This window comes from Rosa rugosa, chromosome 1 (assembly GCF_958449725.1).
Source record: "Rosa rugosa chromosome 1, drRosRugo1.1, whole genome shotgun sequence".
NCBI lineage: Eukaryota > Viridiplantae > Streptophyta > Magnoliopsida > Rosales > Rosaceae > Rosa > Rosa rugosa.
In genome coordinates this window covers 70,004,454-70,075,919 of record NC_084820.1, presented here as the reverse complement: position 1 = coordinate 70,075,919, position 71,466 = coordinate 70,004,454, and the positions used below count along the sequence as shown (strand labels likewise).

Here is a 71,466-nt window from a genome sequence, read left to right as displayed (position 1 = left end):
ACCGCAAGGAATGTGCAGTGCTAGCTTTTCATATTGGTACAGAAAAATGGCATCAAGTCAAAATCACCAATCCCAGCGAGGCTTCTTCTTATTATCCTTTTCTGGGGAGGGCTGTTGTTGTAGACAATATTATCTATGCCCCGTCTTTTTTCCCAGATGAAGTTATAGCATTCTCTTTTTGGCGAGATTCAGATCATAATTGTTTTCTAGGCACTCCATTACCTCTGATGGTAATGGATACTCCGCATCCCCCATCCCCGTTAATGGGGAGGATAACTAAAAATTTGGTTCATTTAGGGATGCTGCATTTTTGCCTTGTACAGACTGGCCGGAACCAATGTTCTGTTGAGCATCAATATCTTTGTATCACTACATTTCGAATCCTACGTGAGGAAGGTGGAATGGATGTCAGGACCCTACGTTCATCTGTATTTCAAGTCGGCATGATGGGCAGTGGCGCTTTCCATGTAAACTTCAGCTTCACACCGTAAGTTATCATACACTCGCTTGTTTTCCTTATATTCATCAGCAACACTAATACATCCCCTGATTCTTTTTTTCTGGTTAATTATTTGTATGATTGCTGATTGTTATTTTATTTGCCAATTCAGGGACTGCGAGGATATTGAACCAGAAGAACAATACTGTCCAACTGCACCGGCCGGAAGTAAAAGTGAAAGTGCATTGACTTCAGAAGAAAAAGGAAATAAAGATCATTGTAGGTGGGATGTTGCAACTGGAAAACAAGAGGACTTCTTCTCCATTCCAACCAAACCGCTTATTCCAAGCTAGATTTGAATGCATTCTGCTGCATTACATCAAATTTGCCTGCTGATTTCTTTTTATATTTTATTGGGAGATAATCAATTTATCCAACTTTCGTTGGTTTGTAGCTTTGGTAAATCAAAACAATAGTAATTATATACTATCAACTTTTCACAGAATTTTATGAAGGTTCTTCCAAGTCACTCAGAGCACTAATCACGACACCTCAATGCATGTTGTCATAATTGTAACACCATGTCACCCAACATTTTCGCTTCTTGACATCTCTAAAAGAGTATTATGTGAAGAAATCAATTCTCTGTTTTCTTTTCCTGTCCAAAAACATAAAACTTACTAACTTTTGATCAAAATCAGACCTGGATACACTTTCACAGGCAGGTCATATATCCGCTACAGCATTTGTTTATCATCTCTAGTTAGAGAATTGTATGAGTTAGGAGGTCAGGTTTTTGTCCCCCTCATTACTTGTTCTAACTTTTTAATAAAATAGTGGGCTGTTTGCCCGCTCTTCCAAAAAAAAAAAAAAAAAAAAAAATATATATATATATATATATAGGCGGGTTCTGAAGCGGACGTCCGCACTTTGCTAAAGTGCGGACGGCGACGCAGCGGCGGTGTTCCAGGCGGCGACGGCGGCTCGGGGCTTGGCGGACGGAGGCTTGGCGGACTGTTCTGGGCAGCGTTCGAGGTCGAAGGAGGTCGGAGTTGCAGGTTTCTGGGCAGCGAGCTCACCTGCAACTGCAGGTTTCTGGGCAAGGCTGCAACCACGTCGCCGGCGACTCCACCGACTGCAGACCCGTCCGTCAGACCCCTGGCGTTAGTCCGGCAAGCTCCGCCGCTCCGTCGCGCCCCGAGCCGAGCTGCAGCGTCGACTTCCGCACTGTAACGTCCTCTTTGGAACCGCTCCGTATATATATATATACCCACTAAAATCATTGATACTTGTTGTGCTTCCTTCTCTACTTTTCACCCCTATATCAATCACCAGAAACTAAAAGGATCATCCTCATAAGACAAGATTGTGGTTTTTCTTTTTGAGGATAGTTCATAGTCTCCAGAATTCCATCATGCAAGTTTCCACCTTCCTCATTAGTTCGAGAGTCAGAAGCTGCTTGAGAATTTCCCATTTGAGGATGATATATAGTTAATGTTTAGAATACCGACAATGCCTGATTTCCTTTTACCTGAGTGGGTAGCCTCTTTCGTGATTCCTTGCTCTCATGTTCTTGGAATCACCTGGACATATAAGCAGACAAGAAGTTTCAGCCATAAATTAGGAATCAAGACATGCAACCTTACTATATAAGAACTAATCGACAAAGAAGATAAGCCATGCAAGGGTATGATCGGGGCCTTTCTCAAACTCAAAAACATCAAATTCTTATATATCCAGAGAGAGTAATGGAGCAGGGTACTGGGACTTTTCACCTATTTCTTTTTTTGTCGGTAACTGCAAGGTGATCAATTGAACTATTTAACACAACGGAGAATAATAGAGAAGTGTTCCATCATGACGATTCTTGAGAACAGTAACTATACTAGGTACGTCACAAATCTGTAGGACACATCTTACAAACTGAAGTCTTACCTGCAGTAACACTTGTTCCTTTTCCAATATTTTCTGGCCACACATTTTGTTTCTGTCATACCTCAAAAGCAATATGCCAGATGCATTCATGCCAGAGAAGTCTGGTAGGTTATACATTGCTTCAGCCACTTCAATTTCAAGCCATGGCTAGTTTCATGCTTTCATTTCCGTGGTTCCTTGTATCTTCCTGTAGCATTGATAAGTTTAACATTATCATACCCCACTAGTGACTTGAAGCAAAATATTTTCCATATCCTGATAGATTACATCTCGACTTATACAGAAAACAGAAAAAAAGTAGAAGTTAATAATGACCATAAAAGGAAATTCTACTTACATCAAGCATGAAGCCCAAAGTATTCAGCAAATGATATTAATTATTGCAATTGTCAATGTCAAAATCCACAAGCAAAAGCCTTGCTCTTTCTGCAGCACAGTTTTGTGTGTCTCCAGGACTTTTTGAAACTAAACTCTACAATAACATTTGATATGAGAAACAATACGCATTAGCATCACAATAAATGTCATTTATATATTGAGAGAAATTATGCCAAAAGTTGGGTCAGAGCAATATCGAATAAAAACAAGTGACATGGCAATAGACATGGTGCATACTTTGAATTCTAAAGTGTACACCTGTTCCAACTTCCAAGGCCTCTCATTCTCTCAAGTGCTCACAAAGTGAACAAATCTACAAGGGAGCTCCTTGTATTAGTACAGAATATCAGTTTCCTAGGGAGAGAATTATCATTGTAACACAAGATATTGAACAGCAAACCTCTCTACACAGTCACAACTTTGTATAACAAAGTGTTTAGCCTATGAAAGCATATGCACACTTTTCTCACATTACAAAGAAGATGAGTATAAACTGTGATGCTTTGAGAGCTTTCTGGAGGCATAGTTTGCTGGAGTTACAACCCGGTAAGCACCCCTCTATGGTTCTTGATATTTGGTTTTGGGATATGATTGATGCACATAATGGTGAGAAGTCAGAATATTTCTTGATGGCCCTGTGGGTGATTTGGATGGAGCGAAACAATATGGTTTGGAAAGGGTCAGCTTTCAACAACAATAACATGCATGCATGGGCTACGTCTTTTCTTGATGAATATAAGCAATTACATAAACGTCAAGGAGGCAAGGCCAAGAGACCGCTCACCAAGTGGACTTGTCCTCCAGAGGAAGGTTGAAAATTAATATCGACGGAAGTTTTTGCGTTGAAAATGGTCGAGGAGGTGTGGGGGTTGTGGTCAGAAACTTTGATTGAACGTGCATAGCTAGTTTTGCAAGACCTTTTCACTCTGCACAATCAGCCATTCATATGGAAGCTGAAGCTCTAAGGGCGGGATTGTTGATTGCAATCCAACAGGATTGGAAGGAAATTGAAGTTGAAAGTGACTGCGTGAACTTGGTGAGTGCATTACATGCAACTGATGAAGATTTTTCAATCATTGGACGGATCTTAGATGATTGTAGAAGGTATGTTAATGCTTTTACTTTGTTTCATTTTCAACATATAAGTCGCGAAGCAAATGGTGTGGCCAATAGATTAGCCCACCTTGCTAGATGTGGTAATTTAGATGAGTTTTCGTTAGAGGAGACACTTGTTATTATTCAGGACGTTCTCTATGAGGATCTTTGTAATATTTCTTATGTAGCTCGGGGTTCAGGTTATATGTCCCCCCCCGATGCAAAATTTTAATTCAATAAATGGAACCGGGGGTGGGGCTGAGCCTCCCAGCTAGGCTGGGTTCCAAACCCTTTTAAAAAAAAAAGAAAAAAAGATGAGTATAGGGTTGAGTTTTGTGTTTAAAGTTTAAACTCAGGAACGGATTCCAAATTACAATTCATACATGTTAGTGCCAGGTGTGTCTAAGCTAAGCATCAAACTTATGCACTTTTCAGACTTGTGGCAAATACCATATCTACATATATAGAGAGAGATGCATTCAATTCCATTACTGACCTTTCAACTGTTGTTTCTGTAGAGAGAGATTCAACAAAACAGAAGTTATTTACTCCGTCTTCCCATTTGCAGATATAACGAGGTCACACCTATCAAGACAGATGGGAAAACAAATAAAAATGAGGAAACTGGTATGATTGCTACTTTTACAGTTATATACTTTACCATAATAAAGTCCACAGTAACACAAGAAATTAACAAATTCTGCTTGCCATACAATTCAAGAAGAAATGATCAAACACTCGTACACCTCCTATATAACCCCAAAAGATCCAATATCAAAGTATAAACAACACTCTGATCACTTAAGGAACAATACCAAAGATCGATGGATATGTTGCAGATATAGAATCGAAAGTTAAATCCTGACCTGAAATTAGACTTTAGATATAAAGAGAAAATATATAACAACATGAAAGCCGTGACCAAAATCACTGATAATGTGTTAACTTATTCCTTCTCCTCATAAGCCTTGTAATGTCCAACTGAATAGCCCAAATTTCATGTGAAAGATATTATCATTGAACAAGATAGAGAGGAATTGAGAGAAAATCACATTAGAGAGGAATTGAGAGAAAATCACATGACAGTCAATGTAATCATATAAGGTGTCCAGTAGCACTTGAATCACAAAAATAGCCTGATTTTGTTCAAGTTTCAAACCATCTCCTACACTATTGGAGTATAGGAGGGTGCAGTTCTTGTAATGTTTCTTGTTCTCCAGATCACAAGGCAATAAGAACCTCAATCAGTGCGTCAAAAAAGATACTTCAATAATCACTCCCTCTCTGCACCATTGTTGTAGACCCTTAAGAGTTAAGACCTAAGAGAGTGCTCATCCCACATAATTTAGCAAGTATTACTTTAGAATAACAGAAACTTGCGATTATAGAAACTAAAAAAGAATTGCATCATAGACAGTATAATCATAAATAGCTGGATACCGGCCTTAAGATGGAAGCTCAAATTTAATGACCAATCCAGCAGAACTAAATCAAATTGCTGAGAAACTGTTCTTAAGGACAACTTAAGGCATTACTACAGGTGCTCAAAATTCCAATAAAAATTCATAACCTCACATCTACAGCATAATCAGACACTAAAGCTAGTAGTGGTACTGAATGAACAGCATGACAAAAGTTCCAAATGACATACACATTCTATATGTAATCACATCCACATTTGGCACACCCATAGATAGATTATATATGTTATGTAATTGAAAACAGCAAACAGCACCATAACAATGCATATGAACACTAGAGCAACCACTCCAACAATATCTCTTTGCCAATTAATAGCATATTAGAAGGAAAGATAAAGTAAAAACAAAACAAAAAATGACCTCATTCAATAGCAAACCACGACAACATCTCAACTGTCTGCTAAGTTGAAGATATACTCCATACCATCTGTCATAGATCCATCAACAGCATATGCATCCTCAAACTTAGTTTTGATCCAATCCACTTGTATCAGAAACCACAAATGGAATTGTCACTGGGTGCAGATGTAGATGTTGCAGGCATGTATAGAGCTCCTTATATTGAAAAAATGAAATTTAGCCTGTGCCTGTAGAATTGTAGAATTAATACAGGAGAAGAGAGATCCTTACATGTATGATTATATATCCTAGTATAATATCAGACATATATTATACAAACATATACAGAAACAGATAAGATAAATTATGATGAAATATATGATTGTAGCCTTACATGTCGGAAAGGAAGAGATACGCAGAAGGCAGTAAGTCATGCTGTTGCGGTGCAATTTTTTTTCCAACCATTGCTAGAACTGCGAGTTCCTCATTTGTTGCACTATATGATCCCGTGGCAATATTGCACCAGTTAATAACCTATAATGTAAGAAAATCTTTCCCTCTTTACATCGCAATGGTGGAACATGATATTTAGCAGAGTTATGTCCATACTCCATACAACAGTTCTTGAGCCATTTGAATAATCTTGGAGGATCTTCCAGTGATGTTTCAGATATCTGAATTCTGAAATACACTTAAGAAAGGCCAAGAAAGTCACGAATGTAATGGTCCACGTAGCTTTCCTTACCCAGAAACTTAGCGATGTATGGTTTAAGCAAAGCACAAGTAAATTTTTTTGTGTTTTTGAGGCTAGCACATAACATGTTATTGCAGTTTATTTAACATGAAACAGGTAATTATCAATAGCTGTTCGTATCTAATGCAACTCTCTAATGCCTTATCCTAGTGATCAAAATCTTGAGGAACGTTTTATTGCTTAGACATCTAGCATGGCTGGCATTCCACATATACTATATCAACTTTTCACAGAATTTTTATGAAGGTTCTTCCAAGTCACTGAGAGCACTAATCACGGCACCTCAATGCTATGCTATATCATAATTGTAACACACCATGTCACTCCACATTCACTTGTCAAGCAACAGAGATCCCTAAAAGAGTATTCTTTTTATGTGATAACTCAACACTAGAACATTAGATTGAGGACAGAAAGGAAATAGTTGAAATAAAAATATACTGAGACAAATACAAGAAGATTACAAAAGACAATGCACTGCTTGCAAACCAAATTCAAGCGGAGTATTGTTCAAAGGAACTAATCAATCTCTTGTCCAATGCCCTTTCTTTCCAAACTTGAAGGAGGAAGAAAAACCAGCCTCACTCGATCCGCTAGTCACCCCAACATTAAACACCAGCAGCTGCCAGAGTATACCATTGAACCACTTGAAGAACCCTCAAGAGTCAAGAGCTTCCCCAGACCGACCATCCAAGTGATTTATCTTTAACATTTCCAATTCCATTCCAAAAACAGACGTATATTACACAACATTTACCAAATATTTTTATCTGCTAGTACCAAAACTAATGAATTAAGAACAACAAGTTGCAAGGGAAACTTGGCATAAGAATCCAATTGATTATGATATGATGACAAATTGACAACCATGTTGTTAAAAGAAGAAAAGACCTTACCAAAACTCTTGGCATATAAGTTAGATTTAACTACAATTCCAATGCAGGCATATCCTACCACATTTATAAAAATAAATGCATGGCATGCTAAACATCATATGTGTCAGCTTGCTTTTAAGATTGTACAGAATATTCAGACTCAAAATCTGCAACAGACAACTATTCAAGGAACAAATACAGAATTTTAGATGGTATAAGTTGAAGACTTTTATCTACTTATCAAACTTAATCCATTCACCTAATCTTATTTGACATTAGTTGCTATGATAAGTTGCTTATTAAGTTTGATAAGTTGCTATGAGTCTATACATGTCTGGTTTTTTCATCAAAATCTATAAGAAAGTTTCATCCTAGCTTGTTTTACAATATGTTTCCATATGGATCTTGCCACAATCAAAATCATTGCTGCTTCAGTTAAGAAACACAAACCAGTTGTTACCCTAATCTCTGACATTTGAAGCAACAAAAGACAATAATAGAGTTTCGGCGAGATAACATTTACGTTCGTTTGTTACCAAATATCTAATTTTTTCATCCACTTCTATCTATGTACTACCAAAGCAAAACATAGAGAGAATTTCTCTATTACGAATCTGCTATTAATTATTAGCTCTATATATACTCCCACATATGAGATTGTCCGACCTAAATAGCATACAAATTTACAAAAATCAAGCACTTCTAAGGCGTTCTAAGGCATTGTGTAGTGTTTCAGATCGCTTGCTTAAATTTTTGGCCAAAATTTGAAATGGCCCGCCTAAAGTTTCATTTCAAATTTCACCCAAAACCTGAAAGACACTGCCTCAAATTAAACACCCTAGGATCTCCAAAACTTTACTTACTACTATCTGTGCAATCACTAATAGTTTTGGAAATAGAAATTCAGAGTGAGACTTAGGTTTGGTACTGTTTATATTTTTTTTTCGGGCTAACAATCACAGTATGAGGAACTCAACAATCTCAAAACATTTGCTCCTATAAGGAATCTTTCTCCGTTATGAATTGGCACACAATTGAGTACATAATACCGTTACAAGTTCATGGCCCTATTTTGGAACTAATTACGCAAGAAACGTGAACATCAAGGAACGGCACAAACACATCACCAATTAAGTTGAATGTTGTGCTGTTGAGCATATTCACAAAGTAACAAAACGAAGAAGAAAAGCAAGCGCACTAATATTCAAAGCCAATTGCCAACAATATGGCTACGACTTCAGTCAAGTACACGCTAATCAAATACGACAAGACAAAAAACAAATGATCATTGCAAGAACAGAAAATGAGGCTGTAAAACAAAATGTACCCATAAAATATATCATACCAACACTTAACCAAATCTCCAAAATGTCAACATAAAATATGTTCACATATCCCCAACATAAAATGTGTTATGGGACCCAATAAAGCTTATTTCACACTGAGTTCAATGTAAATATTAATTTACATGATTTCTCAATGTAAAATTGTAAATAAACAGTTGACACAGACCATCTGAGTTATTAGCCCTTCATACGGAGATTATAAAATCATAGTCATAATAATCCGTATCAAATACTTATTTTGCTAGTAGTGGCAGACATATCCTACTACATCTAAAAAAAGAAACTGCATGACATGCTAAGCATCATATGTATGTATAGATTACACAAATACATGTTTGAATAATGGATTGCCAACGAAGATAATATTACGGGTTGCTTTAGTTCATTTTTCTGCTTTCTCTTTTTTTTTTTTTTTTGGTTAGCTGTATGATTATGTGGTTCTTGTGACTGAACGTTGTGGTCCTCTCTATTCTTGAGATTACTCAGTGAGCTGAAAATTCTTTCCTTTTAAAATGTTTATTAGGTTATAGAAGCGACCTTAGCAATTCTTATAGGTCTTTGCATAATTGTTGTTTTTTACTATTTTAGAACGACTAAGATACATGAATGAGATCAAACCTGCTTGCCTTTTCTATTCACATTGATGGTATGCCATCCTTAGATCGCTGACTTAAACTGTAGGACTCCTCTAATTGAGGTAGAAACTCGATCAATTCATGCTATATGAACTTCCCATCACTTTGTTATTAACTATCTACTAGTCCACTAAAACTTATACCCATTCACCTAATCTTATTTGACATTAGTTGCATGGAAACTTTGGCTGAGGAGAAATAATAGGTGAAGGAGTTGGCCGAGGAGGTATAAACGGTAGACTTCATTAATTTATATACGAATAAGGCTGAGAGAGAGAGAGAGAGATCAAATCATATTGAAATTTTAAAGAAACAAGGAAACTCACCTGGGGAAAATTCTATAACGGCTGTAACCCTAAAATTTCTCTCAGTGTTGTTGAGAACAAGTTATATAGTTTTTGCAAAATGACGTCGTTTTGGTATTTAAAAGAAAAAAACACATTAGTGTTTGCTTAAACACTATACAGTGCCTTAGAACGCCTTAGAGGTGGGACCATATGTAGACATAATAATAGCGAACAACTTCATAGGTGGTAGTGTATATAGAGATAATAATAACGGATTGGTAATAGAGAAATTCTCTCTACGTTTTTCTTTGGTAGTTCATATATAGAAACGGATGAAAAGATTAGATGTTTGGTAACAAAAGAACGAAAATGTTATCGCACCGAAACTCCGTAATTGACTAGTGTTCATATGTTTGCATCCATTATTTATAAAGCTTCTACTTAACACAAATGTTTGCATCCATTAGGGCCCAGAAAAAAGGAGTTCATACAGTTATTACCACGTGCTCTTTCTTCATCTCCTACGCGTATACAAAAGCATTTAGTCTAAACAGAGCAATCAGTTACAAAACCATTTACTCAAATACATCAGTGCTAATTTGAAAAGATAGCTAATTAACTACCATCCACTGCCCTCCTTCAACAAATTCGCTTTCACACAACCGGGATGAAAAGTAGGAGGCCACCACATTGCCCTTCTTCACACAATGGGACCAGGAATTACCAGCAGTGAGCTCTCCTAAGCTAAGCTTTATATCATCCCGAAGCGTTCACTTTGAATCCAGAAGCGTTCTTCCAACAACTTGGTTAGTCAATAATTCACTTCCACCTTCGAACTCGATCTTCAAACTCTTATAATCCAAGGCAAGAGAACAAGCAAGCTTCGCAGCCTTCACTTCTGCATCGAATGGAAATCCTGCTACCACCCTGGTAGCCAAACCATCCATAAGCTCTCCATGATCATTCCGAACCAGAGAACAGAGTCCACCAATTCCTACACCACTCCTTTTAGAAAATGCAGAATGAAAATTGATCTTGATAGATCCTTTAGCAAGGGGTTGCCAAAGGCTACAAAAAATAAACAAGAAAACCACAATCAATATTTATAAACAAATAAAAATTAAACAAAGCGGAGAAAATACAAGAAGTATTTTACTCACCTCAATTCGGAAGAAACAGCAGCATAAAGTACAACAGTACTAGAATCAACATCAACATCCTGGTCTGATATACTACAAGTCTGATATACTAAGAAAGAACTTCACTCTCAATCATTCATAGACAACAGTAAGCCTATTTCTCCAATTTTCATCCAATTTCTCCTCACAGGCAAGCAGGGCAATCCTTGAAGCAGTTCGATTCTCAAACCTTTCGCACTTACTCCATTGAATATTCTCCTGGTGGTACCAGGTGATTAACCCAGCCACCGACGGTGCCAAGGATGCGCCAAAATCTTTGAACGTTGTGAAGGGCGTTCGGAAAAAATGAGACTCAAGCACAAATGGTCGGCCTGCAAGTCGTTCATCCATTGGATAAAATGCTCTTACATCCATTCTTGAAAGGATAAAACGCTCTTACCTAAAATACAATTATGAATATCTATAATTTTGAAAATCTGAAATAACTTTGTAGTAATGGTTTGATATATTTTGTCTATCCTTCAAACTGTTGAGATTCGGTTTTTGATAGAATAATGGAGATTAAGATAAAGTGACAAATGGATAGCAATGACTTACAAACTATCTCTTACCACAATCTTTATATTTAGTCATCGTAAATTTAACTCAGTTGTTGTTTTTTTTTTTTCCAACTAGAACTCAGTTGTTAGAATTAGACTAAAAGATGAAGATTAGTAATAAAAATAAGATACATGAAGGCTGTAATCTGGAGACTGACGTCCACGAGAAGATATCTGTTGCCGGTTGGGGAATCACACTTTTGCTTCAAAAATAATAAAAAGGAAACAATTTTTTTTCTTTGGCTTATGGTGGACTGGTGGTGGGTCTGTAGTCCCCGACTACTGTCCCTTCAACAAGGCGTGCGCCGTGCCTGCCATTTCTAGGGCACGGCAGCACATGCTTGCATAAAACTAGAAAATTTAACGTTTTTAAATTTCAATTCCAAAACTACACTACTGGTCCAAGTGTGAGAAGGTCACTCTTACTTAACTTACCTCTAGCTGGTTGGTTGGCAATGGCTACAATGAATAAGACAATGCATTCATCATGAGTTCATGAGCAGAAAACGTGAGTTCATGACAAAAGCTTGGCCAACCTCAAACGACATAAAAAAAAGTTGTTGAAGTGAAAAAATAGAGAGACGGAAGAGCTGGTGTAAAAAGATTAGGGGAGGCATAGCTCAAAAATTCTTATATACACAGCGATGTAAGTCCACATATAACGAATATGTAATCTCAGCTGTTTATATGTGGGCTCAGTTATTTTGGAGTAAATGTACTCATGAACTAAGGACAATTGCTGATTTGCTAACTAAATTGGTACTGCTAATCCACTATTGATCTAAATTGGCAATTGCCTCCGGTTTACACAATACACCAATAGAAGGCAATTGGCCTGCCAATCCAATATTAATTAATTAATTTATGAACGAATTTAAGCTTACAATTTGATTTATTAGTTATTTTTAAATGATAATAACGCTACACGTATGTATTAATTAATTTAATAATGAAAAAATGATAATTTGAATGGTAACATTTGACAAAATAATTAATAATATTTAATAAGAATCGAAAAGTTGGCGTAAATAAATAAAAAGTTGTTGACAAAAGGATCGGTTTGAGTATCTGTCTTAGTCGTTTGAAGGAATTATTCTCAAATTGATTAAGGCTCTCCTCTCAAGTAATTAACTAATTATTTTTCAAAATGAAAGCCTATTTATGGAGAAAAAAGACAGTGGACCCACCATATGTCTTTGAGCCCTATCAATTACCCGACTTAGAGAGTGACCGAGAATTGGTCACCCAATTGCCCGACTATGTGGGCCCCTTCAATTGGTCGACCAATACTTGACTGATGCATTGATCAATTTAGGCTTTGTGAGCAAATAGTCGCTTAATTGCTCTTCCGGTGTAGTTGCTCTTATCACTCAAAACCGTCCAATCTTAGCGGTGCGTGTATCTTCACGCTGTGTACTGAAGACTCTCATGGTATGGCTACACATCTTTTGGAAATGGAAAGTATGTCACACTACATTTTAGTTTTAGCAACATAGGAAGTATGTTACACTTGCGAGATGTACGATGACTTGTTCTCCTTCCTAATAAAAAAAAATTAAAATTAAATAAAAAACATGAAAAATGTGTTTGACTTATGAACTGCAATTCTATTTTTTATTTATTATTATTTTTTTTTGAAGAAGAAGTTGATGTCACTAGATCAATAACAAAAAGGCTGCAATCAACCAAAACTTACATAAGAAATCCGACAAAAAAATCCAGAATAACCTACCTAATCTAAAACACACCATTAAGGATCACTGAGACGCTCATATTTAAATGAGTGTATACAAGAATGAAATTTTTTTTGCCTCATACGGAAAGAAATCATTCAACTAGTCATCACTTGCCAATCACGCAATTGTGGTACAAGCAAAAACTAAAAACGTCATAGAAGACTCATAGAAGTTTATCTAACCTCACACATGCTCAATACCTTAATACATTAGGGCCCAGCTTGCCTCGACTTGAGCCTAAGCCAAGAGGCCCAAGCCTAAATCAAGTCGTGCCTAACAGAAAGGCTTTCCAGCCTCATCAGTCCAAGGTTGAGCCTAGGCCCACAGATTTGAGCCCAGCAGCCCAAGTTTGAGCCCAGGCCCGAAAACCCAAGCCCAAACCCAGCTCAACAAGGCAGAAACCTTAGGCTTCAGCTGCCAGTCTGCCTCCACCTCTGTGTCCGGCGGCCGACTTGTACACCACCTCATCACAGGGTTGATCAAGCTTGCCTGCGCCTCGGCCTCGGCGTCTCTTCCACCACGTCTCCGGTAATGAACCGCCAATCTATTCAAACCCAGACGATGCTCTCCGACCTCGCGACTATTCTCCTCGTCGGTGTGAACTGCCGATCGGGTATGCTGTCAATAATAAGACAAAAACTGCAACCCCAAACCTGCTCTGATTCAAAACTGATCTGGCCCTGTGTTGTCCACAACTACGAACTTCCAAAAGCCAAAAGCGTGGCCTACTCTGCTCAAGTGTGGCCTACTCTGCCGGGGTCCCAAATTTGCGGTCGCCGCTAGTCTTGAATTTTTTTTTTTTTTTTTGAAATAAAGGACAGGTGCGGCTGCCCCCAAGCCCAAGAAGGCCAGAACATATACAAACTCCAAAGAGGGCAAAACAAAGACTAAAACACTCTTGCCCAAAACTAAAAACCCGAAGACACCGCCAAGGTCCGACAGACATTGCCCAAAGTAACCAAGTAGTTGATATTTAGGTCCATGTGGGGCTGGGTTAATATGGAGATCACGGATAACAAAGGGAATAAAAACAGGTTCAGGTATTGGTATATAATTCATCTTCTCTGACTCTTCTCGGGTCGAAATTAATTTGTGTTTGGTGGTAATTAATCTGTCACTCGATTTTTTTTCCGTTAGGATGATTTATTTGAGTTGATGCTAATCGAGTGTTTGATGCTTAATTGTAATTGATTTACTGCTGGGGAATGTTTGAAGGAAGATTATAACACAGTGGTTCAACAAGTTCCAGAGGGAAGGAGGGAGAGTCGCTACATGGCTACTTGTTGTCCCCCTTGTTCCTGCCTGTGATCCCTACCCTTGATCATGCAACATTGGAAAAATTGAGACCTCCACGTCTAACCGTTTTTATTTGGAATGGTAATGGTAAAAAAAAAATGTAACCAAAGGAAAGTGACAGTAGAAAAATTGTAACCAAAAGAAAAAGTGAAAAGGAAAATCAGATGAAAGTTTTAGATTTTGCATGGTGTTTCCTCTTCTCTGAAATTTTGGTGTTATTTTCTGCAAAGTTATCATGGACGCTAGGTGGTTTTAGGTATGAAGTGAAAGGGGATGGAGATTTGAGTATTGGTCTCTCCACCTTTATGACTATGATCACTACGAAAGGGCGTAAACAGTCCTTTGGAGATTTAACTCCAGATAAAGTTCACATCTTGTAGCTCACAAGTTACAACATCAGCACAACTAATGTCAAATATGATTTGAGGCGCTATGTTTTAGTTGTATCTGGATTCCCTGAACCTAAGTAGCGGCAAGGAGTTGAATTGCTTGGCAAGCTTGAAGCCGGAATGGGATTGGATGTAGTTGCTAAGAAACACATGAGCTACTCCAGTATGTGGTAGAAACATTACTTGGGGCATGATGAAGGTTTACATTTACCTTTTGATATACAAAAGGCTGAAGAAACAGAGACAACAATAATGAGGATGGGGGCTAGTTCTTGTAATGTTTCTTGTATTCTTGTTTGTAATCTGGTGTGTCCCGAAGGCCAAGTTTGGCAGTAAGAAAACCAATCACTCCGACAAAGATACTTCAATAATCTCTTCCGCCTCTGCACCATTGCTTGAAGACACTTAAGAGAGTGCTTATCGTACAGAGTTTTTAAACAAGTTGTTACTTCAGAATAACACAAACTCGTTAGTAATTTAAAATGATTACAATAGAGGGGGTGGTTCCATATCACCTTTTTGTGTAAAACTGAAGGCAAATGCTTGATCTTAGTTGTGAGTTGTGCCACTGCAGGACAATCAGGAAAAGAAAAGGTTAATAGACCTCCGTAAACCAGCATCACCATTTATCTAGTAGATAGTAGTTGCAGAACAAATGAAGTACATATTTTTGGACATCCTCAGAGTCTAAGCTCAACAGAGACCATAACAAAATCAAGTCCCATGGAACTATAGTTTGCTTCTATTGAAATACCTTTCCTCTGGGATGAGTTAAATTTCGAATGGTTTTCCAATCTCCCACTTCATATTGCACGGTTGCACCTCCGGTAATTAAATTGTTAAAGACTTTGTAAGATGAAAATATAGTTTAGAAACCAAATGCGCATCAATACAAACTCCTTTCCTTTCAGCAAATCAGAAGGATTTTATTCCAAACAAGAAACCCAAAATGCAAATTAGGGACTGGTGTGAGTTCTGTTCTGAATAATGCAAGTCTTCTTTGATAAAAAGAAAAATATACAAGTATCAAATTATATTACTATAAAATACATTCGGAAGGATCAACTCTCCCTTCATACTTGAGATTCCGACACCCTCTGTTAGGGATTTGATGTCTGGACTGCGTCCCCGTCCCCGTCCGCGTCCCTGTCCTCTTCCATGCTTGCAGGTGGCATTCGGTATCGGCACAAGGGACAAGTGTGATCTCTCTTCAGCCACTGGACAATGCAATCTACATGATAATGGTGAGCGCAGGGTAAACTAGTAACCAGTTCATCAACACATTCTACAAAGTCCTTGATACAAATAGCACATGTTGGAGTCTCTCGGATAACATCTTCTTCCAAACTATCAAATCTCACTTTCTTCAAACCTTCAATCGAGGATCTAGATGCAGGAATAGTAAGAAGTGTAGAATCGCTGTAAATCTGTATGTAATTAGGTTTTTATTTAATTAGGATATCCTGTAATTATGGAAAGATTGTTTCCTATTAGAGTTAGACTACTCCTTTGTACTTGTATATATACCCTCATTGTGGGATGAATAGAATCATCGAATTAACCCTGAATTGTAGTATTCTTTTCTACTTGGTATCAGAGCAGGTTCAATCCTTTGAACTTGCGCTGCATCCTTTGAATCCTGAATCCCGAAGAACACCACAAACCGCTGCGTACCACCACCGTTGAAATCAAACCATCCTGAATTTCAAACCACCATCACCCTACCTTTTTTCAAAAAAAAAAAAAAAAAAAAAAAAACTTTTTTTTCAAAAACATTCGTATCCATCTTGAAACCCTTGAAAATCCAATCCTGCGAAAATCATGAATTCCTCAATGATGCAATCAGAGAAACAGGCTATGGGGAATTCGGTGACTACCGAATTTTCTGTTATGGCTCAACGCAAACAGGGTCCTCCAGGCTTCTCAAGACCTTCTCCACACCGTCCTTTAGGTAAACCAAATCCATATGCAAACAAAAGGTGCATTATCTGTGGGGAGTTAGGTCATAGCAAGGAGCGGTGCTATGAAGTGATTGGTTACCCTGATTGGTGGGACTTCACCAAGAAACCGCGAAAGAATCTGGGCAAGGCCGCTGTTGCTACTAAAGAGGAAGTTTACCTAGACAATGCCTCTGCTAATGAAGCGCAGTCAGGTATGAAGGGTAAGGTTACTTTTAATAGTACATGGATAATTGATACAGGTGCATCTGACCATATGACCAATGACCCAAGTCTTGTGAAAAACCTTAGACGTTCCCCTCAAGACGTTGTCTCTACTGCTGATGGTACTCCAACTCCGGTCACCGGAGAAGGTTCTATTGCTTTATCTGATACCTTAACCCTTGAATCTGTCTTAGTTGTTCCATCACTAGCTTATAATCTCCTGTCTGTTGGTCAAGTTATTTTAGCTCTTGCATGTATTGTGACCTTCTATCCGTCTTTCTGTGTGTTTCAGGACATTCTGACTCGACGGATTCTTGGTTATGGTGTTAGAAGGGGGAAATTATACTATCTGGATCTGACAGAGACTGGAAAGAAACAGAAGCATCTTTTGGGACAAGCTAATCAGATCAACGGGGTAGAGAATGCGAAGGAAGCTGTATGGTTATGGCATTGCCGTTTAGGTCATCTATCCTTTTGTTATCTTAAGAAGCTGCAACCTCAATTGTTTTCAGTTGTTAGTGATTTGGATTTCCACTGTAACATCTGTGAACTGGCCAAGAGTCACCGTATTTCATATTCACCAAGTCTTAATAAAAGTCCTGTTCCTTTTATGAAGATTCACTCCGATGTCTGGGGTCCTGCGAAAATTCCTTCTCTTTCTGGAGCTCAGTATTTTGTAACGTTTATTGATGATTGCACTCGCATGACATGGGTGTCATTACTGAAGAATAAGAGTGATGTATTTGGAATGTTTACCGAATTTCACAAAATGGTGGCAACTCAGTATCAACAATCCATCAGAGTGTTTCAGTCTGACAATGGTGGAGAGTTTGTGAATGGCCCTATGATTGAGTTTTGCCGGTCACATGGAATTCGTCATCAAACCTCTAATTCTTATACTTCTCAACAGAATGGTTTAGCAGAACGGAAGAACAGGCAGTTGATGGAAGTTGTTCGTGCTTCCTTATTTGGCATGAATGTACCTCGGTCCTATTGGGGAGAAGCAATAAAATCAGCAGCATATCTTATCAACCGTACTCCTTCACGGGTGATTGAGTTTCAGAATCCTCATCAGAAGCTTCATACACTTTTAACCATCCCTTCTATGCCTAATTTGGAGCCCCGAGTGTTTGGGTGCACAGCCTATGTTCATATTCCCAAGCCTCAACGCAGCAAGCTTGATCCCCGTGCTCGTAAGTGTATCTTTGTTGGTTATGCTGACTTCCATAAGGGTTATCGATGTTATTATCCCCTTACTGGCACTATACATGTCTCTCTTGATGTTGCTTTTCGTGAATCCGAGCCTTATTACTCAGGGGGAGCTTCTCAGTCTTCCCTTTAGGGAGAGAGAGGTTGTGAAGGGAATCCTCGTTCTATTATTGATTTTGATGTCTTTGAAGACTTGGAAAATTTGGAGGATAGATTTGAAGGTAGAAATTCGGAAACAGAAAATGCAGTTGCCGAACAGAGCATTGTAAATTCCGAAATAGATAGATTTGAAGGTAGAAATTTGGAAACAGAAAATGCAGTTGCCGAACAGAGCATTGTAAATTCCGAAATAGACAATGCGACTGCCGAACGAAGTGTTGCGAATTCCGAAACAGAAAATGCGACTGCCGAACAGAATGCGACTGCCGAACGAAATGTCGTGAATTCCGAAATAGGAAATGTAACTGCCGAACAGAGTGTTGTGAATTCCGAGACAGAAGAGACAACTTTTTTGGATAGTTTGAATCAAAATCAAGACATATCTGAAGCTCACACACAAGATATTTCCCCTTCTGCATCACCAACTGAAGATCCCGGTCAGAATGATCCACCTCAGGTACCCCTAAACTGTAATGAGTCTTCTGGGTTAGAAAGTGTCGAACCTAGGAAATCACAAAGGGTTACCAAGGGAATTCCTAAGAAACAATATGAACCAGATATCAAAGCCAAAGCTAAATACCCTATAGCTAATTTTATGTCTAACCATAGGATTTCTGGGTCACATGCACTTGTTGTTGATCAATTATCTACTGTATCTATTCCTAGTAACGTGCAGGATGCATTGACGGATCCAAAATGGACAAAGGCGATGAATGAAGAATTGGAAGTTCTTCAAAAGAATGCAACATGGGAGCTAGTACCTATGCCGGTTGGAAAGAAGACTGTAGGATGTCGTTGGGTATTTACTGTGAAGCTTAATGCAGATGGAACTATTAATAGATACAAGGCGAGGTTGGTTGCCAAAGGATATACACAACGCTATGGGATTGATTATGAGGAGACTTTTGCACCTGTGGCAAAGATTAATACTGTCCGGATTCTAATCTCACTTGCAGCAAACAAAGATTGGCCCTTGCACCAGTTTGATGTGAAGAATGCGTTTCTTAATGGGAATTTGGAAGAAGAAGTGTACATGGATGTGCCCCCAGGTGTTAAGAATTACCCAAGTGACGTTGGCAAGGTGTGTAAATTGAAGAAGTCTTTGTATGGCCTGAAGCAGTCTCCAAGAGCTTGGTTTGGAAGATTTTCAAAGTTCATGAAAGCCTTTGGATACAGACAGAGCAATTCTGACCATACCTTGTTCATCAAGCGCAAGAGTGGTAAGATTACAGCTCTTATTGTGCATGTTGATGACATGATTGTTACAGGGGATGATCCGAAAGAGATAAATGAATTGCAAAAGTATTTGTCAAAGGAGTTTGAAATGAAGGATCTGGGACAACTGAAGTATTTTTTGGGTATTGAAGTTGCAAGGTCTAAGAAGGGGATTTCACTTTCACAGAGGAAATATGTTCTTGATTTACTTGCTGAAACGGGGATGCTGGACTGCAGACCCATCGAGACACCCATTGAGATGAATCACGGACTTGCTATTTATCCTGATCAAGTTCCAACTGATAAAGGGAGGTATCAACGTCTTGTAGGAAGGTTGATTTATCTTTCACATACTAGACCTGATATTGCTTATGTTGTAAGTGTTGTTAGTCAATTTATGCATTGTCCTAGTGAAGAGCATATGGATGCAGTCTTTCGTATTTTGAAGTACTTGAAGATGGCGCCAGGTAAAGGGTTACTGTTTCAGAAAAAAGATGAATTGGAAGTTGTTGGGTACACAGATGCAGATTGGGCTGGTGATAAAACTGACAGACGTTCTACATCTGGGTACTTCACTTTTGTTGGAAGGAACCTTGTCACTTGGCGTAGCAAAAAGCAGAAAGTTGTTGCCAAATCAAGTGCAGAAGCTGAGTTCCGAGGTATGGCACACGGAGTCTGTGAAATGTTGTGGATTCGTAATGTCTTGAAAGACCTGGGATACAAGCTTAAAAAGCCTATAGATTTGCATTGTGATAATACAGCTGCCATTGAGATTGCACATAATCCAGTTCAGCATGATAGAACAAAGCATGTGGAGGTTGACCGCCATTTTATTAAAGAAAATCTTGACAGAAAGGTTATTCGCTTTCCATTTGTAAACTCAGAGGAGCAATTAGCTGATGTTCTTACTAAAGGAGTGTCCAGGAAGGTATTTGACAGCTCAGTTGACAAGTTGGGCATGATAGATATCTATGCACCAACTTGAGGGGGAGTGTAGAATCGCTGTAAATCTGTATGTAATTAGGTTTTTATTTAATTAGGATATCCTGTAATTATGGAAAGATTGTTTCCTATTAGAGTTAGACTACTCCTTTGTACTTGTATATATACCCTCATTGTGGGATGAATAGAATCATCGAATTAACCCTGAATTGAAGTATTCTTTTCTACTGAAGTGACATATCTGTTCCTAGCAGGGACACCGTAGAAGCATGCGCAGTAGGAGTGACACAAGTAGGGGAAGCATGTAAATTAACATGATCGGTTCTCTTGCAACAAAATCAATGATATCCTGATAATCAACACTACCTAATGAGCGAACGCGGATGCGCAGTATTAACACAGTAATAGGCAGCTCGGGGACAGCCACTTGAGCAAACTGAGTTATTTCCTCAAGAATCGCTGGCTGTTCTTCTAATGGAACACCTGCACTAAGAAGTAACCAGCCCATGTCCCTACTTGTTAAGTAATCAGGAGTGACCAAAACTCCTCTGCGACTTATCAAGGTACATTCATCATATGTAATTATGTATAGTTTGCAGGATCATCATGCCAAAAGCGGCTTTGCCTGTAGGAAAATATGTTAAGCTGCATATCCCGTACATCTTGGTGGCAATGTTGTTTGATATTGCCTTACTTGGCTCCTATATATATCCCTCCCTTCGGACATGCTTGAAGAACTGATATTAGAAGAAGAAAAACGGAGGTTAAATAACCTGTAGGAGTAGGTAAAGGAGTATCTTGGGTGTGTGTGTTTGGTGGGGTGGTAAGGCTTTGGTCTCATATATAAGAGGTCATGAGTTCGAGCCCCATCAAGGGTGGGAATGGGGTGGGGTTTAAAAAAAAAAAAAAAGGTAAAGGAGTATCTTGAAAAACTGATGTTAAAGAGTATCAATCAATCAGTAGTATGTTGTACTAGCTGAAGATGAAGAGGACTATAGCAAGCCCTAAATCGAAGCGGAGTACGTAAAGCCTATTTTCTATCAGGATTAGGAAAAGCTGCCTCCCTAAATCACTAAGGAGTACAGGGGAAAAAAAAAAAAACAATCAATCAAAAATGTCATAACGACCCGAATTCATATTGAATCCAAAGTCTTTAGTTACTTTAGGCAGATGTGGTGTAGCCACAGTCCCGGCCTTTCGGGCCCAATTGGTCCACTTGCACAATATTTTTTACTTTTTTATTTCTATCTCATATTTTTAATTTAGTTTTAAAAAAAAAAGGACGAATACTTTTTAATTTCATTCTTAGCTATAATATTAGACCAAAAAACAAAAAATCCTTAGCTATAATAATAAAAGTTTGATGATTTTTTATTTTATCCTTAGCTATAATAAAATAAAAGGAAAAATGATTTTGAATTTCAGATCAAACTAAATGTGTATTTCCACTTGCATATTTGTTTAGTTTAGAAATAGAAACCAAATGTGTATTACAGAAACACAAATGTACTATTTTAACAAAATTTACAGGTTGTTTGCACCTCTAGAAATTTTATTTGTTTTCACAACTTTTCCCCAGCCAAATTTTATTTGATTCCAACCTATCTATACCGTCTCTTACATTCTTTATGATGTGATGGTTTTCAAATCTTCCTACCTCCATAGATTTGCTAAGAGCCTCATTTGTTGATATATATTTGGTTTAGTTTAGAAACCAAATGTGTATCACAAAAGTACTCTCTCTTTCAGCAGTCGGACTACTGAATCAATGATCTCTTGCAATCGAATCGATGATATCCTGATAGTCAACATTACTCACTTAGCTCACACTCACTGATGAGTGATGACTGATCAAGCTCGATCTAATAACCAGCTCGTCATTTTTTTCATCATACAACTATACTTCTGGATGATCATACATTCATATAAGGAGCGAGTTTGCCTGGAAGCTCCTGTATTGGTAGTTGATACAGCCCTACAGGTCGTCTTGTGAATCCTTGTTGCTCAGAAATATGTCCCTATTTATTTATTTATTTAATTTTTTAAGATAGTTGCAAAACTTGAGGAGTGCGAGAAACATGTCAATGACAGGGTGATCATAAAATAACATTTAATTGGAAAAAGAATGAAATGAACATCGCCAAAAAAGCATGAAATTCTCAATATCAATACGTGCAGCTCAATTACTTGAGCTGCATAAAGCAAATTCATATTTACACATACTTTCAAAACCAGAAAAATTGATCCCAAAAAGATAAAAAGCAAAATAGTACTTGTTTAATATGAAAACTAAACAAAAGCCAAAACTTTCAAAGCAATTAGATGGATCCGCGATAATTAGACATTAGTAGAAAGTTGCACTTCATTAGTAGGCTTGCTAGAAGGGTCTTCTTTTGGTGTAGTTTTGTAGTATTTTGCATACACTATCAATTGAATTGCTCCAGCAATTGCACCGAGACCGTTGCTAATCTACATTATTAATTAAATAAACATATGTTAAATAATAAAGTTAATCAGAACGTTAAAATTGATCACTAAGAGTGAAACAATTACCAAAATGAAGTAGTCCACTTTTCCAATAAGAGCATATGCAGTCCAACAACAACCATTCAGAAAATTGGCCAATGAGAGAAGGAATGGCATGTATTTCACACTCTTCGTTTTGATGACTTTTCTCTGTTAAAAGTTAAAATCAAGACGGTAAGTTAATAAATTGTGAGTTACTATACAATAGCAAAATAAATTTACAAAAAGAAGTATTACATACCACAATGAACAGAGGAGAGCTATACATGATAACATTGAAAACATCACAGATAATACCAACTACGACAGCCCGCAGAGGTCGATTCATCACCATCTTATGCTCAGATATTGTCAACATAGTTGCAACCACAATAGCCGCAAAGAAAACAAATTCACATACTAAGTATGTGGTAACCTTTTTCTATAAGAAGGAAAGTGAAATATTAAATATTGGATTGAATACAACTAGACTCAAATTGTGTAAATCAGTCATGTATGCATACCCGTCCTTTTGCTGGAACATAAAGGAAGAATATAGCAAGATATATAAGCTCTATTACTAGCCCAGCTCCATTAATGGTGACAACTAAAATACTGTTTGGATTGACGAATGGCATTCCGTAATAACACCAAAACAAACAGTTTAACACTGTAGCAAGGTAAGGTTTTGGATCGAAAGCTTCCACATCTTTCTTTCTCCATATTTGTAAGAACGTAGGACTGCATGCCAAGAATAAAAAGCACAATTTATCCAAAGCATTAAAGTTGGTAGATGTGATGCAAACCATAATCAATTTAACTGATAATCAACAATTGAGCAACCAAATTATAGGTTCATATTTAGCATATATATCAATTGTACATATTACACAGCATTATACTGGCTACATTTTACACAAAATCATCCACAACAACAAATTGCTGAATTTCAGTTATTATGGAAAAATGATACTTATGCGCAAAACAACGAAATTGAATTATGCGCAAAACCCTAGAATCACAATATTTGATTAAGAAGTCTATGGAGGAACTAATTAATCACAAAGATTACAAGACCGTATACCACTATGAATGTCAATCAATTTCATCCCCATATCTCATGCCCTAAACGGGAAGGTTTAATACAATCTTATTCCATTTATCACCAAGTAACAAAACATACGAACTATAGATAAGTGGAACATAATCACCAATCACTAAGAAAATTCACAAAAACACGTTAGATAATCACATAGTTCATATGCTTTATATTCTGGAACATCAATAACAAGTTAAGCGTGATAGAGAGAGCCAGAGAGGTTTACACTGGGGAAAGAAAAAGCCCGGCAGAGATGACATTTCCTGCGCACAGAGAAATTAAACAAACGAAATCAACAAACTGCTCCTAGCCATTATTTGAACCTGCTCTACTATTAATTATAAGAGCCATGGGAGAGATTAAGAGAGAAAAATGGTATATGAACGAGGGTTTAGAAGCAGAGAAGAGCACTGAGAACGTACCAATCACACCGACCACGAACCTAGCAGTAGCTGCGTACCCCATCTTTGCAAGCAGAATGAAAAAGAAAATATGAATGAAATAACAGAGATATCGAGTATTGATTAATGTCGATATTTATAATAGACTTATCCGTCTCCAAATGAAACTCTATATCTGGGAGTTTATCTCTAATATGATTATCTGGTCTAGTAATGGTGGGATTCGGATGTATTTGGTGTGTATGAGTTATATGATTATCTGGAGGCACCATCCACGTTTGCCAATTAATCCGGTCATACTAATTAATATATAATTACAAAAGTTAGACTTGGTGAATAATCTAGCCTTATTTTGGTATGAGTTAACAGCTATTATATTCATGGTACGTTATCAGAGTTTAAGTTGGTTTCCTATTGAGCTAATTGTTTTCTATATGAAGTGAAATACTCATTCATCCATTTATGATAAAGAATTAAGATTAACGAGGTAATTAATACGTATGAACACGTAATTCATGTTTATTTCTGTTATCCATATATATTCGGATATTAAGGACTAATTGTAAGCGTGACCACCACGGTCACAATTACGGTTGATGATGTACGGAGGATTTCAAGGATAGTTTGAGAAGTTAGAGGTCGGCACTGACAGAAGCTCCCATTGCCAGCAAGCGTAAGCAGAACAAACCCTAGCTACGCAGTCCTCATCAACTTCTCGAAATTGCAGAGAGGTCCCACCAGATTATGGTGTTTGCCATCGACCTGCATTTCTGTATGTTCTTCTAAATGTATGGTTATAATATAATGGAGTTCTCTCTCTCTTTTGCTCCAGCACTATTACCGGCCTTACCGGCATTGAGAGGCTGGAAAATTGTACTTCATTGTTCCAGTAGAGGTTGAATTGTAGTAAGAAATGAATCCCCCTTTACTGAAGTGAATTCCTTTAAATAAATATCTGGAATGGATGGATTTAGATTCTCTCCCAACCTTGTAATCTTATCCTATATCAAATTTAAGAAGAAATATCCAGATCGGTTTACATTCTCTCCTAAAATTAAATGACAAAAATTCTAGATATCCCACATCGATCATAATTTCTTTTTTGAGAAGTATCAGATCTCATCATTTTAGGAAAGGGCTCATGACCAAATGCTCAAATTTGGCCAACAAATGTCCATTTACTCCACTAAAAGATTTGTGTGCATATTACTTCATTTAAAGGTAAAAAGACAAGTTTGGTCTCCGAATAATTAAAAAATCATTGGAAATTTCGCCATAGTCTATCTCTCGTTCTATTTCGGAAGGTAGCCCAACAGCCCCATTTCGAGATCGATCTCTTTGATATTTTTTTTAAGTCAAAATATGAAATAAAAGGCCTATAAGAAAATTAGCATTCCGACAACCCGGCGCTCCTACAATAAAGATTAGTGCAACAACTTGCAAAAACTGATTCAAAATCAAACATATTCAGTTTCACTACAGCTTGATTGTTTGATGATCTAAACGGCCATTGTCATGTTCCAAATCAATATGGGCACGTTTACTTACTTGGAAGGAAAGGGAATGATTACGGGGGAAAAACATTCCTGCGTTTACTAACACATAAAGGAATCGGAATGATTCCGGGTAAAAGAATTCCTGCGTTTACTAACACATGAAGGAATCGGAATGGATGTAGGTCCCACCTCCTTATCAGGAATCGATTCCTGAATACTCAGGAATTCGATTACGAAGGGGGAAGATGGGTTTAGGAATCATTCCTCCAGAATCAATACCGATTCCTTTCTTCTCCCATTCCACTTGTTTCCGATTCATGATTATTTTCCATTCCAAGTAAGTAAACGTGCCATATATTTGCCTATATAGCAATCTTTAGCAGTAAATACCATTCAAATTCTTGCTGAGGGCTCCAATTGGTAGAACATAATCTCACCCCCGTAATTTGGGATATCTGTTTTGGAAGAAGAATTTATGCCATGTTTACTTATTTGGAATGGAAAAAGTCATGAATCAGAGATAATGGGAATGGAAGAATGAAGAAATCGGTATGGGAATGATTCCTAAACCCATAGCCCCCCTTGGTTATCAAACTAAAGACAGTGTTTACTTATCTGAAATGAGAATGGAAATGAATTCGGGAGTATGAGAGTTCATGCGTTTACTAACATATAAAGGTATTGGAATGGGTGTCAGTCTCACCTCATTATCAAGAATCAATTCTTGAATAACCGGTAATTTGATAAACAATGGGGGGTATGGGTTTAGGAATCATTCCCCATACATATTTCTTCCTTCTTCCATTTCCAATAAGTAAACCTGCCATAAGGGTTATTCAGGAATCAATTCATGATAATGAGGTGGGACCCACATCCATTCCAATATTTTTATATCTCTACTCTAATAGGCCAAAATTTGGCGTCAAAGGATTCACTAAATTTTGATTTGCCATAAATGCCCTTTACAATAAAAATAAAAACTCACAATAAAATAATCTCAAATGGTTATTATGGTAATCTACAAAAAGATAAAAGATTTAAAATTGAGGAAGTGGGTGAGATAGAAAACTTTTACGTTGTCCTCCTTTCAACAATAACACGTGCATTGCACGGGTAATAAATGCAGGAACTCTCATACTCTGGAATCATTAATTTCATTTCCATTTCAGATAAGTAAACGTGCCCTTTCGAAGAATTAAATGGATAATTCTTAGTTTCACTCCTAAGATAAACATGCTCATTCACCCATCTCCTAGATAGCCAATGATGTATTAAAATAAAACACCCAATTTCAATCTATTCTAAATTTCTAATTAAACCCTTTAATTAACACTCCACCTGCAACCTTGAAATTTAGTTTTGGCTATGGGACCAAACTGATGACCATACGACTTTGAATTTCGCGCATTGGACTCATGTCATTGAAAAGAACAAGGGTTAGTATTTGAAGAGAAAGGAAAGGGCGTTAGATCTTGATTTGAATGCCAAAGGGTAAGAGCATGTGAGGGAGAAGAAACATGTAAATAGGTTGGTGCAAAATGAGAGCAACTTAACTAAATCAGGAACCCGGTACTAGAGCAACTTGAAGAGGTTCCCTATAATTTATGTATTATAGGGAACCAAAAGTCAAAGTTTTAGCATTTTTTTCTTCTCCAACTCCAACAGGGGCAACAGATTCCTTATTTAACAGAAATCTCTAAAATCTCTATAATTTTTCCTTAAAGTTTTAGAGATTGCTGTAAATTTAGAGAATTTAGTTTTCTCTTTCCTCACTATCCCTAAAATAGGGATAGTTATAGGGAATCTGTTAGAGCAAAATAGACTTATTTTTCCCTAAAATAGAGAAAAATCAAAATATGGGGAAGTTATTGGAGTTGCTCTTAATTACTCGACTATTTGGGTTTTATGAATGATAGAATATATGGTAATCGTGAGTGTTGAAGTTAATTTTTTTTTTTCTATAATAAAAGTACAAGTGTGTCCAAACATAATTAGCTAATTAAGAGAGGGGTAAATGAACGGGTTTACCTAAGGAGTGAACCTAAGAATTATCCTTTATCATCTGAAATCTAGATTAAATAATAAATATAGTTGAAATTGCATGGTCGACAATCAACGTTCACAAAGACGATGACACAAAACATATCTCAAAAGCATTGTTCCTTCTCAGGTGCCTGGTGCCCTTCTCCTTTTACGTAGCTTTCCGACTTCTCTATCAATCCCCATTAAGCTCCATCCCCTTCCCCAAGCTAACTTATTCACCAAATTCATTCTCCCTCGATATCGATCCCCACTTTCTGTTAAAGCCAAGTAGCAGGAGGAGGACGACGATTGGACCAACTTAAAGTTCAAATCTCCAATATATCCATGATTCTAGTCAAAAGATACCACCCCATTTAGTGTATTGCCTTACCAACGAAGCAATTATACCACAAAAGCAACCACCCAAAAACCCCCATCCCTGAAAAGAAAGAGAGATAAAGAATTGATACCTTTTTTTAACGTCTGGAAGTGAATCATTAACATATAAATATTTTTCTTTGATGGTATATAACAACGTAGACATAAAGATGAATAAAACTAAATATGTCATTTTTATCATGAAGAAATTTGTAAACCTACAGGTGATAGTGTACTCAAACGAATTTTTGGTTAACCATGTAAGAATTTTACTTTTTGTGATTTGTTAGATAATGAGCGCTGTCTGTTTATAAAATGTTCTGAATAGACTATTAAATTTGTGTTACAATCATACAAAAACCGCATTTCAATCTTAGTCTTGTTCAATAGAAAAAATTTGGAACTCCATCACTACTCTAAAATCCAACTAAAGGGGGTGGATCTATCTTGCCCTATTATTTATTTGGGGGACTTTTTTTTTTTTTTTTTCCAATAAAAATATTTGGGGGACTTAATATATGCACTTGTTTCAAAGGTTTGACTTTCAAATTCTTATTTGATAGGGTTTGTGCCTAAAAATCTATACTAATCTTATCCACTGTGATGATGACTTGAACTTGGTCGAAGAGTGAGCTTCTGAAGCTTGAATTGAGGGGCTTCTTCTTTCCCCTTATTGCCCACTCCAACATACATAATCTAACTATAGTATTACGGTACCTGGTGTACATAATCTGGAAAAGACACATTAATTATCTGCCACATTATTTCACACATTAGAGATAAATACACACAGTTAATCTACAATGTATAGATAGTCAACTCAGCCAAGTCCATTAAAAAAGAATAAAGTAGTGATAATGGGCTGTTTCCTTGATTCCATTACGTGATGAAGAGAATAAAAGCTGATCAAATCGTACTTCAACATTTTTCGTATATATATAATTTGATGATAAAATTGTACGTTAATTGTTTCCCATGCATCTTGCATATATAAGAAAACAGATTCTTAATTAGGACTTGTTATCTTCTGGGAAGAAGTGAATCACATTCCTTCTCAAGGTGGGAAGTGTTTTTTATAATTTTCTTTTCTGATTCCCTTTTTTCTTCTTCTTCTTCTTCTTCTTCTTAATTAAATGGAAGATTACAGATATTCCCACATTGCAAGCCAATGGTAGACAACTGGCCAACACATGGAAAGTGGGCATTTCTCTAACTAATCTGTTTTGTTTCTTTAAATCAATAGTACTTTAAATTGTTCAATATTGTAAATATATTAATTAGATCTCTAGCTACTTTAGAACAGGATTAATGATAATGAATAAATGATCTAATAATGATCTAATAATCAATGGAAGATGCAGCTGACACATGCAACCTCCATCATTTTCTCATTACACATCACATGCATGCCTTGATCGCGCGATCTAGATAATCCCAATAAGTCAATGTTGTTTAAAATTGCCAATCAATTATAAGTGGCTGGCATAAAGGAAATTTCCTGCAATTTGATCAAATTAAACAAAATGCCCATGACTATCTCTTTTATTTTTGTTTATGTGCTTTTGTTTAATCAAAGATCACGATTAACGTAGAATTAGAGGTTTGAAGCATTAAATTGTGAGGGTCTGCAAGGGAGGCTAGCGATTAACAGTGGATATGTTCACGCACACACAGGCAATATCAACGGTGCATGTGCATGATAAGACAGGCTCACCGTGTGCATGTCTATGTTCATTTAAAAGAGGTTAACGGTGCTTGTGTGTAGTGATGTTAATGGTATCCATACAAACAGTGCCAAATATGCTCTTGTAAGCGAGGCTAACAATGCCTATGCAAGCGAGGGTAATGGTGCCTTCACAAGCGAGATTAAGTACACAGCAAAATATGTATGTATTTTTTATCAGTGGAAACTAACTCCAGAACTTTTAACTAGAACCAAAAAAAAATATTTGTCTAAAACTCACCAAAAATTGTGGACTATAGAACACAGTTTTTTTAGCTAAAACTAAAACTCTTTCACTTTTAGATTTTAATTTTCAAGTAATTAGAGAACTGACGAAACTAAAAAATCTTCACTCAATTCTTTTTATGATTTTTTAAGTTAAGTCATAAACCAAAAATATTATTAAAACAAATTAAACTGAAATTTTTTGATCCGTCCACTTAGAACAACTCCTAAAAATCATACTTTATCAATAAGCAGGAACATGTTTGGTAAGATAAATTAATGAGGAAAAAAAAAACCCCAAAGTATATATGTTTTCTTAAAAGTATTGTTTTGTGCTTAGCTTTTTCTAGTTAGCTTGCTATTTCCTTTATCTCCACTAGAAAATTAAAGAAAAGCTTTTGATTCTTCGGGTCCCATAACTACATGGTTCTCCTCTAAGTGCAGTTGCTAAAGGCCATGACAACGATATATAGGAAAGAGAGACTGATTAGAGAAAAGAGTCGATCTAGGGTTTACTATTCCCTGTACGTAGTACATATCCTATTTTTCTTTGTCCTGCGATCTCCTAATCTCCTATATATCTAATTTTTAATATTCATCTTATTCTCAAGGGTTTACTTTCATGTACATATATTTAAACACAGTAATCTTATATCATTATATGTTACAATCAATGAAAACAAAGAGAATGGTACTGTGGCACCATGGAACTATTGAAAACTTCTTAATCAAGTGCTTCATGAGTGCGTGGCACAAACACTAAAATATATGGTGTGGCCACCTTGTATTGTATATGGCTATATGTTATATTTATGTGAGTGTGACTGCGTCACTTAGAGAAGAGAATAGTAGCTAAGCTATATATATAACTCTTTTAGTAGTGTTTGAGATCACAAGTCATGTCTACATGAACCCCACCATTTCGAATATAATCCATGCCTCCATTCCACTCCCACTCACTCATCACCGAGATACCTTTGGTTTTCCTGGCCTCCCCTTTTGTTTCTTCGTTTTGGACATTATTGGTTTATAGGTTACAGGCTTACAGCTACTTAGCATAACACTAAACACTTGTTTTGTGGATTTGCAACCACATCAAATAACACTATAAGAACAAAAGGTTTTGATCAAACTTTTTGTATACTTGTACTTCTAATGATTAAGAGTGTTTATCCCTAAGATTTGTGCCTTAAAATTTTTCTTGTTCAAGACTCAAGAGTCATTTTTTCTCTGTTCATCATAACTTAAACGGAAGCTTGTTCAATTACCAATTGAGATAAAAATAAAAATAAAAGTTCTCATATGAGCTCATGTACACGTGTCAATTCTTTTAAAGAGTGTGTTTGGATGAGAGAAAAAATGGTGGAATTTAATTGAAAGTGAGGATTTCATAATTCCTACAAGCTAATTCCTTCGTTTGGCATTATCAGATTGGAAATTTTAAATTTCTCCGTGGAAAAAAATGAAGGAATTCATCATTTAAATTCCCCACTTCAATTTCCACCAAAATAGGTGTCATTTACGAATTCCTTTGCAATATTCAATTTTCATTTCCAAAACAAGGTTTTTTTCTATTTTATTTTTTTATTTGTCTTAAAATTTCTTAATTTATTACCCATTTCAAATCCTAAATGGATACAACCAAACAACAGAAATTGTAATTAATGGAATTTTAGATTGATGGAGTTAAAGATTCTATCATTTATAAATTCCTATGGATTTCATAATTTTTTCATCCAAACGCACCTAGTCGTTTATTTTAAAAAAAATTTGAGGTTGAAATGAAATCTTAGATTAATGAGTTATAATATTGATCATCTTTTGTAAATTCTTTTTTTTTTCTTTTTTGAAATACAATATCAATAGTTAGTTTCATTGAGAAATGACACCAACATAGACCAAGGCAAAAGCTAAACTAACAATAACATGTCCATTAATGAAGTAACTTTAAGACAAAAAAAACCTCCACTAACAATCGATGGCTCAGAACGAAGAAATCCGGCCAACTAAGAAGGCCATACGGTACGTGAGACTTTATCGTATCAACGGACCACCGTTGATCTTATATTAGTTTTTACCCACAACAGTCCTTACGAAGAAGACAACCAAACCTAGCTAAGAGCGACTTCCCTAGCTATATATGTCCACGTCCCCATAATCAACCAAATGAATGAGGTAAGAAACCAACTATAGAGAGACTTTTCTATCTTGTTGACGATTTAATTACTTCGATCACATTCATGGTCACAGATCAACTCTCAGCTTTTCTGAATCGCAAAACAAATCCCCAAAGATAAAAAGAAACAGTCCAAGAAACGAAAGGTAATATTGAGATGCTCCATTAGCAACTAGATATCCAAATTGGAGTTGCAGAGACAAATCTGGCAGGATCAAAATCAATATATTTCAAGAAGAAAGAAACACAGAGAATCCGAACCGTTTATCACAACACAATTCCGTGATCTGGATCCGACAATTCCTCGACCACCAAGCATGGGCACATATTATACACTCTGGCTGGCTGCTGGCAGCCAATCCTCATCTGGGATCACCCCATATGAACAAATTAAAAAGTGGGCCCTTTGACAATTTCAGACCCATATTACTAAAATTAACCATACATAAAATAAGAGGACGGGTGATGAGTTTCCGTGACTAATTATTTACTTTTGAAATTGAGGGTGAGATGTGCTCTCTATATCTTACGCTTTTAAACAATTAATATCATCTAATCTCTTATTTAATTAAAAAAAAATCTAAAAATCTCAAGTACTAATTATTCTCTCCTCCATTTTCAATAAAACTTTGCTTTGTCGTTTCTTGTAAAGTGACAAAAGCTGAAACAGACGTTTTGTCATATAACGATATAGAAATAGAAATATTTTTAGACCATCAAAAAATACTTGGCAATCGTTATCTACACCGCAGTACGTCCAACCCTAATAAAAATTCTACTTGAATTACCAAACTGTCTCATGAAAAGCTGTAGCTGTTAGTCAATTTCAAAGGATTGTTTGGTCATTTGGGACGCATGGCACCAATATAAATGGCGTTGGAGTCACCTCTCTCAACTTTAGCTGCAAAAAACACCTAGAAACAACACTCGTTTTTTCCAGCTCTCTCTCTCTCTCTCGCTCGCCGGATTTATAAGCTCCGGTTACCTTCACATCCAAACTTTTCTGTCTTTCATGGAGGTTTGGTGCTTGAGATTCAAACAAGTACAAGCCTAATACTGGTCAAAACCATCTTCTAAGTTTGCAGTATACCTCCGGCGGACTTGACGTTGTTTTCACCGGAGTTTGGATCCCGGAGCTGGAAAAAATCAGTGGTGGTCTGATGGGATTTTGTATCTGTCCGTTGGAGACTCCGGCGAGGTTACTTTGGAGCACCAGTTTCTTCCGCCACAAGATTATGATCTTCTAATAGTTTTCATCCCACACCCCCAAAATATTACGTATTCTGAAAGAAATCCCCCGCCCCCAGCACTTTTCAACCAGTACCGACGGCGAGTGACTTCACGCGCCCGCCGGTCCACCAGAATTTTTCAAGAGGAGATCAAGGTAAGTAGAAGAGTTTTGTAAAGACGATGGAGCCAGGCCGTCTTTTCTTTGAGCCTCAGCAAGGTGGTGGCGGCAACATGTTGTTCCTCGGGAGTGGTGATCACGTTTTCCGAGGTAAGTAAGAATATTAAGGTGTTCAATTTTGATTCACTTATGAAATTCAACGATGAAAAACAATCTATATATGAATTAATTTTTGTTTTGGAAATAATTAGGGCCGAGATCGATAATTGGCATGGAGGAAACTTCGAGGAGGCGATCGTTTTTCAGCACGCAAGATGAATTGTACGAGGAGGAATATTACGACGAGCAGATGCCAGAGAAGAAGCGCCGCCTCACGGCCGAGCAGGTCTCCGGCCGCCACCTTATTTTCCTTTCTTTTATATACTTCAGCCTTAAACTTCACTATCGAACTATCTGTCTAAGATTATATTCCTTCACGCTAAGTGAGTGTTTGTGTCTTGGTCTAATCGAATATGCATGGACTTTGGTTCTAAGTTTGAAAAATATTCCCATGTGAATTGTGCTACATATGGCATATTCATCTTTATCATGAGCATAAATTCATTTCATTTTCCTTATCTCTATAAAAGTTTCCATTTTGGTTTTACCCTAGTGGGAATCTGATTGTAGTAGTTTTCACATCGTTTCGGACCCATTAAACTAGCTTGTAATCTTGTATCTACCCAACTTTGTTCGATTTGTCTTCCTTTTATGTTTGACTTGCAGTCAAATCAGATCAGATCGGATCGGAATATTGATTCTGATTTTTGATATTTCATTTATTAGGTGCATCTGCTGGAGAAGAGCTTTGAGACAGATAACAAACTGGAGCCGGATCGGAAGACGCAGCTGGCCAAGAAGCTAGGGCTGCAGCCAAGACAGGTGGCTGTGTGGTTCCAGAATCGTAGGGCTCGCTGGAAGACAAAGCAGCTTGAGCGCGATTATGATGTTCTAAAAGCCTCTTATGACTCCCTTTTGGCTAACAATGATTCTATCCTCAAGGAGAATCAGAAGCTCAAATCCGAGGTATATATTACTCAGTCACCAATTTTCATACTCATACCTACCAATTGATTCATGATTTTCTTAACTAGTTAAGATGATCGGTTTTAATAAAGCTATTTATTTTAGCAACTCCACTGTGCAATCCTCTTGGTACCATATATAGTATGTGCTTTGCCATAGTAAGTAACTTAATACAATATAAAAATAATGAGAGAGATCCTTCTTTTGAAGAACAAGTCATCCACAAAGGTTAATTCATCATCATAAAAACAATGAGAAAGCACTTCTTGGGATGAATATGTAGTCGGCAAAGATTATTTCATCATAATAATACTAATGAGAAAACACTTCAGACGAAAAATCGTTGAAAATGGTTAATTCATCATAAAAAATAATTACATATTTTTTATATGTAAACTGCGTTGCTGTGATATTTTTGTCTTGCATGCTAATGTTGGTCACAGATTCACAATCACCTGGTAATTTGATTCAATCAAAACTCTTTGTAAATATTATACTACTGTAGTGGACACCTAGGACAGCTGGTGTTTGTGGTCCTATTTAATTCCATCTAAATAGCATCTGTTCTGAAGAACCCCACCTTGAATTTTAATAAGCACTTTCAGAGTTACAGACCGAATATACTCGGCTATACTTCATATTATTTATCCCTTGACTCTTTGTTTTGTTTTAACGATATGATATGGAAATCATTAGTGTTTAAGGAAGTGACTTCGGTTGCTAGGAGTTGATGCCTCATTGGATACACTAATTTAGTTTAATAATTAATACAGGTGGTCGCCATAACTGAGAAACTTGAAGCTAAAGATCAGGAGGAAAAAGGAGCAGCATTTGCAGGTGATCATCATCATCATCATCATCATGAGAAGCGACTCCCTGGTCATCTTCTTCCAGGTGAGAAAGAGATGATCACGGATGTCAATGTTCCAATGAGCCTCCAGTTCGACGTGAAGGTTGAGGATCGCCTGAGCTCCGGGAGCGGCGCTTCGGCCGTGGTGGACGAGGAAGGCCCTCAGCACGTGGACAGCGGTGACTCGTATTTCCCAAGTAGCTCTGACGTCCACAATTATCCTCCTCATCCTCCACATGATCATCACCACTGCATGGGGCTAGTAGGTGGGGTCCACTCGGAGGACGATGGCGGCGATGACGGTCAGAGTTACTTCTCTGATGTGTTTGCCGCCGCCGCCGCAGAGCAGCAGCAGCAGCAGCCGGAGGAGGGCGTGTCGATGGGTTGGTGGGTGTGGTCCTAAAATGTTTTCCATCTCTAATTCAAAGAATTGAGTTGCTATTTTCCTTCCCTGATGTATCTATATGTAGATGCTTAATCGGAGCAATTAAGCTGATTGTTCAACTATTACGAACACAAATGTAAAGTGCATGCAGCTTAGTGAGGGCCTCAGATACTATATAATCTGAGCGATAAATAAAAATCAATGTATTCTGTTCGGTATATGATGTCCAGTTTCAACATGTTTTTGCAATATGCACGCATCTCTTCGAGGATTTGTAGCTATAATCCAATACCCTGAGTTTCCTTTACAAAAATTGCAGACCTGAATTATCCTGTCCATCTTCTTGAGACTTGAGACTTGTAAGGATAAACCTATCCTATCGTCTTGAGATTTGGCCAAGCCTCATTTCTATATTCTTTTCTCTACTTGCATAGATTTTGAACCATCCCTCCTATTACTCAGATCAATGATTATACAATCACTAAATGATACATTAGGCATTTCATCATCCTCTTCCAAAGCATATCACACGGAATCTGACCTCAATTCATGTTGCATAAACCCCAAGTGACAACACTGCACCATTCATCCTCATACTCCCCAATGGCAAAAGACAAAGCAAACTGAAAGACTCAAAATATACAGTACATATACAAATTTACAGTAACCTAAGAAAATAAGAACAATTTATTACCATCATTGAGCCACTTGAGTGCAGGTGTAAACAGAGCAACATTAATTTCGGAGAAGTTAGCTGTAACATTGATTAAAGTTCCACCAATGCATTAGCCAGACCAAAATAACATAAACCACGCGACCAAAGAGCAAAAATTGAAAAGGCTCGCCTGGATACACTAAAAAGTTCTGCTATTTCATGAGTAAAAATCACAAAGTACACAAGGTTACATATCCACAGACACTCATTGCCAATGATGAGGCAGAAGCTGAAAGAATCTAAACTATCATACAATTCTTCACATGAAGATTGCACATCAAGGTAATTGACTTGTACCTGCTACTTTGCTACAAAATGGAAGGCAGGCCCTGGGATACTTTACTAACACGAAAAAAAAAAAAAAAAACATTGGTCCCACAAAGCCCCCAGAAAGATGATCTAATGTAACCTACATATACGAATGTCAAAAGAGTGCCTCGCCAATGGCAACAACCCTAACAAGTAAGAGGTGAGACTTGGGCGGGGTGGTTAACCAGCAGAAATCCCTCAAAACAGTTATACATATCCGACACATGGAAGGGGCATCAACTCTTGACAGCTTTGGAGAATGCCTAGATAGAGCTAGAGAGACAAAAAGAGAGATGTACCAAAAGAATGAAATATTGACTAAACCTGCTCAGCTTCAACAATTTGCCAATTTCTGATCTGTTTTCCCTTGTTAACATTAGTTCTCTCTATATCTATATATGGATCTCTCTCTCTTTTTTTAAGAATTTCATTTGCTACCTTCTCCAGTTCTCCCTTTCCAAGCAACACTTCAAAGCTGCAGCAGAAATCATTCCAAAATTGGGTTCATCTGCATATATCAAGTTTGTCCCGGTGCCCGAATCCACTGAAGCAGATATCATATAAACACTGCTTTTCATCATCTGCATCCAAGTTAGCATGTCAGCTTTACCTCTATGTACAGATAAATGGTTCGGCAGCAGCAGCAGTAGCAGTGACACTTTCATTCCTCGAAAATAGTTGTCATGGTGTAGTCTGATTCAACACAACCCCACTATGGTTCAGTGATCAGTATCCACTGTTACCGAATCTGCATGCCGCTGCTTCATGGCTACTGGGAACAACCCATCCGGGTTGGTATCCACACAAAATCACAAATCTAGAATCACATATCCCAACATCAACCCTCTGGTTCTTTCCTTTTTTTGTTCAATTTCCTACTTATCTTTAACTTTTCTGTTGAATCCACAACGGGTAGCATATTCTGGTCAAGTAAGCTGCTGGGCTCCAAGTCGTCAGTTATGTCTGAATTTGGAAGCATTTTCTCATACAGGATAGCAGCATCGAGGGAGTAAATTCGCAGGGAAAGGGATGACATAGTAGAAGTTTGGGCTGCAGCTGAGTACGATGACCAATACCACCACTCATTCCTTAGGTACTCGGTCTTTATCATGTCCTCCAGCACAATTGTCGCTTGAACCATCTGAAGAAAACAAGTATTCTTGTTGGTTAACTTTCAAACTTATGGACTTAGAAGTACAGAATTACATAGCAGCAAAGATAATAAGAGATTTTTTTTTTAAAAAAAAGGATAATCTTACTGTTCAGATCTGAAGAAAACAAGTATTCTTGTTGGTTATCTTTCAAACTTAAGGACTTAGAAGTACAGAATTACATAGCAGCAACGATAACAAGAGATTTGAAAAAAACAAAATAGATAATCTTACTGTCTGTCAAAAGGCAGCATTAAAATTAAGAAACACATTATACAATTATAACTCAAGGTGTGCAAAAATATTCCAACAAATCCAATAGTAAATTTTATTAAACATATGCAAAATAACTCTAGATGATAACAAGCTATTATCAAACATTTAACTAAGCTCTGCTGAAACGCTGCAATGTACAATTGGGTGGAAAAACAAATTGACCTCTATGATATTATTATTTCATTGAAAATTACCATTAAGGAGTACACAGAATTAAAAATCAGACAGCAAGTGTAACAAGCAACTTTTGTTACACCTTTCCATCAAAGAGTCTATGCATGCTCCACCGTGGAATATATGAATTAATAACAGAACTTCTTAAAATCCCAGACAACGTAGCCATCTTTTAGTGATTAGGAAAGTACTATCCAGAAAGAGCACTGAAATAAGAGTATAAGACTAACCTCATATATTGTGGATGAGGACTTAACAAATCCACGCCACGCCCATCTCCTTTCCAAGTGTGCCTTTGATGGTCTTAAAGCTTCTTCAGGTAATGCAGCTTCCATGTCAAGAAGATTTATCTTGAGTCGTCTAGAAATCTCAGAAACTTTTCCAACTAAAGGACGCAAAGAGGACTGGGGGACCACACAGTATTGGCCACCCCCCACAATTGAATGACTACCCGAGGGTCTCATATTTCTTCGTTCCGGATATCTGAAAGTTTGTCTATTGGCGTTTGGCACTTGTAGCCCATCAGCTGACCCACAATGACTGTTGCAGCCTGCAGTATCCACACCAGTGTTTCCTTCTGAAACTGGTGGCTCAGCAGCCTCCTGTCCATTTCCAAGTTCACCTACATCTTCCTGAGGATTAATTAATGCAACTGCAGAATCACTGAGGTAAGGGGATGAGGATGGAACAAAAGATGGAATCCCATTTGAGCCTATAAGACCTATATCCTGTATCAAATCCTTATTTGAATCATTTGTCACAAACTTGGAGCAGATCTCTTCCAAATCATATGGGCAAACAAATCCTTCGTTCTGATACTTAATCAACTTCGCGTTAAGCTCAGAAGCGACACTTCTGGAAGTTTCAACATTTTTCAGCTCACCTCTGAACTCTTCCCTATTCATCACACAATTCAGACTTCCCTTAACTATAGAAGAATCACTTTTTTCCTTGCCCTTCTCACAGGCTGCAGCACCTGAGGTGCACCTACCATCATTATGCCCCTCAAGTTCAAAATCAGTCAAAAAGGTTCTGTGGCAAGAGAAGCAATGGTGTCTACAAGGCCAAATCGGTTCCAAACAATCACACCTGTACATTTTCTCATCATTAGTTAGTCTAGCTCGCTTTCCCTGCTTTTTTAAGATATCAACAGTTTCCAACTCAAAGCATGGACCATATAACTTCTCCAGAAACATGGCTGCCCTAGTAACAAGATGGTTAGAAATTGCAGCTCTTTCACCATTACTAGCCACTGACAAAGCACTTGGGAGGTCATCCTGAACTCGGCTTCCAGTTTGCTGATATTTTTGGAACCTAGACTTCTGCCAGTTCAATATTGACTCTCTCAACTCTCTTTCCTTCGGGTCATGAGGCTTTAACCAACCTATCAGTTCATTAATTTCTGCATCAGTTTGATACGAAATCCAAGGTGAACTTAATGCTACAGCCTTGTTTGGTTCAAATAAAAAGGGACAGCGAGCTTTAGATCCCTCTAAAGGCAAACCACTTTTCATGCTAGTTGCAGCAAGGTTCTGCAAGACGGAATTCCTCCATACAGGGTCTCTGCGTTCTGCCATCTTTATCCCCTGCTGCACTGATATGCTTCTATCAACAATAATTTGAGAGTGTTCACCTGGCATAGCTGAAGCCCAGTACAAGCCACCCAAAGAATCAATTCCCAGAAACTCCCTCCGCACAGAAACCTTTGAAAGGTCAGATTCTACAGCAGTAATTGATTCTAGCAAAAGTGACATGTCGTTTCTTACAGAGTTCAACTCAAGGTGGTAGGAGTGTGAGTCATTTGCAATAGCAGGTGACATACGCTGAGCCACAAAATTGCTCCTAACTTCGGAAGGGATACAAAGCCCTTCCTGATCTGAAGGCTTAAAAGGAGAGACAACTCTTTCCGTATCCTCCTGTTGTAGATCAAGGCCACTGATTTCTCTATTAGAGCCATTGGCTTCATGTGGTAGAGAATTTGATGACGGCAAATCAGTACACCCGAAGGATCTATCATTTTTCTCAGAATGCATATGCGGAAGGCAATTTCCTTCGGCATTAGTGTCGTCAACAGCAGGATGGCCTTCTCTTTCCCTAACTCCAGCATCTACAGAATTTTGACTATTGTGTTCTGCATTACTGACCGACAGGAGTTTATCAAACCCTCGGGCGCTCTCTGATGCTGGAATATCATCAGCGACTCCATTAAAGTAGTTGGACCTGCCACTCAAAGCATGTGCATGACCGGGACATTTTTCTTGGTTTTCAACCGAAGCAGAGACCCCTTCCTTTATGCCATCTTCCCCAAGGCTGACATCAACCTTTGCAGCTCTCGCAACCAAGAACTCTTCTCTAGACTTGAGGTTCTTCCACTCTACAGATAACGAACGCAATTTCTGCTGCAACTCAATTGATGTGTCAGAACAATGTTCAAAGTGTTGATGAATAACAGCTGAATTAAGCAACTCATCACATAAGAACTTCAGCAGGAAGGTTCTCTGCAAACAAAATGAAACCGTTACCTAAAAAGTTTATGAAGACAAATAAATTCATCAAATGGTCCTGAAATTGTAGTATGACTAGGGAAAAAAAAATGGAGGAAGAATAAGCCAACCTCATCCACATGGAATTCCCAATACTCGCTCTCTTCCATTTTAGATGCTAAATGCGTGAGTGACTCCAAGTAAACGCGTGTAACTTCTCCCTGACAATTTTTACCACGGCGTCGGCTAATGACCTGAGGATGTCCTGACGCATCTTGAACCATGTTTTTGCCAACAACACAAGATGGACAATACCAATTTCCCTTTGGGATCCTTGCAAGAGGAGGAATCAAACAGTAAGTATGATACTCAGCATCACAAGTATCACACAACAGTACGCTGTCGTCATCTTTATCAATGCCACATACTTTGCAGACTCCCTCATCCCAAGGGGCTTTGGGGATATCACTCATAGAAGCAACTAAATCATCAATCTCCTTTTTTCTTTCAGCACTTATAGATTCCAACTTTACATACTCCGCAAATTTATGGTCAAGAGAAACAACCTGCATTGCAATAACAACATAAAATGGTTAGGTACTTGAAGCATATGCAAGTAGGGTAACATTTATAAAAAGCCTGTATTTTTATATATGTGTGGTTGTGAGGATAGAGAAAAACACTTCCTACTACTTTGTGTTGTTTGTACTTTTTCTAGTCTATCTCTAAAATCCTGCTTTAAGCATCAATTCTCCGCAACTGATTTAGACTTATTATGAAACAACTTTTTAGGCACTGAGCGAATAATTGACAACAAAAAACTTCATAAAGTTTCAAGGAAAGAAACAAGGGGAAAATGATAAAAGGTACTCACCTCCTCATATAATGTTTCAAAATTTTGGGATAACGTCTCAACCAACTCGACCAAATCAGGCTGATCACCATAAGCAATACGTAGATTACTCCATAACTGCAATATGAAGTAATGATTACTGGAATTCACTAAAATTAAGAAAGACAGACTACACCAATGAAGTTTTCCATTTTGGCTATCTATCAGAATATCAGAATTTGAAAACTACAAACAAAATATATCATGCAAGATTAATAATTCAATCAATAAATGCTAGGCAGGAAATACATAAATATATGAAGACTAGAACAAAATTGGCGATTCGGAAGCAAAACAGAGCGGCCAGCTGTTCACAATGATGAAAGAAATCAGACGAATCACTGTCAATCTTTGTTTCCGGCAACAATGATGAAAAAATAAGATGTTCACTCTTCTTTAACATATGTACTTATCTGCCTACTATCATAAATATGAATGAAAAAAGCAGTTTCTGATAAAAGACAAAAGCGAGGGAAACAAAAACTATTTAGAAACTTAAAAGTTTCAATGATATCTTCACCAAGGACATTGGATAACTTAAAAGTGTAAATTAAAGTTTGTTACAAAAAACTCATTATCCTAGAAAACAGACCTGCCTAACATCCTCACGGAAAGCTTCATGTGATCCGCCATAGGATCCAGCTGCCAATCTCAAGTCAATAGTCCTGAAGTCCAAAGGCCGAGATACCATGGCTGGGGACCCAAGGAGTCCCTCATCATCATTATCACTTGAATTCATCAGCTTTCTTCCCAGCAAATTGCAGAAAACCTTTGTGTCATCTGCCGCAGCCGCACGACGGAACACAATGCGACATTGTTTCATTATAACATCAGAAATGGAGATATTAATCTTCCGTTTTCTTCCCTTCTCAGATTTTTGTTTTAAAGATTCAGCCTTCACATCTGCTAGCACTGAAATAACCGCTTTCTGTGCCCAATCAACAAGGAAGATTCAAATTCAGAATCATACTTTAAGTAATCATATAAAAATGTATGTTAAGTTTCAGATAGACAACCATAGAAAACCATAATTCTTAGTTCCATAACAAGCAGAAAGATTCAACCTTATAGTACCAAAAAAAGAAAGATTCAACCTTAGGATCTTAAGATGAGAAAATTAAAAGGCACAACTCACATAATTTATTTGCCAGAGATATTCATAACCTGGTCAGGCAGCATGCCTAATCTAAGCTAACTTGCCTTCTAATCAAATAGGCTCATGACTTAAACCTATGAAGAATATGACTAGTTCCATAAGGAGCACAGGACAACAGACAGAAGTTGGTCAGGTGCACAACTACCTTGGTGGGAGGCATTTGATACTTGAAAATAACAGTTGTTAATGTGCTGGCATTGCAAGTAAAACAAGCCAACTTCTATTTCTTATCAAGTTTTCTACCAGACAATAACTAGCGGTTAATAACATGTTAAAGTTACTGAGAAAAGCACCTTTGTAGGTCCTGAGGCATTGCCCTTGTAAACTTCCTTACTGATAGAATGTTCCAGTATTTTCTTTGCCCATTCTGGTGGATCCTTATCCAAAGCTTCATAAACACATTTTCTGATTCTTGTTCCCACATTTGTCGGTAGCTTTCTAACAGGTTCCAGCATCTGCGCCCACGCTGGTATATTACCATCATTTCCCAAATTTGTTTCAACAGACACCGTTCCATCAGATCCTTCTGCTTCTATGGTGAATACATGACTTTCCCCATCAAGTGAAGCAAAGATTTTCTTTGTGGCCTCTGCAAGCAACTGAAATGTAAAGAAACAAGAACATTAATATGCACTCTCATTTTCACTAGTCATTGCACCAAGTAAAAACTACGTTTTTTTTTTTTTTTTGCAGACATATGCTGTTGAGTGATGCAAACAAAGAAAGCATGATACATAAAATCACAGAGACAATGGAACTCAGAAGAGACAAGTAAAATCAAGATCCTAACAATTAGGGCTGTATTTTTAACCATTATCTTTCAAATAGCAAAGCACTGCATAAAACATATCAAGAGTGTGGTACTTCAAACAACTTGAAATGTCAAAAGTTCGCAGTTGAACTAATTGACCAAATTCATCCCTTTCTGGAACCTAAAACTCATAGAGCAACTGTCAGGTAAAAACATGCACCCTCAAATATACTTGTTCTTGGAAGGAGACCATGGTCAATCCCTTGTCAGTATCTATCAAGTGGTGAAGATAACGTTATGGTCCATTGCTTAAAGAAAATATCAAGTGCTGGCAATTGTTGGGTGATTCCAACAGCACTGAAAGCCAGAAGTTTAGCAAGGAAGCTAGGGTTGGAGGTGACTTCTTCAAGGAACAGAGTGATGTTGTGGGTTTCTTGATAGACTCTGACAGTTACTAATTGGTGACATTCCTATTCTTTTCATTCATTCTGATTCGGAAGCTGCAGTCTGCTGAGGTGTCAAGACATTCTTCTGGGTAGATGGGGAGTTGCACACAGTAATTAAGACTACAGCTTTGTCTAGATAGCAGACCTCTTGTCCACAGCTGAACACTAAAAAGTTACCCGATGACTTTCCCATAACAATCTATGTTTCTTATATTTAAAAACAAAAACAAATAAACAAAAAAAAAATCAAAAAAATTGGCATGATCATGTCATGAACTGATGAACGTGTATGTATGATACTATGACATATGATGATAAGATTATGCTAAAATCTAAGCCAGATGGTAAGCACAATGAATGAGTTCCCCCTGTCATTCCGGCGAAACCTAATTACTTCCACAGAATTATAAAATATCATATCACCACAAAAAAATAAGATCTGATCTTACAAGTGCATCTGCTTCCATCCCCGCTACTCCAGATAAAGAGCCACAAAGCACGCCACCATCACCTTGTAAGCAGCGAAATACTTTACTGCTTTCACGACTAGTAATTTCAGCAGACTCAAGGTTACCATCCATGGCTAATACAGCCAAGATGTATCTCCGTGCCAGCTCTGGCCAAGTCAATTCATTAATTGGGAGTAGCTTCGATCTTTTCACAGGAATAGAACAGTCAATATCTTTCTTCCTTCCCCGCTTTGATTTGGCCTCTCCAGAATCAAAATTCGGATCAACCAGTGCAGCAACCTTGGACTGCAACTCGCCTATGAGCACTTTTAGCAGTGAGGCGTGAGCCTTTGTCAAAGCAATGCCGGAACATCTATTGTAGGTAACAGATGCGAGTTTAGCTTCAGCTGCCTCCTTCATTGCTCCGGTTTCCATATGGATGAATGCATGAGGGTTATCCCTAGAAACTGCCGAACTGAACTCGGAGCTAGATGATAGAACTAGGCCACTTCTACAATCAACTTTACGTGCTTTTAAAGCTTTGGTGCCCTGGATTTCACTCTCATACTTCTCTGGTAGATCTGAGCTGGCAAACCAAGGGTTTATGAGTTCGTCCTCAAGTTCTTTCAATGAAAAAGCCTCCTTTAGACCCAAAATACCATGGAAGCGCCAAAGTAGTTCCCAAACCTGAGTATATAAGCAGAAGACCAATAAGCTTTGTACCTGTCAATCTCTCAAATGCTAATCTAACAATCAGAATATGTTAACAAACATTTGCAAAGAGCATGCCCATACCTGATACAAGTCACCAACAAGTGCAGGAGGGATCCTCGAGCACAATGGCTTCCCAAGAGGAGGTGGATGATCATTCTTAACATGAACCTCAGCCAACTTGGCTTTTTTAGACCTCCTAAATAAACGATCTAAAACTTCCTCTTCTCTTCCATGCAACCCAGCCCCCATTTTAACCACTAGATGCCCGTTTCCAACAGTCAGCAATGTAGAATTATTACTTCTATCTCTAAGAAATTGATATTGAGAACAGGACTGGGCACCAGGAAGCTGCTCCAAAAGTTCTTGCACAAAATCGACATCTAATCCAAATCTATCCTGCTCGAGCCATTTTGCTATGTCATCACAAGTACCTGACTCATCATCTGCCCGACTTACAGAAGGTATACTGAGAGAAGCAGGTAAACTACAAAACTTGTCCAACGAAGTATGGTTCACTTGGCTATTGTCATCTGTTATAACCCCATTATGCAAACCACTAGCATTTTCAACATGCTTACAACAAAACTTAATACTGCCTCTCCGTTTATATATTTCAGAACAAGCATTAACGATCTTTTGCGACATGATTCTCCAAGCTGAATATGATGAATGATCTTCTACTAACATCTCACCAATGTCATCCCCGGCAGCCGAATCAGTAGATGAGCGAGATCCAGATTTTTCACAAACGGAATGACTTTCAAAATGTAATTGGGTCGTTGTCTGAACATCATTGGCTTTATCCGAACAACCCATCAGGCACGAAAAAACATCATTTTCCATAGGGGGGGAAGGATCTGACAGTATCATCTGTATACTTCCATCATTTCCATAAGTGTCATGACTGTCTTGATCACTTTGAGTGCAAAAATCACCAAGTGCTGGCCTATACAGAATAGTCGAACCACTGGGAATTGGTAAGGCAGAGCACGAACATCTTCTGACCTTAAAAACTGGTCCAGAATCACCACCGTCTAAAACTTCATATATAAATAGGGAACCAGTAATCCTATCATGCCAACACGATCTATAACCTAGTGGCCAGATCAAATTAGAATCATGATAAGAGGACCTTATATCAACTTCTCCTAAAGAAAGAACAAAGAAATCTTCAAACTGCACTGGAAATCCCTCCTGAAAAGTAAAACAGACAGAAGTCAGTAGAGTAAAACTAGATAAAACTTATGCTATGCCTCGGCATTTTTTTTTTTCCGTAAAAAGATAACAATTACAAAACAGATAAACTTACACTATTGTGCTGCGACATGATGCATCCAATTCCTTTTGATCCAGCTTCTGACAATTCTCCATTATTCACAAAACCAAGGGCAGAAACTTCCGCACTTGGACCATGGGAAGAGAGCTTTTTGCAATAACCACTGATCGAACTTTCCTTTTTTTCAGTCAATCCATTGGCACATAAAGTTCTTGACTTTCTTTTTCTAGGTTGATAAGTCTTCTCTGTCATAGACAAAGACCCCTCTCTTCTTATTTCAGACCCCACAGAATTGCCGGATGTCAACCCAAGATAGTACGCAACTTCTGATAATGAATCAAATTTCTTACCATTTGGAGCACAGTAAACTATATATGGTTCACTACTGTCTATTGACTGTTTAAATTCTACACGCCAACCTTCCTCCAGCACCCCATGCCTCTCAGAAACAAAATCTCTAAGAGCCTTCAGAACTATTTCATTTGAATTTGGGGATGATAGTCTAATAGCTGTATTATTACTACTCCTATGCCTTCCAGCTGAAAAACTCAAATCTACTTCCTCAAATCTTCCATTAGCAGTCTCTGTATGATGCAATATATCTTCATATTTAACCGCATGTGTCAAATTCCCAGAAGCTTTGGGCAAGCCAAATCCATTTCCGGAGTACAAGAAGTTTGAATAAGTCACTGGAGCACCAAATGGATTTCCACCAAAAGAATTACCACCGGGAGTGTGCTTTCTAAAATCAAAATAAGTATAAGCAGTAACTACTAATGGACAACATGCATTTAAATAAGTTAATCAAAATGCTAAACAATCAATAATAGACATGAGATACATAATATAGGATCAGTGCAAACGTAAAAGAAGTTATAACACATATCAACAATGAGTGAAAACAAGGCCACCATGTTCAAATTAATCACTAAATTAGGGCACTAGCCTTGGACAGATGCTGCATCCAGTGATAACAATTAGGTATTGGAACGAGCTCAAATCTGCCTAATCCATTGGCATAAATGTAATAGGCAAAATACCATTCTGGAAAGAGTGAGTCTTTACTATCATTCTTCTAAGTCTAATGATGTTATCATCATGACAAGCTCAAAGAATCAAAACAATGCATGGCTTAAAGACCAAGGCTTTACTGTCATTATTGTAAAACTAATCTTCCAATTGGCCGAATCAAAGAATCAAGCTTTGCAACAATTAGGTTCTACAACAAGCATCAAACACGGAGAACACAGAAATGTAGTAGGCAAATAGCATGCATGGAACTCTGGAACAGTAATTCTTCGCTATCATTCTTCGAAACTATCCTCCCTAATCCATTGCCTAAGTCTAGAGTTCAATGCATCAGCATAAAATGAGCTCAGAGAATCGAAAACTAAGCCTTTACTATCAATCTCTTAACCCTAATCCAAAAACAGTTCAAAAGAATCAAACTTGAGCACTATTAATAACAGATTAGCAAAATGCACTAAACGACATTACCTCAACTCAATCAGTTCCTCGGCCACGTCAGCGTCGCCGTCGCCGTCGCTCGGCGGCGACGCGTTGATATCCAAAATCTGCTTAGACTTAACACCGAGCGGCCACCGCTTGCTCTTAACCCCGCCGCACTGGCACTCGCCGCAGACCCACTCGTCCAAATTGACAGCCTGGCGGCCGCGCATTCCGGCGCAGGTGAGGTGGAACCCTCGCTCGCAGCCGTCGCAGACCACCACGTGTCCGCGGACCTCGGGCTTCCCGCAGGAGGCGCAGGCCGAGCCGCGACCTCCGCCAGGAACTCCGGCCGGGCCTCCCGGCGGCGGAGATGGATTGTCTTGATAATACCGGACCACGTCTAGTGAATCCGGTAGGGTTTCTGGAGGGGAAGGGATCCTCTCATTGAGATCGATCCCGAGTCCGGCCCCCCTCGTCGGCTCAGCTCCGGCGTCCCGGACTTCGTCGCTACTCGAATCGTTCAGTTCCATCATCCGCGTCGGGGTTCGGAGCTCGAGGTCGGCGCCGGTACCATTGTTGACGGTTCAGATTTTCCAATCTCTGGTCTCTCGGATCGGACGGCTGAGATTCTCCGGCGAGGTTCTGGTTTTCTAGAGACACAAGAAAAACGAGACCAACTCTCTCTTTCTTTCTCTTTCTTTCCTTCTCTTTTGTTTTTTCTCTCTGATTTTAAACGGGGACTGTAAAATTGTAAATGGATAGAAGAAGGTGAAGTGAGGCGGACGCGCTTGGGTTTGTATGTAACTATATATACTACCCTAGTCGCCCTTCATGTGCGACACCTGGACTTGTGGACCGATTTTCGGAGTCCCAGACTGGACTTCCACACACAATCTAATCCAAACCTCTCCTTGCCGGGTTCCCGGGTTTAGGGTTTTTATTCTATGCCTTTGACCCTTCATTGCATGCATCGAAGCCTTCGTTGCTTCAGGATTTTAGTTTTGGGTGAAAAAGGTGAGCTAGATTAGAATTTTTTTTTTTTTTTTTTCATCTGAAAATGATTTACGGGAGCTTTCTTTTACCGGCTTTAATGGCGGATTAAAAGTTTGGTCTTGGCGGTTCTGAGGTCATGTCGCGCCATGAGGCGGTAATGTCCAGTGATTGTTTGAATATACTTTATTGAATGTCTTTATCTGGTGTAACGTAAGTCATTATTATGTGCGATCTTCAGTTTTAGTATATCCGTGTTAGCATTGAAAGACAAAATCTTATCATTATTGCGTTGAGATTATCTGTTTGAGTCATTTAAAAGTTGTTTGAATGTGCACGGATGAACGGTTATGATATAATAATTAGTGTCGTGAATACTTGTACAAGGTGACGAGTTTTGACTCACTATTCTTGTGTTTAACTTTATTGAGCTCTTAACCCGCGCAAAAGAGAGTGAATATCAAATAGTAATCATTATAAATTTAAGTCAATATTTGTATCTAGCCTATTTATATTAGTTATTTATACTTCACATTTCATAGCTCTTTGATATACCAGAGCCATAGAGAACGAAACATTACATCTTTATGGGCTCACTACATTATCACACATATAAAAAGAGAAGAAAAGAAATTGTTTTTCCCAATCAAACTTAAGTAATATAGCTAATTCTACGAAGATCTTTTCTCGAGTTTAGGTTCTATATTCTATGCTTGAGCTTTCATCGAAATGTGCATTTTGTCTTAATACATCAATAGCTGAGAATTATAACTAGTTTTTTGTGAGTTAAACTCACGACCTGCTACTTACGAAAGGAAAATTTATATCACTAAATCAAAATATTATGTCTTTCAAATTTTTTATTTTGGATGAAAATGTGAGCAAAATTTCATTTTCTTTCTCCAAAAATCATTAATCTCTCTAAAAATAAGAGAGAATATTCGTTTATAATATTTCTTTTATCAGCTCTGAAAACGCTAAAGTTGCTCGGATGGTTTTAATATTCGTCACCCCACAATGTAAAGGAGGCAACGATTTGAGATTTTCATTCTCATTATTAATATTGAAAGTTGAAACTATCTCCTTGCGTCATTTCAAGTTTAATCAAACGTTCACCAATGAACTACATGCTTCTATGTCTATTTATGGTTTTATTGTACAAAGTTGTAGCAAAAAAACCCACAACATTCCATTTATGATGAAAAAACTAATGCCTTTAGATCAAATGGTTTCCAGTGCAAATAACTTAATGGTTATATACATGCATAACACATACAAGCCAAGTTTTCTTGTGTAGAGCATTACATAATATTTTGCCATGTGCAAGTAACCTCCATCACCGAGACCCTGTGACGCATTCTCTCTCTCTTCTTCAGTTTGTTCGAGATGTCACTGCTCTCCTAAGACTACTATTCACGCAATTTGGTCTTGTTCTAATTAAAGCAAAGGAATGTTGGAGATTAACTACTTTCAATGGTGCAGTGGGTGCTTGAGTGTAGGGAACTTTTCTTGAACTATTTCGTTACACTATATCACTTTTAACTATGGAAAAATTAGCACTTGCTGTCTGTTTATGTCACCGGATTTGGAAGGCACGAAATGATAAGATCTATTGTCACAGGTATGTAAGTGCACAGATTATCTTCTCCCAAATTCAAAGATTGATTACCGAATTTGTTTCTACCAACATGCCTCTTAAATCCAGTAGCGGCCTCCCAGGTTCAGGATGTAGCTGATGTACATGCTAGTGTGAGAGGCCTTGGGGCTATGTTAAGGAATGACCAGGCCAGGCAAAAAGTAACCAAGTTTATTGACCTGAAAAAAAAAAGAAGGAAAACCTAATGGACATTCAACCCATGTCAAAAGAATGCATGGCCACTATATAAATCTCAATCTCAACCACCTGAAAGTATTTACAGACGCGAAAAAAAGAAGAAGAAAAAACAGAAATTGAAATTGATTAATATCAAACCAAAGCAACTAAGCAAGGGCAGATGTAGGCTTCTTGCTAAAGCTCATAATTGTTTGAAAATGGAGACAGTAGTACTAAATCTTGTCTGTGTTGTATCAACATGTGTCAAGAGGAGCCAACAACAAGACCTTCCCGAGAGATATTGGTCACCCGAAGAACAGCTTGTGCGCTAAGCGGAGAGAGTTTCGATTGGCAGAAGTTCTCCCAAGAGTCCACCTCTGGTTGCATCTCCTCAGATACTGCTGTTGGAGAGAGATTCTGAAATTTCTCATAAACAGTCTGCAACTCAAGGAGGAGGCTTCGAGCAGCCTCCCTTGATTCAGGAAGCTGGTCACTAAGCTGGGAGGCGGCAACTTGAATTAATTTGTCAATCCCATATGCTTTAGTACCTTCAACACCCTACAGACAAAAAAAGATAAAACATCTAAGTACCTAGAGGGAAATAAAGCAAACTAGCAGAAAGTTGGCATCAAGTGATATAACAAGATGCACCAAATCATGTGATGGTCTCACACCACTATCTTAAAGATTAACAACATGAAAAGGTAATACACTGTAGAGAAACAAAAAAGTATCTTGAACCTATGAAAGAATTCCTCACCAGGAAAATTAAAGAAACATCATTGTCTATATACAATGAAACAAATTATAGTAATGAGGAAGATATAAGAATGAAGCAAAAGCGCAACTAATTCTAGCTGATACATGGCATCAATTATGATAAGAGAAGGGAAAACTGGCCTTGCAAACAGATATGACATGAAAAACAGTGGGCAATGAAACAAGCATCAGCTACTACAACCTCAAAATAACCTTGAATCTAGTATTAGCAATTTTGAGGGTCAAGGAAAAAGCAAGAACTTCAACAATATTTCCTTTCTTAAGCACCATTAGCATCCTGAACTGGTTTCTGCTACTTACAATGAAACAAGCAATGCAAAGAAACATGTAGCAGCTTCAAGAGAAACCTAGATGCAATGTAACATTTCAAATGAATCTAGTAATGGAAATTCATCAGGGTTAAGGAAAAAAAATTAAAATCTTCAATAGGATGTCTGTGTTTCAGAAAGGAAAATAGAAATCTGTCATTAGCATGATCTACATACTTAATCTTTTAAAATGACCAATAGGAACATCAACAGTCATTAGAAAATAAAATGTTTTTCGTTTCTCAGAAAGGAAAATAGGAATCTGTCACTTGCAAATACACGACAAATTTCAAAAGACAAAGTGAGACAAATGAATATATCTGATTTCTCTTCTCTTACCAGTCGTGGAACACTTCGACAAAAGCACATTGATGCCTTCGCTCGAATTCTAGGATTTTTGTGCTTGAGATATGGTTGCAGCATTGGTAACAACAATGTGGGGGAAACCCATGTAGTCATTGCTACTAAAGCTCTTTCAGCTGCCTCGCATACAAATCGTTTGTCTTGTGAAGACTTGAGAAGAAGTTGTAGTAGCTGAATGAGTCATATTTGATCAAATTGGGGAGCAAAGATGGGAAGAAAAAAAAAACAGAGAGGATTAGTCACATATATAACAGTAACCCTTTACTATAAAAACAAAGTGACAAAATCAAGATGAGACAATGTAGCAGTAGACTTCAAAGAAAACAAGTTACCAGAGGGTCCAATGAATCAACTATACTGTCATTGTAAGCGTTGAAGATATCTGCAGATGTCATAATTGCAGTTTTGCAAACAGCACTTCTTGGATTCTTCAGGGACCTTACTACAAGTGGAATCACATCTCCCCTATTAAACAATATGACAATAGTTAAATCTTCAGCACCATCAATAGTTAACATATTTTACACATCAATACCACATGCTTCTTTCAATCAGAGCAATTTGAGAACACAAGACTTACAGTGTATCGAGCATAGCTTCCTTGTGAAAAATGGATAACCGACGGACAGTATTGAGTGCTTCACAAAGCAGCACCCAATCTTTAGAGTCTAGTCCAGTTAAGAGTGTCTGAAACATCAAACAAGAAATGCATGGACACCATACAGTTAGCTGGCATACATATAGATGAATACTAACCAGTTATGAAAAAATGCCCAAGTTTAAGCAAAAATACCACGGGAAGGTATACAATAAATACCTTGAGACTCAAATCAACATCTTCTACATCATTCAAATTCTCAGACTCAATGTATTCTACTTCTGTATTTGCAACCTCAACGGCATTCACAACTTCCTCACCATTAGTAGAAGGGGCACCATTAGTAGAAGGGGCACCCAAAGAGACAGAGTTTTTCTTCTGGCACTCTTCATGATTTTCAGTAGCAATCCCAGCAAAGGGTTTAGTTAGAACCCCTTTGCTACAGCTTTCATTCTTCCTCTCAGATCCAGGTATGGTATTGAGATCTCTAAGAGCTGACATTGCTGTTGACCTTCAACTCTGAACCAAACCAAATCACAACAGTGAAAATGCTTGCTCAAATTCAATAACAGCGATCTTGGTATCTGATGTGGTCGCTCTAATGAACGCAGATAATCTGGTAATAAGCATTTAAAGAGTCAATCCACTTGTAACTAGATAAGCATATTAAATTTTAGAAGTGAGATTACTGCAGCACAAAATTTAAATTCCTGATTAAATTAATAACCCAATTGAAGAATCCAAAGTAGACAACTAATATACGAAACTGAAACACAGACCAGATTAACATTAAGCCAAATGATACCAGCACTAACCCTGTTTGATGTGAAAATAAGTTTGATTTAGGTCACATACAGTGCACTCCCTACATTCTGTAATCCCTGATCTAATTGATGAACTACACTTCCATCTTAAAATCAGGCATTTAAATGCAATTCCACAGTAGTTATGCACTGATTGGAGCTCAGAAATGAACACACAAACAGTAACAACATTTTATGAAATCTGCGTCGGATTGTGAATCAGTGAATAACAATTTAAGAACACCAGTTTCTCCAAATATTTTCCAACTGAAAAATCGGATGCACTTCATATCCTTCAAAATAACCAAACAGACTCCGTAAAGCGTAGAACCTAATCAACACATGGAGTGCTCGAACGACTGGACTATACACACACTAACCACAAAACACTGAATCCACTCGAAATGTGAGTCTGTGAATACCACAAGATCTCAATCTCCACCAAAACCAGCCATAAAATCCAACTCTCAACACCAAAACACAACCAGCACACCAACACTATCGCAAACTCAGTAAATCAAAACCTAGCAAAAAAAAAAAACACCTAAGGGCACCAAAACCACGCCACTCGACAAAAACACCAATCCAATAACAACGACGACAATCCAAATCCCAATCCGGTTCAAAAATGTGATGATCACTCTACAAGATCTCGCGCTACACTATCTCACGGATCATCCTAATCCGAATCACCAAGCCACACCGGCCGTGGATTCGATTCGAAGCTTCGGAAAATCGAAAACGAGTACAGTAACAACAACAAGAAGCAGCATTATCAGAAATCGGTGTGTGACTGTGAATGAGAGAGAGAGAGAGAGAGAGAGAGAGAGAGAGAGTACGAGAGAGCGAAGCAGAGAAGAAGGTGCGAAACGACGGCGTATAGCAGAGAGTGATCGGACAGACGTCAAAGAAGAAGCTCCGAGTCCACACTGAGCCGACTAGAAATGTATATATATATATATAAGAGAGAGAGAGATTTGGTAACCGGCGAGGTGAAGGAGTGAAACGACGGCGTATGGAATAGGTGATCCGACCTGGGCCGGCAGAGTCGGGATCGTCCATGTGACCGCCCTCATAAATATATACATTTAATTTGTTCCGTTGCGATTCTTGTTTGTTTTCTATTCGCCCTTGGATTCACCCGAATTTTCTAAAATGCCACCGCCGTGTCATTACTGTTCATTAATTAATTTTTTTGTGTTTCATTAAAGGGCAGATTTGAATTTGGGGTCGCTGTTATGGATTTTGAAGTGTTACCAAAAAAGAGTGAGATTCTGAACTGACCCTCCAACACTGGAAAATGAAATATTTTTGGCGTACCAAATCAATTTTTGGTGTGAATTATTATTGGCATGAGGGGGGGACATACTGGCCCGTCTTCACGATCTCTTAAGTTTTTGGAGATATTTGTTCTCTAATTAATGTCGGTGCATAGCTCCTCTAACCTTGGCCATGTTTAATCGGTTTTGGTAATTAACATACATTTCATGAGTCTCAATTTTCACTGTTCTCTCCCCTTGGGACTGGGGTTTTGGTCGGGTGAATGTATCGCATAACATGTCAAATCAACCTAATCAAGTGATAAGAAAGTTGGTTGAGAAAGTATTTCTTGTTTTTTACACTGTTCTTGTTGTGAAGTATAGGGTATGTGATGTTGGAATAACTGATGGCAAAGCTATCCAACCTAGCTAATAGGTTTCCTTCTCTCTTGGATCTCTCTATAACGAAAATATCAGCTTGGGTCAGATCCGGTCAGAACTATAGCCTAGACCTACCAATTCGCAGCTGTAGTTCTGCTACATCACCAGGTGACCCTCGTCTAGGTGAATAGCAACATTTTCGAAATATCGAATGCTTGAAAATTTCTAGAAAGTGAAGTTGTGGAAAGAAATCTCGTATTATTCTTTCTATTATGTAATGAACTCTCTTATCTGATCCAAACTTTTTATATCCTCATACAATGTACTATTGTACACACAGCTTAATTAATTTCATTATGATGAGACTAGCCCCTTAACATGTACTCCGCACATGTCAATTGGTTTTTATTTTTATTTTTTTAAATTAAAAAAAGTTACATCAGTTTCTCTCATGATGTTTCTCATTTTTTCAAGGGAGGTATTGCAATCTTTTGAAATATGATATAGTCAATTGACTATTTTATCCTCATATAGAAATAATTTATTTATTAATATCTATATTATGTGAGGGCATATATGGTAGTTTAAAAATTTAACCATTCCCTCAAAAATTGGCTTAATTATATAAGACTAGCCCCTTAACATGTGCGGACATGTTAATTGACTTTTATTTTTATTTTTTTAAATTAAAAAAAGTTACAGCAGTTTCTCTCATCATTTTGAGGAAGTTTCTCCTTTTTTCATGGGAGGTATTGCAATCTTTTGAAATATTATATAGTCAATTGACTATTTTATCCTCATATAGAAACAATTTATTTATTAATATCTATTATGTGAGGGCATATATGATAGTTCAAAAATTTAACCATTCCCTCAAGAATTGGCTTAATTATATAAGATAAGATATAAGATATATATTTGAGATAAAAATTTATTACTTCATGGTGGTGCGGCGTCTAAAGACTTTATGTACATGAGAGGGAGATTTTTTTTTATGAAGAAGTAGATTGATCCCAATGGTGTGGGGCTTCATGATGATCGCACAATCATAGCTCAAATGGAAACTTGTTTGTGTTTCACTTCTAGTGTCGATCGGATTTCACATTGATTGTCATTAGTCATGACACTACAATGTACTATAATATACTTTGTCCTTGATCAATATGATGATTTAGTGTTGTTGAGACAGTTACAGTTGAATCTTGTGGATGTTTGAGTTACGGTTGAATCTTGTGGATGTTTGAGTTAATTTTCGCAATCTTGCACCGAAGTTACATAAAGATGATGTGCATCCCTTTCTCAAATCCTCAATGAGTAAGTTATTTTGTTCTGATCAATTTCAGCTCAATCGTGATATTCCGAAATAAGATTAGGTGAATGGGTATAAGTATTAGTGGACTAGTAGATAGTAACAAAATGATGGGAAGTTCATATAGCATGAACTGATCGAGTTTTTGCCTTAATTAGAGGAGTCCTACAGTTAGTGACCTAAGGATGGCATATCATCAATGTGAATAGAAAAGGTAAGCAGGTTTGGATCTCATTCATGTATCTTAGTCGTTCTAAAATAGTAAGAAACAACAATTATGCAATGACCTATAAGAATTACTAAGGTCGCTTCATAACCTAATAAAAATTTTAAAAGGCAAGAATTTTTAGCTCACTGAGTAATCTCGAGAATAGAGAGGACCACATGCAACGTTTAATCACAAGAACCACATAATCATACAGCTAACAAAAAAAAAAAAAAATCTCCGGATGACTGGTTTTACATCAAAATTTATAAAAAAATTTCATCCTTGTTTTACAATATCTTTCCCACATGGATCTTGCCGTAATCAAAATCATTGCTGCTTCACTCAAGAAACACAAACCAATTGTTACCCTGATCTCTAACATTTGAAGCGAGAAAAGTCAATTATGGAGTTTCAGTGAGATAACATTTTCGTTCGTTTATTACCAAAGATCTAATCTTTTCATCCATTTCTATATATGAACTACCAAAGCAAAACATAGAGAGAATTTCTCTATTACGAATCCGCTATTATTATCCCGAACCTTTTGCCCGAATTGAGAACAGATGCAGCGACCTGAGTGTGAAGAAGCTCAAACCTTTTGCTCAAATTGAGCAGAGATGGGGTTTGCTTCGCATCGGGCTTGGTGTGAAGAAGTGAACTGACTCTTTTCCCCAAATTCAGCTTTGAGAAAGATAGCCCCAAATTGGCAACAATGGGGGATCGACCTCCTGAATTCCGGATAATTTGAAGGAGAAATGCCATCTGAAAGAATTCCAATCAAAATGTTAGAACCTAGAATTGAATGAGAATCGAATGATCCGAAAAGAATGGTCACACAGAGAGAGAGAGAGCATACCTTAGCCGGCAATGACAGAAGAGAGTGGGCACGGAGAGTCTGTCGGCCGCCGCCGTCGAGAGCTCTCGTCTGGAAAGATTGGAGACTGATGCTTTTCGGGGGAGAGTTCGAGAGACTTTTTGAAATGGGTTTAGAAGAAATGAAAAAACGCCGAAGGGGTTTGGGGTCTATAGAAGCCACATACCACATGGTCGTCACATGATGATTGTGAGAATGAAAGAAGCCTTTAGTCTCTTTGTTTTTGGTCTTTAGTATCCGTCTAAAAAGCCGTTAGTCTCTCTGTTTTTGACTTTTTGGTCAAGAACGTTTTTTTTTTTTTTCCCGACAACGATGAACAGAGAAATCTCTGTGAGATAAGTTTGATTGGACTGTGTTGCAAAATCTTTTCAGAAATCTTTGTCAATTTGTTCAGTATCATTTTGAATAGTTCGCTTTGTGTAAATACAGGTTTTGGATCTCGCATGCCACAGCGGTAGTTTAGGGATATGTGAACATATTTTATGTTGGCATTTTGGAGATTTGGTTAAGTGTTGGTATGATATATTTTATAGGTAAATTTTGTTTTACAGCCTCTTTTTTTGTTCTTGCAGTGATCATTTGTTTTTTGTCTTGTCGTATTTGATTAGTGTGTACTTGACTGAAGTCATAGCCGTATTGTTGGAAATTGGCTTTGAATATTAGTGCACTTGCTTTTCTCCTTCGTTTTGTTACTTTGTGAATATGCTCAACAACACAACATTCAACTTAATTGGTGATGTGTTTGTGTCGTTCCTTGATGTTCATGTTTCTTGCGTAATCAGTTCCAAAATAGGGCCATATATGAAAACATATTCATCCAAAGATAACATTCGAAACTCTATTATTGTCTTTTGTCGCTTCAAATGTCAAAGATTAGGGTAACAACTGGTTTGTGTTTCTTAAGTGAAGCAGCAATGATTTTGATTATGGCAAGATCCATATGAAAACATATTCTAAAACAAGCTAGGATGAAACTTTCTTATAGATTTTGATGTAAAACCAGACATGTATAGACTCATAGCAACTTATCAAACTTAATGAGCAACTTATCATAGCAACTAATGTCAAATAAGATTAGGTGAATGGAAGTTTGATAAGTTTATAAGTTTATACATATCTGGTTTTACATCAAAATCTATAAGAAAGTTTCATCCTTGTTTTACAATATCTTTCCGACATGGATCTTGCCCTAATCAAAATCATTGCTGCTTCACTCAAGAAACACAAACCAATTGTTACCCTGATCTCTAACATTTGAAGCGAGAAAAGCCAATTATGGAGTTTCGGTGAGATAACATTTTTGTTCGTTTGTTACCAAACATCTAATCTTTTCATCCATTTCTATATATGAACTACCAAAGCAAAACATAGGGAGAATTTCTCTATTATGAATCTGCTATTATTATCTTTAAATGTACACTATCACCTATGAGGTTGTCCGCTCTTATTATCTCTACATATACCCCCACCTCTAAGGCGTTCTAAGGCACAATATAGTGTTTAAGCGAACACTAATGTGTTTTTAAAATAAAATAAAAAATTCCAAAACGACGTCATTTTGTGAAAACTATATAACTTGTTCTCAATAACACTAAGAGAAATTTTAGGGTTACAGCCGTTATAGAATTTTCCCCAAGTGAGTTTCCTTGTTTCTTTGAAATTTCAGTATGATTTGATCTCTCTCTCTCTCTCTCTCTCTCTCTCTCTCTCTCTCTCAACCTAATTCGTATATAAATTAATGAAAGTTATGATCATAACTTGTCATGTAACTTGCACGCTTGACAAAATGTTAGATATTTTGTCAAATGTGCAAGTTACATGACAAGTTATGATCAGGCTTTGATGGTTTAGGACTCGAAGAATGCTACTCCTCCAAATTCAACAACTAACTCACCTGCATTGCAGGCTGTCGTTGGGTGCTCCAATCAAGGCGGCGAAGGCGGCTATGGCTTATGCAAAGGCTAGTAGAATTTCTATGTCTTCTATGTTGCGTGAAGGCATGGGTTAACTGTTCCGACATAAAATTTTCTTATAAAATATATTAATCTAAAGAGTGACATTAGCACTTAAATTATACATAATAATTTTAGAGATAATAATCTTTATGATGAACCATAATATAATAACCGGTACAAGTAGTTCGTTACTATCATGGTAGGACTTGCAATGAACAATCATATAAGTGGATCCGCAATAGCATATTTTGCTATTTATTATCGGAATTGAGCTCTTCTTTTTTCTTCTTATGGAAATAGGGGATCAATTAAGCCACGTCATGGAAGGCCACGGCAGTAAAACAAACATTAAACGAGTTGACAAAATATAGGAAAGTCAATTTTCAACTGAAATCTATAGAGCCAGTATAAGGAAACTAAATCTAAAAACTAATAAAATCTAACTAAAAATAAAGCCGCATGCAACCGTCACAAGCCTCATAAGCCACTGAGCAGGAAAAAAAAAAACGAGTATTGATCGAATGATTTGACCTCAGTGAAAACAAAATGACCTCAGTAAAAAACAGTTGACGAGGAGGTGGCATCAGTTGGTGTGATTCTGCTATGTGTGGTCTTGCTTGGGTCTCACCTCTTCTCCCCCCGTTTTGCAAGAAACTGACACACCAAAACAGTAAAAGATACCAAACCCTCTCCCTCCCTTTACTGTCAAGAATAAACCGTTCCTCTCCTCTCTCTCTCACATTTAAACACCCACAATCCGTTTCCATTGGCGTTCAAGAACCCGGAAATTCGTTTCTGCAGAGACCCAGAATGGAGAAAACGGCGTCCCAGAAGAAGAAAGACATGATTCGAATAGAGCGGGAGTCCGTGATTCCGGTTCTCAAGCCCAAGCTCATCATGTCCTTGGCCAACCTCATTGGTTAGTCCTCAACCCCGCTCTTGCTCTTGATTGTGTATTGGATTCCGGGTTTTGTTCAATTTTTTGTTCTCGAAAGTCGGTTGCTCCATTTAGTTCCAATTTGTTAGGAATTAGGCAATCAGCCTGTGGTTTAATTGCGACGAGCTTATGTTTTGCTTAGTTTAGCATCAATGTACTTCACTGAAACCTGGCCTTTTTTTTGTTTTTATTGAAATTCTGCAGAACATAGTTCCGACCGGGCGGAGTTTTTAAAGCTCAGCAAGAGAATTGAGTACACGATTCGGGCTTGGTATCTTCTACAATTCGAGGATTTGATGGTATGCTCATATTATGCACTAGTCATTTTCTCATGTTATAACTTGTGTGTTTGAGCTGATTATGATGAGTTTTGTTTGACATATGTTTTTCTATGCAGCAACTGTATTCGCTCTTTGACCCCGTACATGGGAATCAAAAATTGGAGCAACAGAATCTTTCTCCTAAAGAGATTGATGTACTGGAACAGAATTTCCTCACGTACTTACTTCAGGTCATATGGCTGCATCAGTTTACGCTTGTTTTTGTTTTTCCTTGTAAGCCCTTAACTGAAGAAACCATGAAAAAGAAAATAAAAAAGAAGAAAAATGAAAGCAAGTCACAATATGCATAGGAAAGTCTGTTTTGAATGTATGACAACTGGATAATACGAGAACTTTCTAATAGCACTATATCTGGAATCCCTGTACTATAGACTCTTATCGATTCACAGTCTACCACAAGTATGTAATATTTTCTTGTTATGGTCCAGGTGATGGAAAAGAGTAATTTCAAGATTGCAACTGATGAAGAAATTGAGATTGCACATTCAGGGCAGTATCTTCTAAATCTTCCCATCGTGGTTGATGAATCTAAGGTATGTTCTAAGGTGTATCCCTTCATGTCAATTAAGTAAGATGCCAATTGCCAAGTAGGAACCTGCAGATTATATATATGTATATATGTCAATGCAACTTTTTACTTTCATTTTTTATAATTCTTTTTATGTGCTTTCTCATTTGCTGATCCCAATACTTTGTTCCTGATGAATGTAGATTGACAAGAAGCTTCTGAAGAACTTCTTTGCAGAGAATCCTCAGCCAAACCTTCCAGATTTTGCTGATAAGGTTTTTATTAGCATAAAGATTTTGGAAGTTATATATTCTTCTTGATAATTCAAGCTCATCTTCTTTTTCCTTGTTTAATGTAGGAAACACTAGTTACTATACCACCATTCTCTCTCTCTCTCTCTAGAGTTCTAATCTGTGTTATTTTCTTACATTCAGTACATTATCTTCCGGCGTGGTGTTGGACTTGATCAGACAACTGATTACTTTTTCATGGAGAAAGTGGACATGATCATTGCACGTTTTTGGGCATATCTTTTACGAATAACTAGGTAAGTAATATTTTTAAGTCGTTATATAGTTATTAACTTAAATTATTAATGACAATGTATCAATTTTAATAGAGTTGAAAAAAATACAGTCGTACGTTTTATGTTTGAAAAACATCATCTTTAGCCACTACCTGTGATTGGTATTACTAAGACTATTAAGAATATACCTGAGAAATTTCACTTTAGATATTGAAGCAATTATTTCTCTTACCATTGTTGCTGTGATTACTATTGCAGGGCTGAAAAACTTTTATCCAGAAGGTCAAGTAGTCGGCACACAAAAGATCCAAAGAAGGATGATGAAATTACCTCAGAAGCAGATGGGGAGGAGGCGGAGGACTTATACGTTGAACGAATTCGTCTTGAAAATATGGAACTAAGGTTTTCCCACTTGGCTTTAGTTTTTGCATAGCACTAAGCTGTTGTGGCCACTTCATGACAATTATATTCTTTGTCCTTCAGCGTTAAAAGCTTGCTGAGCAAGACCACAATCAAAGAGCCAACCTTTGATAGGATAATTGTTGTTTACAGGTAATCTTTTTGCTTACGTTAATATACTGTTTTTAATAATGTTGTTGTGAACAAGATTGTGCATGGTTGAGTCGGTTTCTTTCTCTTCAAGGCTGGTCTTCAATCACAAAGTTGGGGATCTGTTTTATAGAATTAGATTGTGTAGTTTCCTAGTTTCTTGTTTATATAATTAGACTGTACTGAATTTCGGTCCAAAGGAGTACAGGGCTTGATCAGGGATTTCTTTTACATAGGCGAATTCAATTAATGCTACTGTAGGTTATGGGTTTATTATTTATTATCTATTATTTTTAAGGGAAAGTGGGTTTTGTTGCCTACTGATTGAATTGGTGATCTAAGAAGCTAGCTCTTAAAGGACCTCAAATAATAAGTGACTGATATGAGTGTTATGATTATTCAGGCGAGCAAGTACCAAAGCAAAAGAAGAACGAGGAATATTTGTGAAACATTTCAAAAATATTCCCATGGCTGATATGGAGATAGTTCTTGTGAGTTCTTCTCTATCACTTTCCCCCAATGGGCCTGAGTCTCATAGCTCTTTCTACATTTTGTTTATAATTTTTCTTGAAGTCTGGATACAACTTATAACCTTGTGTAACTTTATACTTTTGACAGCCCGAGAAGAAGAACCCAGGATTAACTCCAATGGACTGGGTCAAGTTCCTTGGCTCTGCTGTAGTTGGGCTGGTGAGTTTCTTAATAGCAATGAAGTTTGTCCACGTGCACTGTTCTTGCCATTTATTAGTTTGCGAAGTGCAGCTTATTATTTCTTTCTTCTACAGGTTGCTGTTATTAGTTCGCTTGAAATGCCTAATGCTGACTTTTTGGTCATCATTGCGGTTCTTTCCACTGTCATTGGTTACTGTGCTAAGATATACTTCAGGTAGATTTCTTATTATAATTCGTGTTTCTTCGAATTGGCTGGTTAGGTGTATATTGTTCATATCAATATGCCTGTCACGCTAAGGGAGTATAATGTTAATTGTTAAGTATCTTCTTATATTATGTTTCTTGAATTTCTCACTATTTGGGATGTATGTGATTCTTTTGATTAATATGCACTCACACATGAGAGTATCTCTGGTGAAAGTTTTAATCTGACAAAGTGACAAGTTGACTTTATCAAATGACTGCCTTTGTCTTTGTTGATTCTATGCGGTAAACATAGTCAGATTTGGCCACTATATGCTATAAAGTCAGTCTGATGACGTGATTGGTCATGGGTCTGGGGTTGCATGTTTACTCATCCTCTGAGTGTCCAGCTCTATATAATATTGACATGTCAACCTTTCCCTTTGTTTCATACTTTTTCTTTCAGTTACTAATATTTCTTAATTATGTGTAGTTTTCAGCAGAACTTGGCTGCATATCAGAACCTAATAACACAGTCCATGTATGACAAGCAACTGGATAGTGGAAGGGGTACTCTTCTTCACTTGTGTGATGATGTGATTCAACAGGAGGTAAGCTGCAAGCTTTGATAAACTTTCTTTCTGAATTTGTATTGGTGGTTAATACTTAATAGGTTTTATTGGTGTAACTAACTATAACTATGCACATACATACACAAAGATACACATGTTACATATAGTCATATTCACATACATATCACATACATAAACCTACATAATATCAGGTGCAAGTAACTAACTATAACTATGTACATACATACAATAAGCTACACATGTTACATACAGTCATATACACATACATATTACATACTTCTACGAAGTATTAGGTGCAAGTAACTAACTATAACTATGCACATACATACACAAAGATACACATGTTACATATAGTCACATACACATACATATTACATACATACACCTACGTAGTATCAGGTGCAAGAAATACAGACATTTCACAACCTAACAGAGTCCAAGGAATTGTTTCAATTGTTTAGGAGATGTGTTTGTAATAATCTATACTTCTGTTAAAGTTGAATTTATTCTGGCTTAACCACTGACTCGGAATTGATTTAATACAACTACACACTGCAAAATTGCTTATGGTAACTCCATGTCTTGAATGATTAGGTCAAGGAGGTGATACTTTCTTTCTATATATTAATGGAACAGGGAAAAGCTACAAGAGAAGTACGCCATCTTTCTTCTTTGGTTCTGTTTATAAATTCCCTAATTATTGCAAGAAATTAAATGTAGATTCTTGAGAAGTCTTATTTGGGATGATTGGATGAATTATTATAGGATCTGGATAGGTGGTGTGAGGAACTCATTAAAGAAGAGTTTGGTGCCAGTTGTAATTTTGATGTGGATGATGCAGTTGGGAAGTTGGAGAAATTGGGAATTGTCTCTCGGGTAAGACTCCCTAAAGCCCTCATTGAACATGGTGATAAATCTTTGATAGTATAAAATGATGATATCATCACTTCTTAAATTGACCATTGTTCCGACTTAATGAGCATGCAAGCCAATAAGAGGGTTAATAGGCTGATTGAGACTGTTCATGATTGCTATTTAACTATTGAAAAAAGTGAGGCTATGAGGAGGGACTCAAACCATTTTATCTTTTATTTACTTGCATAGTAAATCGGTGAATTTGATATGTTGCAGTACCTTGATCATCTAGATTATGTAATATTTCTTCTGTAGAGAACTGCTTCTTCTTCTCTCACTTGGAACTTACCTGTGAATTTAGGATTCCGTTGGACGGTATTTCTGCGTTGGGCTGAAACGTGCAAATGAAATAATTGGGACCACCACTGAGGAGGTTGTTATGAGGGCAAAACAAGGCAGTAGTTCTTGATGCTGTCTTGGGAAGTTGGACGGCTTCTTTCTTATCTTTACTAGAGGGTGTTTATTTCTTGGGGCAGGTGCTAGACCATCATCAATCCTCTTTGATGGAAGATTATCCTCAAATATTTCGCTGCTTGTTAATATCTCTGAATCTTTGAGTGAGGCTTTTCTTCCCTATTTTATGTACTTAGATGTGTGCATGTGGCCGAGCTAGCTAGGTTCCACGATCCAGTTGAAGACTTAAAGTTATCGTCTACTGTTGATTGTAAGTGGTGGTACTTTTCATTTCCCGATAGGTACTGAAGTATTGAAAATTCATAGTGATCGTATATTGTAATGAAATATGTGGCTTGAATGTGGGTGGTCAAGTTGGTATCCTGAGAGCAACAGCAACAAGTTGATATTATTAACTTTGTGGAGTACCTTGAATTAGCTGGTTGGATTCTTGTAATTTTCAGCGTGGCAGCTGCAGTATAGGGCGTGTGCTTGTAAATCGAAGGACCAAGATTGCATGAAAAGGACAGCCAAATGAATTTAAATCAAGTGGGAAACTATCTTAACCTCCATATCAGATATTGTCTAAATTGACAGCCTCAAACATCACATTATATAAACTTACAATCTACAAAAAATAGTACTCTGGTGTGTGTCGGGAGAGAAATAGTGAACTTTCTTTGTCATTTAGATTTGTGCACGTAACTGAGAAAGCTAACTAGGTACCGGAATCCAGTTGAAGACTTTAAAGTGGTTTGTCGTTGATTGTAAGTGGTGGTGGTGGTACTGTTCTTTTCTGATAGGATCGTCATCGATAATTGTCATACACTGCCATAAAGTACGTTGTTCGGATGTCTGTTGATTTGGGTTTTCAACCTAAACCAACACCAACACCAACACCAATACCTTGATATTATTATTTCGAGGCTTCAGCTGTAGCCATTAATTCATCATTTCATTGTCGTACAGAGCTAGTTTGGATTCTTAGTGACTAGTGAGTTTGCCTGTAAATCGAAGAATCTTAGATTGCAAAGACAGAGCGTCAGCCAAATAAGATCTGAGTTGAGTAGGAAAGATGGCCACCTCCATACAAAATCAAACCGGCCACAGCTTTTGGTCCCCATCCTAGTCTAAAATGACTGCCACATACATAACACTACACGACTTGAAATCGATCTATGGCATATACTGGAAATTAGAATAAATGATCATTAATTCTAACTCTACAATGATCATTGTCAGGTGAATTGAGTTATCAAAACCGTTCGAAGTTCATTTCTTTGATTCAATTAAATAACTAAAGGATCTCAATTTCGATAAAATCATAACCGAACCTTTTACAGAGATAGATATGAAATCCCGACTATATATGATGCAAAAACCAATGGAGAAAGTTAAAAAAAAGAAAGAAAATTGCCTGCAGTCTTCAAGTAAAACGTCTCTTCTCTTAAAACTGCTACAGAATCTTAGTTACCATCATAAATCCTCGATCATGTACTCAACGTACTATTTAGTTGATTGTTAACAATCTCTAAACCTTGAGCGACGCTTTTCTTAAGTAGTTCGGGTGAGTTGTATGTAACTGATCTAGCTGCAGGGCCGGTCCTGAGATTTCGGAGGCCTAGAGCGATAATAATAACGAGGCTTACTAATTGTGTATCCATTAAAACACTAGGACAATTTTGGTGCCACAGAAAAAGTAAAATAAGTTTGATAACTTGAAAATGACTATTAAGTACTGAATATAAAGTTCATTTTTGTTGAGTTTCAGTTTCCTTGTTTGTTGTAAGGCCTATATCCTCCAATTTGGTATTTTCAAAAAAACAGCGGCAAAAATTGAGAGAGGAAAGAGAAAAAAAAAAATAGCTAGAGGAAAAGGAAAAATAGGAAAGAAGGAGAGATCATAAAAGCGGAAGAAAGAAAATCTTTCCAAATAAAGGCCACTAAATGGGAGATGGAAAAAGGAGAGAGAAAAAAAGAAAAAAAATAAATAAACATAATTGATAGGAGAGTGGGGGTAGTGAATTAAACCCACAACCAAGAGTCATTTCTATCAGCCACGTTGACAATTCTGTTGAGCATGATATTTGTTATGAGTGAACCTATATATCTACTCAATCAATTATAAGATCGGAGGCCTACAAAACTCAGAGGCCTTGTGCGGCTGTACCAGTTGAACTACCCCAGGGCCGGCCCTGTCTAGCTGCTAGGTTCCAGAGTCCAGTCAGTTTCAGACTGAAGTATAGTGGTTTGATGTTGACGTACTACTCTAACTCCGCAGGTGGCCAGTATGGCACTTATCTTTCCGATAGTGATTGAAATATGTAATGTTTGTAATTAAATCGCAATTAATGAAGCATATATGTGGTCTTGGAATGGGCAAATGGGGGCGGGGTACCCGCGGGTTTTCCCCGCATTTGTCAAGCGAGGGCGGGGGCACTTATTTCCCCCGCGGGGGTGCGGGGACGGGGGCGGGGTTTCCCATTACCCATGCGGTTCCCCATTTTTTTTTTCAACCGAGGCATTTTTATAATTTTTCTTATTCCTCATGAGGATCTGACAGTTAGATCTTCGTATAATTGTGAAAAGACGATTCAAAAGCAGATCAGTGAGGATTCGATCGTTGGATCGTCGTATAATTTTGTGAGGATGATTCTAAAGGCGATCCGGGACGATCCAACCGTTGGATATTCGTATAATTTTGAGAGGATGATCCTAAGGGCGATCCGTGAGGATCTGACCGTTGGATCTTCGTATAATTGTGAAAAGATGATTCAAAAGGCGATCCGTGAGGATCTGACCGTTGGATCTTTATATAATTTTGTGAGGATGATTCTAAGGGCGATTCGAGATGATCCAACCGTTGGATCTTCATATAATTTTGAGAGGATGAACTTAATGGTGATTCGTGAGGATCTGACCGTTGGATCATCGTATAAATGGGAAATATAATCCTCTAGGTGATCCGTGAGGATCCGACCGTTGGATCGTCGTATAATTTTGATTTGTGAATTATTTTTTGTCAAAAAAGGAAAGGAAAAAAATCTAAAAAGATAGAAAATAGAAAATTTCAAAATAGAAAAACAAAAAAGTTCATATAGAGAAAATGGCAAATGCGGGGGCGGGGAATCCCCGTTTGCTCATTCTTAATGTGGTATTATTAGCTTTAAAATTGTACATATATGGGGCTAGCTCCATGAGGCTTTAGCTGTAGCCACCATTGGCACTCATAGATAGCTAGTTTGGAAAATTATAATATGATTCACCTCTCTAGCTGGAGCTGCAATATATATGGAAATGGATCCAAGACATTTTTTTGGGGACAATTCTTAAGTTCACCCCTTGAGTGATAAGAAATGAGGCTATATTAGTTTCTCGGAGGCAAAGTGATTGGATCGATCTAAGAATCTAGCTAGCTAAAATTGTGCGGAAGGGACAGCCACATATGAAACCATCAGTTGTTTGTTACTTTGTTTGACAAAGCATGCAAACTAGAGTCTCTAACACTCCATATACCATACAACGTTGCAATAAATCTCTATCAACCGAATGAATATGTTCTTATGGGAAATTCTACAAAGTGTTAAACGTATGACATACATACAATTGCCTTAAAGAAGTAAAATGAGTCCTCAAAATAGTAATATTAGTCCTCAAAGTAGTGGTAACATGAGTCTTTAAAGTGGTAAATTTTCTTAGTTACCACATGAGTCCTCAAGTGATAAAATGAGTCCTTAAAGTGGTAAAGTGAGTCCTCAAAGTGATAAAAATAGTTGATGTATGAGAAATATTAACATATCATAGCCTTACCCATGTTCTTATACTCTCTAAAAAAATAAAAAAAAATATGAATATGAAGTTTTTTTTACTGCCAAAGTATTTCATAAAACCAATTTTACGTATCATGCTCTTTTTAATTTTTGGTGTGATATGGTTAATCACTTAAAACTAGCTAGCTTTGATGTTAGATGCTTATGTTGATAATATTAGATGTGTTTTGGCCGGAATAGGTGACTTCGGTTTCACTAGCCAATTTCAAACAGTGACATCGTTGGGATTTACAACGGAAATTGGCAAAAAAAATTCCGTGGAACTGACATAGATTCAATGATATATGGCTAGATCTACCTTATCTAGCATTATGGTTGGTGACTTGGTGTTAGTTTTCGTGGGTGTTTAAGGAGGCCGAACCAAACAACAAACATAGTGTGGTTTGATATGCTTTAGACGGTTCTCGAATTTCTATATAAAAATCTCCACCTTATTGATGTATAGAAGAATTTTCATTAAATAAAGCATGAGTTTGATAGTTTATAAACATTTTTCTTCCTTTGTCTTTATTCGAATTGTTTTCAACTGTTTCTATAAAATTGTTGAAATAATATACAAAAAAAATAAAAATTGCTACTCATGGTCACACAAAAGTTTAAGTCGAAGAGGATTCAAAAATTCTGATTGACAGTGTGAAGGAAAAAATTACAGTTCGATCAAGGTTTATGTTCGAGACATCAAGCTCATCTCATCATATCCTTTCATCAGCTCAACATTAATCATGGTTGGAGGGAAGCAAAATAGCAAATATAGGCCACATTCTTCATATACTAAGTTTAGAACTAGGGAAAATGATCATTTACTCAATTTTGGGGTTAATTAACCCCAGTTATCCAAACACTCTAAGAGATTGCCCACTTACACAATATTTTATATATATTTTGTCATAATACCCAATTAAGTATTTTTTTTATTGCTTTTTAGGACAAGTTTGCCCTCTCCTTCTTTGTCACTTAGAGAGAGAGAAGTCATCGGCCGCGAACTTCGATGTCCGGAATCCGGCAACCAGTGACCGAAATCCCAAATCCGGCTACCGGACGGGTGATCGGATTCCGGCGTCCGATTTTATTGGCCCCTAATAATACCCAGTAATCATATTGTTGCCCCACAATAATCGTACTATTGACCCCCAATAATCGTATTATTGCCCCCCAATAAGGAGATTCAAAGCACACAGGTATTAATTACGCAAATTATAACCAGTCATCTAGTTCAAAAACACATGAGTTTTAGTTAAGCACAAAAAAATTTGACTATAAATACATCTTCAATTAATCATAAGTAATTGAGCAACACAGACACATCGGTGTGCTCAAGCAGAGAATGAGTGGAGAGCACACTATTATAGGGCTCCACAACAGACGTAGAAATCTGAGGAGATGGATACACAGTGAATCAGAGCTTGGACTTTTTCCCATAGTCCACAGAAAGCCTCTCCAGCAGAAGCAACCCGAGACCCGACCCGGTACCGCCACCGACGGCATTGAAGACCAGGGATCTCTAGAGCCCGGTGCAGTTATCAGCGAGCTTCAGGATCTGATCCAAGCAGAGATCGACGATCTCTTTGCCGATGGTGTAGTGACCACAGGCGAAGTTGTTGGCGGCGTCCTCCTTGCCGGAGATGAGCTGCTCGGGGTGGAAGAGCTGGCAGTAGGTTCCGGTGCGGACCTCGTCGATGACGGTGGGCTCGAGGTCGACGAAGATGGCGCGTGGGACGTGCTTGCCGGCGCCGGTCTTAGAAAAGAAGGTGTTGAAGGCGTCATCGCCGCGACCGACGATCTTGTCTCTTGGCATCTGGCCGTCTGGCTGGAGAGAAAGAGGAGTCGAGGGAGAGAGTCTGAGAGGAGTGTAGTTTGTTAATTAAAATGAGGGTAAAACTGTCATTGATGTTTAAATTGGTAAATGGATTAAAAACTTCTTAGTAAAATAAGTGAACAATTTTTAAGTTCAAATTGTGTAGATGCTCAAGGCTCCTTAGAACTATTCTCTTCCTGTGTTCCTGTTCTAGGTAAGACCTCTGTGTACTCGTGTTCTCTTTTTGTTTGTACGTCTA

General features: G+C 37.6%; 6 protein-coding genes and 1 pseudogene across 7 annotated transcripts in view; 3 read left to right on the top strand and 4 right to left on the bottom strand.

Annotated features, from left to right (window-relative positions):
- The window catches only part of LOC133706651 (uncharacterized), a 2,140-nt gene extending 1,179 nt beyond the window's left edge, over positions 1-961 (top strand). The window contains exons 2-3 of the mRNA XM_062132196.1: positions 1-487; positions 612-961. The exon at positions 1-487 is cut by the window's left edge and continues 619 nt beyond it. Coding sequence (XP_061988180.1) covers positions 1-487; positions 612-792 — 668 coding nt within the window. The 3' untranslated portion in view covers positions 793-961. The remainder of the gene's footprint in view (positions 488-611) is intronic.
- Positions 962-22,747: 21,786 nt separating this feature from the next.
- On the bottom strand, positions 22,748-24,479 carry LOC133706645 (bidirectional sugar transporter SWEET6b-like). The gene is made up of 6 exons (XM_062132185.1): positions 24,437-24,479; positions 24,241-24,277; positions 23,440-23,656; positions 23,178-23,357; positions 22,964-23,086; positions 22,748-22,879 (listed from the first exon to the last, which is right to left on the bottom strand). The coding sequence occupies exons 1-6, from the start codon at positions 24,477-24,479 to the stop codon at positions 22,748-22,750; spliced, it is 732 nt and encodes a 243-aa protein (XP_061988169.1).
- Positions 24,480-33,325: 8,846 nt separating this feature from the next.
- Positions 33,326-36,301, top strand: LOC133726541 (homeobox-leucine zipper protein HAT5). The gene is made up of 4 exons (XM_062154110.1): positions 33,326-33,933; positions 34,035-34,168; positions 34,609-34,848; positions 35,622-36,301. The coding sequence occupies exons 1-4, from the start codon at positions 33,846-33,848 to the stop codon at positions 36,099-36,101; spliced, it is 942 nt and encodes a 313-aa protein (XP_062010094.1). The 5' UTR covers positions 33,326-33,845; the 3' UTR covers positions 36,102-36,301.
- A 632-nt stretch (positions 36,302-36,933) lies between these two features.
- Positions 36,934-49,101, bottom strand: LOC133726540 (methyl-CpG-binding domain-containing protein 9). Its single transcript, XM_062154108.1, has 10 exons — positions 48,373-49,101; positions 46,909-47,617; positions 45,681-46,793; positions 44,886-45,572; positions 43,533-43,838; positions 42,676-43,011; positions 42,066-42,161; positions 41,323-41,757; positions 38,939-41,206; positions 36,934-38,248 (listed from the first exon to the last, which is right to left on the bottom strand). Exons 1-10 carry the CDS (start codon positions 48,855-48,857, stop codon positions 37,946-37,948), a joined length of 6,738 nt encoding a protein of 2,245 aa, XP_062010092.1. The 5' UTR covers positions 48,858-49,101; the 3' UTR covers positions 36,934-37,945.
- Positions 49,102-51,171: 2,070 nt separating this feature from the next.
- Positions 51,172-54,958, bottom strand: LOC133726539 (uncharacterized). 2 transcript variants are annotated; one of them, XM_062154107.1, is made up of 6 exons: positions 54,819-54,958; positions 53,396-53,695; positions 53,159-53,265; positions 52,911-53,043; positions 52,555-52,749; positions 51,172-51,685 (listed from the first exon to the last, which is right to left on the bottom strand). In XM_062154107.1, exons 2-6 carry the CDS (start codon positions 53,675-53,677, stop codon positions 51,392-51,394), a joined length of 1,011 nt encoding a protein of 336 aa, XP_062010091.1. In that variant the 5' UTR covers positions 53,678-53,695; positions 54,819-54,958; the 3' UTR covers positions 51,172-51,391. The 2 variants fall into 2 exon arrangements, with proteins under 2 accessions (XP_062010091.1, XP_062010090.1); XM_062154106.1 differs by lacking the exon at positions 54,819-54,958 and having other exon boundaries at positions 53,396-53,795.
- A 5,634-nt stretch (positions 54,959-60,592) lies between these two features.
- LOC133726537 (uncharacterized) lies at positions 60,593-66,020 on the top strand. The gene is made up of 15 exons (XM_062154105.1): positions 60,593-60,884; positions 61,107-61,201; positions 61,300-61,413; positions 61,672-61,776; positions 61,955-62,026; positions 62,186-62,298; positions 62,536-62,679; positions 62,761-62,829; positions 63,230-63,317; positions 63,445-63,516; positions 63,612-63,712; positions 64,175-64,292; positions 64,869-64,928; positions 65,040-65,150; positions 65,491-66,020. The coding sequence occupies exons 1-15, from the start codon at positions 60,776-60,778 to the stop codon at positions 65,596-65,598; spliced, it is 1,479 nt and encodes a 492-aa protein (XP_062010089.1). The 5' UTR covers positions 60,593-60,775; the 3' UTR covers positions 65,599-66,020.
- A 4,668-nt stretch (positions 66,021-70,688) lies between these two features.
- Positions 70,689-71,466, bottom strand: part of LOC133734198 (tubulin alpha-2 chain-like) — a 999-nt pseudogene continuing 221 nt past the window's right edge.

Bases quoted from the DNA above. Each gene is read 5' to 3' on its own strand.
- LOC133706645 (XM_062132185.1), bottom strand. From the start codon at position 24,479: ATGGGGTACGCAGCTACTGCTAGGTTCGTGGTCGGTGTGATTG. The intron at 23,087-23,177 runs GTATGTAATACT...AACTTTTAACAG, and splicing joins GCTCTCCTCTGTTCATTGTG to AGAAAAGTCATCAAAACGAA. The intron at 22,880-22,963 runs GTAATTGTTTCA...TTAATAATGTAG, and splicing joins AAGTGGACTACTTCATTTTG to ATTAGCAACGGTCTCGGTGC.
- LOC133726541 (XM_062154110.1), top strand. From the start codon at position 33,846: ATGGAGCCAGGCCGTCTTTTCTTTGAGCCTCAGCAAGGTGGTGGCGGC. The intron at 33,934-34,034 runs GTAAGTAAGAAT...GGAAATAATTAG, and splicing joins TGGTGATCACGTTTTCCGAG to GGCCGAGATCGATAATTGGC. The intron at 34,169-34,608 runs GTCTCCGGCCGC...TTCATTTATTAG, and splicing joins GCCGCCTCACGGCCGAGCAG to GTGCATCTGCTGGAGAAGAG.
- LOC133726540 (XM_062154108.1), bottom strand. From the start codon at position 48,857: ATGATGGAACTGAACGATTCGAGTAGCGACGAAGTCCGGGACGCCGGA. The intron at 41,758-42,065 runs GTGAGTACCTTT...ATTGCAATGCAG, and splicing joins TTGAAACATTATATGAGGAG to GTTGTTTCTCTTGACCATAA. The intron at 38,249-38,938 runs GTTAGTCTTATA...TGTTTTCTTCAG, and splicing joins CCTCATCCACAATATATGAG to ATGGTTCAAGCGACAATTGT.
- LOC133726539 (XM_062154107.1), bottom strand. From the start codon at position 53,677: ATGTCAGCTCTTAGAGATCTCAATACCATACCTGGATCTGAGAGGAAG. The intron at 53,044-53,158 runs GTAAGTCTTGTG...ATTGTTTAATAG, and splicing joins GAAGCTATGCTCGATACACT to GGGAGATGTGATTCCACTTG. The intron at 52,750-52,910 runs GTAACTTGTTTT...TGACTCATTCAG, and splicing joins TTGATTCATTGGACCCTCTG to CTACTACAACTTCTTCTCAA.
- LOC133726537 (XM_062154105.1), top strand. From the start codon at position 60,776: ATGGAGAAAACGGCGTCCCAGAAGAAGAAAGACATGATTCGAATAGAG. The intron at 62,299-62,535 runs GTAAGTAATATT...TTACTATTGCAG, and splicing joins TATCTTTTACGAATAACTAG to GGCTGAAAAACTTTTATCCA. The intron at 65,151-65,490 runs GTAAGACTCCCT...CTGTGAATTTAG, and splicing joins AATTGGGAATTGTCTCTCGG to GATTCCGTTGGACGGTATTT.